Raw genomic sequence first — 72,089 nt, forward strand, 5'->3', positions numbered from 1 at the left:
TCATTAATTCGCATTAGACCAAGTGCAAGTCATACATATTCTCCCTTGCAACTTGCTTTTGGCCATCAGCCAAATATTTCCCACCTTAGAACATTTGGTTGTGCGGTTTATGTTCCTATCGCACCACCACAATGTACTAAAATGGGTCCTCAAAGAAGGATGGGAATATATATTGGATATGAAACATCTTCAATCATAAGATAGATTGAACCCATGACGGGTGATGTTTTTACAGCACGTTTTGCTGATTGTCACTTTAATGAAACATTGTTCCTTAGATTAGGGGGAGAAATAAAAAATAAAGAAAATGATGTTTCATGGTGTGAACCTCAATTAATGTATCTTGATCCTCTCACAAAAGAATGAGAGACCGAAGTTTAAAAAATAATGCATATGCAAGAACTTGCGAATAAATTGCCTGATGCATTTACAGATACAAAAAGAGTGACTAAATCATATATACCAGCAGCAAATGCTCCAGCTCAAATTGAAATTCCAAAAGCTGGAAATAATGTCACTCTTGAGTCTTTGCCACGCCAGAAACGTGGGAGACCAATTAGTTCCAAAGATAAAAATCCTCGAAAAAGAAAATCAGCTGATAATGAGGTAAAAGAAAGTGTTCAAGAAGAACCACAAATCAATACTCCTTCTGCAGAGGAGATTGATGATGTCAATACGGAATTTTCAATCAATTATGCACATTCAAAAATATTATGGAACCGAAATGAAATGAAAAATCTTGATGAGATATTTTCATATAATGTTGCATATGACATCATGAATAATGATGAAGATCCAGAACCAAAATCTGTCATGGAATGTCAAAATAGACATGATTGGGATCATTGGACAGGAGCAATACGAGCTGAATTTGAATCGCTCAATAAAAGAAAAGTTTTCGGATCTATCATTCTCACACCTAAAGATGTGAAACCTGTGGGATATAGATGGGTTTTTGTGCAAAAAAGAAATGAGAAAAATGAAGTTACAAGGTATAAAGCTAGACTTGTAGCTCAAGGTTTTTCTCAAAGACCAGGAATTGATTATGAGAAAACTTATTCTCCTGTTATGGATGCAATTACTTTTAGATACTTAATCATCCTGGCAGTTTCTAAAAATTTAGAAATGCATCTCATGGATGTTGTGACTGCTTATCTATATGGATCACTTGATAGTGATATATATATGAAGATACCTGAAGGATTTAAGGTATCAGAAGCAACCAATGCAAAACCCAAAGAAATGTACTCAATCAAGTTACAAAGGTCTTTATATGGGTTGAAACAATCGGGTTGCATGTGGTATAAATGATTAAGTGATTACTTGATAAGCAAAGGGTATACCAATAATCTTATTTGCCCATGTGTTTTCATTAAGAAAACAACATCCGGATATGTGATCATAGCTGTTTATGTTGATGATCTTAACATCATAGGTACAAATAAAGAGATCCATGAAGGCATTCAACTTCTAAAGAAAGAATTTGAAATGAAAGATCTCGGAAAAACCAAGTATTTGTAAGACCCAAATATTTCATTGTACTTAGGTGTATATAAGTTATTCAAGTTGTGGGGTTTTGTTGTACATATTTAAAACAAAGAAGATTCTGAGCTGGGGGTGTTGCGCGCCGGGCGGCTATTTGGCGCGCCGCGCCAGTAGTCTGTGACAGATTCCTTTTTAATTAGATATTTTGAGGGCAAATTGGTAAAATCACAAGGAATCCGACTTTAAGACTTTAGACCAGTTGGTGGATCCTCATTAACTCCATTTCCATCTACTTCAACCTCATCCATTCAATTTTAGAGAGAGAGGGTTTTTCTAGTGTGAGAAAGCTCAAAATAAGGAAGAAGAAGCTTGAATCGGGTCTAAGTGCAAGCATTAAAGTCGTTCATCTTTCCTCTAGCTACGCTTTGGTGGTAGTGGTATGCTCTAATCTTGATTTCTTGATTTTAATTTGATTAAGGGTTAGGGTTTGGGGTAAGTGATGAACTTAAAACCCATTTGTTAGTAAATTGGGTGTTTTGGGTGAAAATGGGTCATGAAGACCCAAAGATGACTAACTTAGGGTTTTCAAGTATTAACTGATGTTTGAGAGCTTAAATTTGTTAGCTAGTTACTAGCACATCTATATCTAAGTAAATGGGTGTTGTGTGGGTTAGTGGACGACCCAAAATGGGTATGTTAATTTTAAAATGGTCAAATGGGTCATAATGGACCTAAGTTGGTTAATGTTGGTGAAAGATGCATAAACTTTGTATTGAAATGTGTTTTAAACCTATCTTGGCTAATTTTATGGTTTTGGTGTAAGTTAACCTAAAATTAGGGTTAAGGGTGCAAATGGGTTGAAATTGCACCTTGGGTCAAAATGGCCTTAGAATGGTGAAAGAATTGGTTGACCAATTTGGGTTTGTGATTGATAATATGTATAATATGATAGGTACGATACATTGAGGTCTTACAAGCTCGGGTATCTTTTCACAAGAGATTTTGAGGTGAGTGGAATATCTATATATGTATGTATATGATTTATGTGTCGTGTTAATGGTGTCACATTGCCGTTTTGTGACCATAGTTGTGAGACATAGCCATTTTTGTCCACGTTTGATGTTTATGCACTTAGCCGTGTTTGTGCATATAGTGGCGAGTAATAGCCGTGTTTTACTCCCTCGTTGTTATCCGTATTAATTGTGCACATAGCCATGTTTGTGTACATGATTGTGAGTAATAGCCGTGTTTTACTCACACTTTGATCAAGTGATGTCATAGCCGTTTTTTGAACACTTGGGGGTGATGCCATAGCCTTTTTGGAACACCTCGGGGGGTTAGAATACCATAGCCGTTTTTGGGAGCTAGCGGTTGTTATGAACATCGATGACTTGTTTCGCGAAGTCATTCCCTTGCGAAGAATTGGTTAACCATGGTTTATAGTTGTTGACGTTAGCATTTAATTATTATTATGGATATTATGCTATTGATGTTGCTAGTTGTATGATTTGATGTTACTAGCTTGTTTATTGAGACGTTATGCGTTGGTATGCGTTATATGATATCGTGGATGCGAGTAGGTAAGTCTTATATGCATGTGTATATTTATCCTACTCACTAAGCGTTAGCTTACCCTCTCGTTGTTTACCATTTTATAGGTTTGGTTGTGGACAAAGGTAAGGGCATCATCTTGGATTAAAGATCCCGTTGTGATAGGGGACGCTTTTGGAGATATTAGCTTTCGTAGTTTGACCGAGACTTGGGTAGTTTAATCCCAAACACCATGTTCATAGTATAGTTTGGTACTTAAACTTTTTGGTGGTTGAAACTCTTATTTTGTATTGAACTTGTAATTTGGTTCGTGTGGGTCCCGCTTCGTAAAACTAATTTTATTAATGGAACGTGTTAGTTTTACATATATGAATGTGTGGTTGAAAGCGTTTTATCTAATTATGCCGGGAAACGGCCAAACATTTTTGTGTAATTGACTCCCGGGGACAGCAGCCTATCCAGGCTATTCTGCGTGCCGCGCAGAAAGGTGGCGCGCCGCGCCATGTGCTGTACCAGCAAAAAAAAAATTTGTGATATTTTTTACACGGGTTTGGTCGAGGTTTGGTTTGGAATGTTACAAGTGGTATCAGAGCATGGTCTAAGGGATTTAGGCGACTTGAGATAGGTGTCTAGACTTAGACTTTATTGTGTGTACGCTTTATGCGGGACTTGTAGGACTTTGGGTCGGATCGGGAATTGTTAGTGCTTTGGTTTATGTGAACTAATCTTGTGCTAATTGTTTTGTGTTATGTTTAGCAATCATCAAGCGAGATGGACGTTGTACTAGCTAGTTAATGCGACGTGCTCACGTAACAATGATTAGCTACCATTGTCACGGGTGCAAATCGTATCAAACAAGCAATGTACGACGATTATTGAGCAAGATGGGGTAGCGTGGTGTACATGTATATACTTACATGTTATGTCCTTTCGTTCTTTGTTTAACCTTTTCTGTTTTATAGAATGAATATGAGAAACAGACACGATAACGATATCGGAGGTACAAGCCAGGACTCCGAATTCACGGCCAAGGTTGAGGCCATCTTGAAGAACTACAAGGAGGATTTTCTTGTTAGCGTGAGAAAGGTTTTCAAGGAATCGGTTGACGAGCAAATAACCGATTTAATTAATGAACGAATGAAGGCCACTGTCAATGAGGCACTTGACGCTAGAAATGTTTAACCTCGTGGTGAAGGAGGTGAAGGGAGACGGGACTTCCACTACAAAAATTTCAAGGATGCTCAACCTCTGATGTTTAATGGGGTGCGAGATCCGTTGAAAAGCACGTGTTGGATTTCTGATATTGAGGGAGCTTTCCGTACCACGGAATGTCCTCCCGAAAAGAAGGCGAGGTATGGTTCTAGTATGTTGCGGGAAGAAGCTAAGTTATGGTGGGATGGTAAAATCAATTTATATGGTGAAGAGCAATGTATGAGCTTGACTTGGGAGGTGTTTAAGAAGGAATTTTTCAAAGAGTACCGAACTTCTTCCGATCTTGATAGAATCCGGGAAGAGTTGCACATTTTGCAACAAGGTTCAATGGACTTGGTTACTCTCAAGTCTACCTTCTTGGCAAAGACTCGTTTTTGCCCGGAATATGTTGGTGATGATCACAAGCTAATGAAGGATTTCTACCGTACTTTGAATGATGAGTTCAAAGGTAAGATTAGTCGGGGTATGGCTAAGTCTTTTGATGAATTATTTGAGTTGGCTCGGGGTTTTGAGCCGGAGGTTCCAAGAAAGAGTGATTTCGCTTTCCCCAAAAGGAAGTTTGAAGGTTATAGTCATTCAAACTTTTCAAACAAGAAGAACAAGAACAAGAAGGGGACCGAAAGCGTCGGAAGTGTGAAGAAGGGTGGTTCGAATACTTTTACGCCTACTTGTTATAGTTGTGGAAAGCCAGGTCATTACGCTCGTGATTGTTTGACCAAGTCGGTCACGTGTTTTAATTGTGGTAAAGCGGGGCACAAGAGGCCGGAATGTCCCGATTTGAAAAATGATCATGTCAAGAAGTTAGAAAAGGCGGCGGGCACGGCTAGGGGTCGCAACTACTTGATGACCAATGATGAAGCCAAACAATCGAACGAGGTTGTCTCAGGTACTTTTATGGTTAACTCTAATCCGGCAAGGATTCTTTTTGATAGCGGTGCAAATTTGTGGTTTGTGTCTCCAAAATTTGTGCCTAAACTTGATAGACCGTTAGCTAAGTTAAGTTGTCCGGTAGAAGTCGAAATAGCGGATGGCAAGACGGTGCTAGTGGTTGATGTGTGTAAGAATTGTGATGTTGTTTTTGGTTCCGAAAACTTTAAAATTGATCTAATCCCTATGACTTTGGGCGATTTTGATATTGTTGTGGGTATGGATTGGCTCGATCATAATAGAGCCGATATTGCATGCCATGAAAAATCTATTCGGGTGAAAACCCCAAGTGGGGGAGAGTTAATTATTCATGGTGATAGGCGGAGAAGACTCGTGCCGATATGTTCTTTTGCACGGGCACGTCGTTTTCTAGTTAGTGGTGGCATGGCTTTTCTTGCCCATGTTGTTGATACTCGTGATGAGCCACCGCCCATTCGTGAAATTCCAGTGGTTAGTGAATTCGAAGACGTTTTTCCGGATGAGTTACCGGGTGTTCCGGCGGAAAGACAAGTTGAATTTCGCATTTAGTTGATTCCGGGAGCTACTCCCATTGCTAAAACCCCTTATCATTTAGCACCGACGGAAATGAAAGAGTTGTTAAATCAAACCCAAGAGTTACTTGAGAAGGGTTTCATTCGACCGAGTGCTTCGCCATGGGGTGCTCCGGTTTTATTTGTGAAGAAGAAGGATGGTAGCATGCGGATGTGCATCGATTATCGGGAGTTGAATAAAGTGACGATCAAGAATCGTTACCCATTGCCTCGGATTGACGATTTGTTTGACCAACTCCAAGGTGCGACGTATTTCTCTAAAATCGACTTACGGTTCGGCTATCACCAAATGCTGGTCCGTGAGGAAGATATTGATAAAACGGCTTTTCAAACGCGTTATGGGTATTTTGAGTTTGTAGTTATGCCTTTTGGACTTACGAATGCATCGGAGACATTCAAGGACCTTATGAACCGAGTGTGCCAACCTATGTTGGACAAGTCAGTGATTGTGTTCATTGACGACATACTAGTCTACTCGAAAAGTATGAACGAACCTGAACGTCATTTGCGTGAAGTATTGAAGACGTTACGGAAGGAGAAGTTATATGCTAAGTTCTCCAAATGTGAATTTTGGCTAAGGGAGGTTCAATTCCTTGGCCACATTGTGAACAAGGACGGTATTCAAGTAGATTCGGGGAAGATAGAGACGGTGAAGAGTTGGAGGCAACTGACTACGCCTACGGAAATCCGAAGTTTTCTCGGATTGGCCGGTTATTATCGTCGGTTTTTCCAAGACTTTTCTAAGATCGCTTCTTCTTTGACGAACTTGACAAGGAAGAACGCGAGGTTTATTTGGGAGAACGAGCAAGAAATTGCTTTTCAATTGTTAAAAGAGAAGTTGTGTCAAGCTCCGGTGTTAGTTTTGCCAGAAGGGGTGGAAGACATGACGGTTTATTGTGATGCTTCTTTAAATGGGCTCGAGTGTGTTCTAATGCAAAGAGGTAAAGTCATTGCTTATGCCTCTCGACAATTAAAGGAACACGAGGCGAGATATCCGACTCATGATCTTGAGTTGGCAGCGGTTGTGCATGCGTTGAAAATTTGGCACCATTACTTGTATGGTGTCAAGTGTACGATTTATTCGGATCACAAAAGTTTGAAACATCTCTTTAATCAACGAGATTTGAATTATCATCAACGTAGGTGGATGGATGTGGTGAAAGATTATGATTGTGAAATACTTTATCATCCGGGCAAGGTAAATGTGGTCGCGGATGCGTTAAGTCGAAAGAGTCATCACCCGGCGTTACGATTGGGATTGTTACGTATGATTATTACTAACGATTTTCTTGAAAAACTTGGTGTGATTCAAATAGAGGCTTATGTTCACAACAAGCATGCGGAGCGAATTATGGGACAATCGGAGTTCATTACTATGGGCTCGCGTGGTTTGTTGTCTTTTCAAGGAAGAGTGTGGGTGCCTAAGATGGGTAATTATCGACAAGTGCTACTTGATGAAGCACATAAGTCAAAGTATTCCATTCATCCGGGCGCAACGAAGATGTATCTTGATTTGAGGAAGGATTATTGGTGGTCGGGCATGAAACGTGATGTTGTAAAATATGTTGAACAATGTGTTACATGTTTGCAAGTTAAGGCCGAGCATCAAAAGCCGTATGGTAAGTTACAACTGTTAGAAATACCGAAATGGAAATGGGAGCACATTACCATGGATTTCATCACAAAGTTACCTAAAACGGCGAGAACTCAATTTGATTCAATTTGGGTTATAGTTGATCGATTGACGAAAAGTGCTTTGTTTCTTCCCATTAAAGAAGCGATATCGTCGGAGACTTTGGCTAAGCTGTTTATCAAGGAAGTCATCTCTCGACACGGAGTTCCTATATCTATTATTTCGGATCGAGATACCCGTTTTACATCTCGGTTTTGGGAAAAGTTTCATGAAGATATGGGTACGCAATTGAAGTTGAGCACGGCGTATCATCCTCAAACGGACGGTCAAACCGAACGTACGAATCAAACATTGGAGGACATGTTGCGGGTGTGTATTATTGATTTTGGTGGTAGTTGGGACGAGCACATACCTTTGGTGGAATTCTCGTACAATAATAGTTATCATACTAGTATCGGGATGCCGCCATATGAGATGCTTTATGGGCGTAGGTGTCGAACCCCGATTTGTTGGGGTGAAGTGGGACAAAAGGAAATCGGGAGTACCAATTTGGTTTTAGAGACGAATAACAAGATTGATATTATTCGGGATCATTTGAAGAAGGCTCAAGATAGACAAAAGTCGTATGCCGATAAACGTAGACGAACGATCGAATTTCAAGAAGGTGACATGGTGATGCTCAAAGTTTCGCCATGGAAAGGTATTATTCGATTTCGAAAACAGGAAAAGTTAGCTCCTCGGTTTATTGGGCCATTTAAGGTTTTAGCTCATTTTGGTGAAGTCGCGTATCATTTGGAATTACCCGAAGAGCTTGCGGGGATTCATAATACATTTCATGTTTCCCATCTCCGTAAGTGTCTTGCGGATGATTCGTCTTGGGTACCATTAGACGAGATTGAGCTAAACAATAAGTTAGAGTATATTGAGGAGCCGATTGCTATACTCGATGAGAAGGTCAAAAGGTTGAGACATAAAGAGGTTAGGACTTTTAAAGTTCAATGGCGTCGTAGTAAGGGTTCCGAGTTTACTTAGGAGCCCGAAGAGTTTGTATTGGTGTATCTTCCTTCTTGTCATGCGGCTTGGATCGCGAGGACGCACTCCGATTTAAGTGGGGGAGAGTTGTAAGACCCAAATATTTCATTGTACTTAGGTGTATATAAGTTATTCAAGTTGTGGGGTTTTGTTGTACACATTTAAAACAAAGAAGATTCTGAGCTGGGGGTGTTGCGCACCGCGCGGCTATTTGGCGCGCCGCGCCAGTAGTCTGTGACAGATTCCTTTTTAATTAGATATTTTGAGGGCAAATTGGTAAAATCACAAGGAATCCGACTTTAAGGCTTTAGACCAGTTGGTGGAGCCTCATTAACTCCATTTCCATCTACTTCAACCTCATCCATTCAATTTTAGAGAGAGAGGGTTTTTCTAGTGTGAGAAAGCTCAAAATAAGGAAGAAGAAGCTTGAATCGGGTCTAAGTGCAAGCATTAAAGTCGTTCATCTTTCCTCTAGCTACGCTTTGGTGGTAGTGGTATGCTCTAATCTTGATTTCTTGATTTTAATTCGATTAACGGTTAGGGTTTGGGGTAAGTGATGAACTTAAAACCCATTTGTTAGTAAATTGGGTGTTTTGGGTGAAAATGGGTCATGAAGACCCAAAGATGACTAACTTAGGGTTTTCAAGTATTAATTGATGTTTGAGAGCTTAAATTTGTTAGCTAGTTACTAGCACACCTATATCTAAGTAAATGGGTGTTGTGTGGGTTAGTGGATGACCCAAAATGGGTATGTTAACTTTAAAATAGTCAAATGGGTCATAATGGACCTAAGTTGGTTAATGTTGGTGAAAGATGCATAAAATTTGTATTGAAATGTGTTTTAAACCTATCTTGGCTAATTTTAGGGTTTTGGTGTAAGTTAACCCAAAATTAGGGTTAAGGGTGCAAATGGGTTGAAATTGCACCTTGGGTCAAAATTGCCTTAGAATGGTGAAAGAATTGGTTGACCAATTTGGGTTTGTGATTGATAATATGTATAATATGATATGTACGATACATTGAGGTCTTGCAAGCTCGGGTATCTTTTCACAAGAGATTTTGAGGTGAGTGGAATATCTATATATGTATGTATATGATTTATGTGCCGTGTTAATGGTGTCACATAGCCGTTTTGTGACCATAGTTGTGAGACATAGCCATTTTTGTCCACGTTTGATGTTTATGCACTTAGCCGTGTTTGTGCATATAGTGTCGAGTAATAGCCGTGTTTTACTCCCTCGTTGTTATCCGTATTAATTGTGCACATAGCCGTGTTTGTGTACATGATTGTGAGTAATAGCCGTGTTTTACTCACACTTTGATCAAGTGATGCCATAGCCGTTTTTTGAACACTTGGGGGTGATGCCATAGCCATTTTTGGAACACCTCGGGGGGTAAGCATACCATAGCTGTTTTTGGGAGCTAGCGGTTGTTATGAACATCGATGACTTGTTTCGCGAAGTCATTCCCTTGCTAAGAATTGGTTAACCATGGTTTATAGTTGTTGACGTTAGCATTTAATTATTATTATGGATATTATGCTATTGATGTTGCTAGTTGTACGATTTGATGTTACTAGCTTGTTTATTGAGACGTTATGCGTTGGTATGCGTTATATGATATCGTGGATGCGAGTAGGTAAGTCTTATATGCATGTGTATATTTATCCTACTCACTAAGCGTTAGCTTACCCTCTCGTTGTTTACCATTTTATAGGTTCGGTTGTGGACAAGGGTAAGAGCATCATCTTGGATTAAAGATCCCGTTGTGATAGGGGACGCTTTTGGAGATATTAGCTTTCGGAGTTTGACCGAGACTTAGGTAGTTTAATCCCAAATACCATGCTCAAAGTGTAGTTTGGTATTTAAACTTTTTGGTGGTCGAAACTCTTATTTTGTATTGAACTTGTAATTTGGATCGTGTGGGCCCCGCTTCGTAAAACTAATTTTATTAATGGAACGTGTTAGTTTTACATATATGAATGTGTGGTTGAAAGCGTTTTGTCTAATTATGCCGGAAAACGGCCAAACATTTTTGTGTAATTGACTCCCGGGGACAGCAGCCTGTCCAGGCTATTCTGCGCGCCGCGCAGAAAGGTGGCGCGCAGCGCCATGTGCTGTACCAGCAAAAAAAAAAAATTTGATATTTTTTACACGGGTTTGGTCGAGGTTTGGTTTGGGATGTTACAGTATTGCCTTGGTTTACAAATTGAGCATATGCCTAATGGTTTACTTGTACATCAAACAACATATACTGAAAAGATTTTGAAACGTTTCAATATGGACAAGGCAAAACCATTAAGTACTCCTATGGTTGTTAGATCACTCAATGTTGAAGCTGATCCATTTCGTCCATATGAAGATCATGAAGATATTCTTGGACCAGAAGTACCATATCTTAGTGCAATTGGAGCTCTTATGTATCTTACAAATTGTACAAGACCTGACATTTCTTTTGCAGTTTATTTGTTGGCAAGGTTCAGCTCTGCTCCTACCAAAAGACACTGGAATGGGATCAAACACATATTTCAATACCTTCGAGGAACTACTGATTTAGGATTATTTTATTTTAACGAATCAAAACAAGATTTGGTTGGTTATGCAGATGCAGGTTATTTATCTGATCCACATAAAGCTAAATCTCAAACTGAATATGTATTCCTAAATGGAGGTACTGCAATATCATGGCGTTCTCAAAAACAAACACTTGTTGCAACATCATCAAATCATGCCGAAGTGATTGCATTACATGAAGCTACTCGGGAATGTTTTTGGTTGAGATCAATGACACAACTCATTACCGATTCTTGTGGACTAGAACGCGATAAAAATCCAACAACTATCTATGAAGATAATGCAGCTTGTATAGCACATATGAAAGAAGGGTACATCAAAAGTGACCGAACAAAACACATACCTCCTAGATTCTTCTCATACACTCAAAATCTCATTAAGGACAATCAGATTGAAATGAGATATGTGCAATCCAGCAAAAACTCTGCTTATCTTTTCACGAAAACACTTCCAACTGCTATTTTCAGAACGCATGTTCACAATATTGGCATGAGACATGTTCAAAAGATGTAACAGCTCAGCAATGTCTACTTGAGGGGGAGATAACTCTATACTGCACTCTTTTTTCCTTAGCTAAAGTTTTTTCCCACTGGGTTTTCTTTAGCAAGGTTTTTAACGAGGCAGTTGCTTGTAGTTAATCTTAATGAAACAAAAATTGTCATCCAAGGGGGAGTGTTATGAAAGTGGCTGCCAATTTCATGTTAAAAGTCAACAAATGGTGGCTACTAATTTCAATCATATACCACAAAAGTCCAATGTTTAAGTACTATATATATATGCATGAATTGAATGTAAATGACGCACACATTTCTCAATATATCACTCCTTTCTTTCTTTTGCATCTTTCTTTCTTTCATTCTTACAATATAATAAGCTTAGTATAAGTTTATAAACCACTAAAGGTAGTTATAAGCCTACTGAATTATAACACTAAGTTGATAAACCACTAAAGGTAGTTATAAGCCTACTGAATTATAATAGAGCAAGATATATATAATGAAAGTACAAGAAACGCTTTGACAATTTTAGAAAATTCATATTTACAATATAAAGGCTAGTCTGTTGAGCGACCCCGACCCAATATTAAACCGTTTTTAAGGCGGCCCACGTGAGGATAATTGATTATATACACACTCTTTCTAATTCTTTAATGATTTACTTTACAAATAGGGATTACAAATATCTATACTTTTTTTTGAACAATATTACGGAATCACCCATATCTATACTTGATTACATAAGCTTATAGATGTGATTAATTAAGATAAAATAGTTGTAAAGATAGTACATAACAATTGAATTATATATGACTCAGTGGCGAAGCTTACCATTTACACTGGAGGGGCGAAGCTGTTGTTTGAGGGACCAAGGTTTTCTTTACGGAAATCGTGAACGCAAAACCAAAAGGAGGGAGTCGCGGGACTAGATAAGGGACCATCGTTAATTTTATATTAAGTTTAAGAAATAGGTAGCTGAATGCCCAATACTATCTAATTGGAGGGCTAGAATTAAAACTTGATACATATGATTCCTTTATATAAACAGTTGCCACCAAGGACAAAAGTTATTAGGCCACATGATCGTTCACAACTTTAACAGACATTTTCTCTGCCACATCAGCGCCACATCAGCACAAACACTTTAACATTCCTTTAACTAAACACTCACTATCATACACTTCATTTCAAACTTTTATTAAATAAAATAAAACATTACATTATTAAAGTGTACAAACAATTAAACACAAGGTACAAATAAAAACAATAGTGGGTCCCATGAATTCCTTGAGAGCGATCGTTGCATGACTCACTAACATGGCCTTTAACAATTTGGTGGCTATCTTAGTTGAAGGGTAACATAGGTTAACGGAGTGTGGTGACGAAAGATAGCATATGGCCTTAGGGGGCTGGAGCCTCTACCCTTTGAATACTTCGCCATATATGAGTATTTTTAAAAACATATGTAGCTTTCATAATTATATAGATAGATGGATTTATCATTGAAAATTGTTCAAGAAATAAGAGAAATCGACTCCATAGGTAATATCCTTATTTTGAAAAATGCACTTTAATATAATATCTAAAAATCTACGAACTACAGTACGGAGTAATAATTAAGACATGAATTGAAATTTGATATTTTATACTACTATTTTAATTTTGAGAGATTATAATATAAATATACGTAAATTATACAAATTAAGGTGTTAATGTCATCTAAAATAGTGAAGTCCGCGAGTATTCATCTATAATCACTCCGTAACTAATAACGAACATTTTAGATTAGCTTTTTTAAAATTGCAAAATTATTAGTTAATTTTACAAATTATCAACTCCGTGTAATTGACATAATAAGTTTTACCTGCATAAGTTCCGCGGGTGAAGTTGATGTCATCACACCTTGCGGATGGCTTTTACGATCGGATCTTGTAATGAATAATTTAGTTCTCAGTATAACTCAAGCCTTTCCAGAAAAATACTACCATATCAATTATACCGGAGTTGATAATTTGCAAAATTCTACAAATTTTACAATTTTGGACACTTTCTAAAATAGTAAGGTTTTTTTTAATGCATAACCTCAAAGATATAACTTATGAGGTTTGAGGTTGGGTCTCTCTTCTAAGAATCTCCTAGTTTCCAACAAACAAGTTACCCTTAGAGTTAAAAATTTGAATTAAGACAACTAAGATTAATTAAACGATTAATCAAATTAAACAATTTGAAATTAAATATTGAACACCATTACTTACATTAATGATTTCATGTTTCGTAATTTACAGTTTGCAAATGAATAACAATTAACAATGTTCAAATTTATATTTCTATAATTTGTATCATATAATTATATTTCTACATGCGTTAACTAGGGTATTATGACCCAAAAAAAAAAAAAAAAAAAAAAAAAACTTTTTGTTGATTTTTGATTTAAATAAATTAAACCCCAGTTTCGGTTCGACTTCGAATAAACAGGATCGTAAAACGAATAAAGTGTAAACTGAGTCGATCAACACATCAAATCCTAGTGATTTCATGCAACAAAAAGCCCATTATTTTATTGTTAATCAATATACTAAAACTCAATAAACTCTAATTTTAATGTTTTAGTCATGTCTTATGTGAATTGTAGAAAACTCAAGATGAATAATATGATACCGGCAAGGTTTCCGTACACATATTAACAATGGATTTAATTAATGTAATTAATAATTATTAATCTTTAATTATTATTAATCTTATATACTAAACCTCCCCCCAAATTTGGTCGTTACCTCCCCCCAAATTTGGTCGTTTCAGCTTTACCGAGTTGTCGTTATGAATTTGCGTTTACACTACAAATGGTCCTCCAACTTTCGCACAATTTACACAACCACCCCTCAACTTTACACTTTTTCAGGGGTAAAAAACGTAAATTTATAATTTAATTAAAATAAAAAAACCTTACTCCACCCGAATTTATAACGGGTCCTATCTTCTCGCTCGGTGCGAGTTAAATTTTTCCGAAGCCACCGTTCCACTCAAAAAAATCTCACGAACCCAACGGTACTAACTATATGCAAAACGGACATCGTTAAAAAAACACTAAATAACGGGCCCTATATTCACGCTCGGTGCGAGTTAAATTTTTCCGAGACCACCGTTCAACTCGAAATAATTTTACGAACACAACGCGACTAACTATAAGCGAAACGGACATCGTTAAAAAAAATAAGTATTTCGGGTTATATTACATACATATATATACATATACAACACGACTAACTATACGCGAAACGGACATCGTATATCCAAATTGGACCGCGCGTCGAATACAACCGCAGCAACGCGCGGTCGGATTTTTTCTAGTAAAGTATCAAACCTGATGGTACATATATTGTTGTATGAAAAACTAAACTTAAATAGTCCAACTCCAAGTAAACAATTAAATTAAAATAAAAAACATAAAGTTCGCTCAAAGTTCGCTCAAGATACCACGGATTCCAACTAAGAAACTTGTCGTTGATTTTAAAAACATAAAGTTCGCTCAAAGTTGAATATTTATATTTATATTTTTAATAATAATACTCTATATTTCTTATTAAAATCCTATAATGGTGATTTCATTATTAGGCTAATTCATTTGTTAAGAAAAAAATTAAAAAGAAAAAGAAAAAAAATCTAAGCCCTTAAGGTGATATCATTAATCTAATTAATGACTAATTAAATTAAATCTACTTATTTAATAAGTGCCTTTTAGATTTTTAAAAAAAAATAAAATTACAATTTAGGAGAGATTAATATTTTCTTTTATAAATGATTTTGTATTATTTTTTTAATTAAATTAATATATAATTATGACATCATCATTATGAAAAGTAAAGGGCAATTTAACTTAATGATGATGTCATCATTTAAGAGGTTTATTAGATATATAGATTGGTTGTTTCACTTTACTCGCCGTGATTTTCGGCAAAATTACTTAGGATAATATTATTATTTTTAAATTGAAATAACGAAATATAACTATTTATAACTTAAAAAAAATATAATATTTAATGAGAAATTAACACTCAAACTAAAAAAAATCTAAATTAAGAATTTAAATTTACAAAATTCAGAATTTTTTTTATATTATATACCTATATCTAAGAGACAGAGCCCAAATGAATAGTAGTATTCCTTCTTCCACTTTCCGCAAACTTAACCCCCCACTTTTATTAAAATACAAATCGCACCCCTACTTTATACTCTTATTAAAATACAAATCGCACCCCCACTTTATACGTATATTTTTCCCCAAATTTAACCCCCCAACTTTTATTAAAATACAAATCGCACCCTCACTTTATACTCTTATTAAAATACAAATCGCACCCCCACTTTATACTTATATTTTTCCCAAAATTTCACAAACTTAACCCCCTAACTTTTATTAAAATACAAATCGAACCCCCACTTTACTAACTTTTTTTTTTTAACTAATATTCAATTTTCACAAACTTAACCCCCTAACTTTTATTAAAATAGAAATCGAACTCCCACTTTTTTTTTTTACTAATATTCAATTTTTACAAACTTAACCCCCTAACTTTTATTAAAATAGAAATCGAACTCCCACTTTATACGTATATTTTTCCAAATTTCACAAACTTGACCCCCTAACTTTTATTAAAATACAAATCGAACCCCCACTTTACTAACCTTTTAAAAATAAAAAAAAAACCCGAAAGCTAAAAGAAGCAACTTTCACAAAAGGAACAACCCTTCAATATTAGATGTCGAAAAAAATTCTTTTTTACAAAATAGATCAAGACTTTTTTTTTAACTCGCATTCAAAACGGAGCTCCCGGCGCGAAGCGAGGGCTCCACAACTAGTTTTTTCTAAAACGTTAAACATTAATAAATTTACATCAATAATTTACTTAATTATTGAATTGGAGAAACAAAACTATGAAGAATCAGGAAATGATTGTTAAAGGAGAATTTCTTTCGAAAACGAGAGTTTTGTCACATCTGCCAATTTACGCGGAGATTAAATATAAAGGGGTTAAAATTAGTTGATGATAGGATTGTCAATGTTGTAATTGTTATAAAATATCTAGATTGGATGTTAATTTTATTATTATTATATTTCTTGCATAGTAATATTTTATGCTATAAATAGACATGTATGGTAGCCATTTAAGGTGCATCATTTCTCTTGAAATATCAATATCAATATTTCTTCTCTCCTTCTTCTCTCTTTTTCTCTCTTTGTTCTTATAACCATTAAAGGTAGTTATAAGCCTACTGAATTATAACACGTTATCAGCACGAAGAGCTTAGTGTAATCAAAGGATATCTCAAACGATCACGAGTCACTAATCAATGTATGAAATTATTAATAATTTTCAGACTCGGACATATCAAATTTTGGACTACTAACATTTTGAACTACTAATTTTTATTAAGTTCTTAGTGCATTTGTATTGTTCTTATTATATGGTTGGCTCTGCCACCTAAATTATATATGGTCGACACTGTCGCCTAACTATCATTTATGTAATCTAACTTTTACTAACTTCACTAACATTTATATTTATGTTATTTAAGTTATATATGGTCGGTTATACCACCTGAATTATATTTCTGTAATCTAACTTTTACTAACTTCACTAACATTTATATTTATGTTATTTAAGTTATATATGGTCGGTTATACCACCTGAATTATATTTCTGTAATCTAACTTTTACTAACTTCACTAACATTTATATTTATGTTAATAAGACCTCATGATTGTACGCAACACGTCATTTGACAACACGGTACTTTATGTACGCAACACGTCATTTGACAACACGGTACCATGGGTCGAGATTAATTCCGATCAATACGAATACGACGGGGTCTTTATATGTTATCTAACATTTATGATTACTTATGCAATTAATCATTATTTATTTCATGCATACTAATGTTTATTCTTAAATTTATAATTTTAAAAGTTAAAATAAAAAAATAGTTTGTATTTTTATTAAAAGTAAATCTTAAAAGTTAAAATAAGAAAAAGTAGTTTGTACTTTTATTAAAAGTAAATCTTAAAAGTTAAAATACAAAAAGTAGTTTGTATTTTCAAAAGTAAATCTTAAAAGTTAAAATAAGAAAAAGTAGTTTGTATTTTTATTAAAAGTATATCTTAAAAGTTAAAGTAAGAAAAAAAAGGGGATGGTAAAATGAAATAGTTTTTTGTCAAAAATGAAGTATTGAAAATGAAGTGGTCTCCTTCTATAACTAAAAAAATATATATACTTTTATCAAATGAATTTTTTTGTGGCCGACAATTTCAAACACGAGTCCGTGTTTAGTTTATCAAGAATATCTCTTGCTTTGGTGAAAGGTCACGATCACGATATCAGGTGTTGTGAAAGAATTAAAAAATTGGTCAAGTGGCCTTTTAAAAACTAGAAAAAAAAATTTAAACAAAAAGTTTTTTTTTATATATTTATAATTTACGGGTAACGTAAAAAAAAGGAAGTTTTTTTAAAAAAAAAAAAAAAACAAAGAAAGTGTTTAAATGAGTTTTACAGAAAGGGGGAAAGCAAAGTAAAAAAAAAACTTTTTTCCAAACAAAGGTAAATGAAAGTAGGACTTAATACAAGAAAAAAGTAAACATCTCCTAGACGTGATAAAATCTATCAATGATAAGTATTAGACTTGATGAGCTAAATGTGACAAAAATGTTTCAACATGTCTTATGTTAATTTTCTAAAATAAGTTATTATTATTCCGAGTTTAACACATATACATATGTTAATTAAAAACAACCTTTTTGTTCTTATGTAGTGTTGGGTTGCAATTTTGGTTGTATGCCATAATTCCATCCAGTAGAGTGACAATAGAAAACTTTTGATGATAATCAATAAAAAACTTTTTTCCAAACTTGTCAAATGTTTTGTTAAAAACGTGACCGTTGAAAAAAGGAGGTTGAATAATAAAACTTAAAAAACAAATTATTTTTTTAAGAGTGTGCATCAAAATGGTCCGTTTAATAATGGGGAGTAAAAATATAGTCAAATTGTTTCAACGAACAAGGGTTCAATTGGATGTCTCTTAAAAAAAATCCGCGGATACGGGTGATGGATCCAATGGATCCGCATCCACGACCCGCGGGTGCTATCCCTAATTGTGACAAGTACAAATCAACTAAAAGTCTAAAAAATAAATGCTCTTATAGGGACCAAATGTTCACAATAATTGCCTAAGCTAGATATGAAACAAATAGTTCATAAAAAAAAAAAAAAAAAAAAAAGGTCGTTGTGCGTTTTCGGGATGATAGCCGAAATACACTTACAAAAGTAGGTCAGCCGTCAATTCTTTATGGCCATATCAACGTAGATCAATAAAATCATTTATGGTTTTGATAAAAGATTAATTAAAAATTAATTGTTTTTTGGTCTTGGATTCTCGGTAACAAAAGCAAAGGTTGTTTTTGGTTGCCACAACAAACAAGACAGAGGTTGTTGACTTTTGTTGTTAAACATGGCACAAGTGAACAATAACAATAGATTATTGTTTTTGAAAAGAATAATGATGCGTTAATTTTATTGTATAAAATAAAATTAAAGAAAATGGTTTTCATTGATGACTATGAACAAACGCAAACAAAGTGTTTGTGGTATTTGGTGATTAAAAAAAAAGTGCATCTAAAGCTTCTACTGAAAATAATATGCATCTAAAGCTTCTACTGAAAATTAATGTGCAAGGTACAACGTATAACTATATGGTCAAATTCATTTGAGCCTTCGGAGTCACAAGTATATGATGTATATATATATTACTCAATTAACAAAATAGTAAATCTAAATTAATTCATATGAATAGTAAAACGAAATTAATTAATTTACTATTCACATAAAAAAGCGCATATGATAAAAAGCGCATCGCATATGATAAGCGCATATGATAAAAAGCGAATATGATGAAAAGCACAACGCATATGATGAAAATCGCATATGATTAAAAGCGCATATGGTGAAAAACACAGCGCATATGATTAAAAGCGTATATGGTGAAAAGGATATATGATAAAAAAAAAACACATATGGTGATTTATAAAAAAAAAAAAAAACACATATGGTGATTAATGGAAAGCACATATGGTGATTAATGAAAAGTATATTGTGAAAAAGAATCACAAATGTTTCTTGAAAGAATTCAAGGTAAGATATATGAACCAATTCATCCATCATGTGAACCATTTTGATATTTCATGGTTCTAATAGACGCATCTAGCGGATGGTCTCATATTTGTATGTTATCAAGCCGTAATATGGCATTTGCAAAGTTTCTTGCACAAATTATTAAATTGAGAACACATTATTCTGATTACACCATTAAAAGGATGAGACTTGATAATGCTGGTGAGTTAACATCTCAAGCATTTAATGATCATTATATATCTACAGGGATTGTTGTTGAACATCTAGTTGCTCATGTGCATACACAAAATTGGTTTAGCTGAATCAATAGATAAACGCTTACAGCTAATAACTAGACAATTGATAATGAGTACAAATCTCTCAATATTTATATGTGGACATGTAAATTTACATGCTGCGACATTAATTCGCATTATACCATGTGGAAGTCGTAAATATTTTCACTTAATACTTGATTTTGGCCAAGAGCCAAATATTTTCTACCTTAAAACATTGATTGTGCAGTGTATGTTCCAATTGTATCACCACAACACAATAAAATGGTTCTTCAAAGAAAGATGATAATATATTTTGGATATAAAACATCTTCAATCATAAGATATATTGAACCCATGATGGGTGATGTTTTTACAGCACGTTTTGCTGATTGTCATTTTAATAAAACATTGTTCCCTAGATTAGGGGGAGAAATAAAAATAAAAAATAAAATGATGCTTCATGATGTGAACATCAATTAAGGTATATTGAACTCGCACAAAAGAATGTGAAACGAAAGTTCAAAAATAATGCATATGCAAGAACTTGCAAATTAATTACTTTATGCATTTACAGATATAAAAAAGTGACTAAATCATATATACCAGCGATAAATGCTCCAGCTCGAACTGAAATTCCAAAAGCTGGCAATAATGTCACTGTTGAGTCTTTGCCACGCATCAAACGTGGAAGATCAATTGGTTCCGAAGATAAAAATCCTCGAAAAAGAAAATCAGCTGATAATGAGGTAAGAGAAAGTGTTCAAGAAGAACCACAAATCAATATTCCTTCTGCAGAGGATATTGATAAATGTAAATACTAAAATTGCGATAAATTATGCAATATTATGGAACCGAAATGAAACTAAAATCTCTATGAGATATTTTCATATAATGTTACAATGACATCATGAATAAAGATGATGATCTGGAACTAAAATCTGTCATTGAATATACAAAATGGACATGATTGAGCTCAATGGAAAGGAGCAATAAGAGCTGAATTAGAATCGCTCGATAAAAGAAAAGTTTTCGGATCAATCGTTATCACTTTAAAGATGTGAAACGTATGGGATACAAATGAATTTTTATCCGAAAAGAAATGTGCAAATGAAGTTACAAGGCAAAACTAGACTTGTAACTCAATATTTCCCACAAAGACCAGAAATGAATTAGGAGGAAAAATTATCCTCCTGTAATGGATACAATTACTTATTAGATACTTAATCAACCTGGTAGTTATTTAAATGCATCTCATGAATGTTGTTACTACTTATCTGTATGGATCACTTAATAGTGATATATATGAATATACCTAAAGGGTTAAGGTATCATAAGCATCTAATGTAAAACCCAAGGGAATATATTCCATTAAATCACAAAGATTTCTAAGTGGGTTTATACAAACGGGACGTATGTGGTATAACCGATTAAATGACTACTTGATAAGAAAAAGGGTATACATATAAACTTATTTTGCACGTATGTTTTATAAAAACAATGTTCGGATATGTGATCGTAGTTGTTTATGTCAATGTTCTTAACATCATATGAACAAATAAAGAGATCTATGAAATCATTCAACTTCTAAAGAATTATTTTGAAATAAAAAATCTTGAAAAAATCAAGTATTGCCTTGGATTGCAAATTGAGCATATGCCTAATGGTCTACTTGTACATCAAACAACTTATACTGAAAAGATTTTAAAACATTTTTTTTAAAGATAAAGCCAATTGGTTGTTAGATCACTCAATATTGGCACTGATCCATTTCATCCCCGTAAAGATCATGAAGATATTAACGGATCAGAAGTTCCATATATTAGTGCAATTGGGACTGTTATGTATCTTACAAATTGTACAAGACGTGACATTTTTTTGCAGTTAATTTGTTGACAAGGTTCAACTCAGCCCTTACAAAAAGACATTGGAATGGGATAAACACATATTTTGATACCCTTGAGAAACTGCTAATTTAAAATTATTTTATTCTAACGTTTCAAAACAAGATTTGGTTGATTATGTATATGCAGGTCATTCATCAAATCCTCATAAAGATAAATCTCAAACTCGATATGTATTCCTAAATGGAGGTACCACAAAAATCATGGCGTTCTTAAAACAAACACTTGTTGCAACATAATCAGATCATGACGAAGTGATTGCATTATATGAAACTACTCGAAAATGTGTTTGGTTGAGATCAATGACACAAATCATTATTGATTCTTGTGGACTAGAACGCTATAAAAGACTAACAACTATCTTCACCAACAACTATATATGAAGATAATGCAACTTGCATAATACAAATGAAAGAAGAGTATCAAAAGTGACTGAATAAAATATAAATACTGACGAGGCGCCAAAGCCATAGACGGTCTTAACGGTCATAAGTTTGATGGAAAAGAATGGTATGTTGGTAAGGCTCAGAAAAAACTACAAGGGAATAGGAATTGAAACAAGGGTTTGAGCAAACCGTGAAGGAGACTGTAGACAAATCACAGGGGCTAAACTTGTACATAAAAGATTTAGATGATACAGTTTCAGATGAAAACCTCAGATTCTTCTCATATACTCAAGATCTCGTAAAAGACAACCAGATTAAAATGAGATACGTTCAATCAACAACTCTGCTGATCTTTATACCAAAGCACTGCCAACTGCTATTTTCAGAACACACGTTCATAATATTGACATGAGGCATGTTCAGAAGATGTAACAACTCAGACGTTGCCTACTTGAGGGGGAGTCAACTCTATGCTGCACTCTTTTTCCCTTAGCTAAAGTTTTATCCCAATGGGTTTTCTTTAGCAAGGTTTTTAACGAGACAGTACTAGTTATTCTCTAATAAAATTATCATCCAAGGGGGAGTGTTATAAAATATCTAGATTGGATGTTAATTTTATTATTATTATATTTCTTGCATAGTAATATTTTATGCTATAAATAGACATGTATGGTAGCCATTTAAGGTGCACCATTTCTCTTGAAATATCAATATCAATATTTCTTCTCTCCTTCTTCTCTCTTTTTCTCTCTTTGTTCTTATAACCATTAAAGGTAGTTATAAGCCTACTGAATTATAACAGTAATAGCTTTTACTTCGTTTTTTTTTTTTTTTTTTTTTGAAAATATTGGCCAAGCACAATGTTTCCTCTCCCAACCTCCCCTTTCACTCTCACATTTCCGGAACCTCAAACCAATATTCTAGATTCAAACCTTCAGTTGATGAAGACATTGAAGAAGAAAAATGGATTCGCGTCGAGCATAAAAACAAAAACAAATTCAATTTACAACAAAAGATTGAAAACAATCGTTTCCTCATTCAGAAATATGGTGCTCCAAATCGTCCTAATCATTCAACATACTAAAAAAACCACAATCATTATTTGCAACTTACCCACACAACACCCCCTTACACAAAAACCCCCCAAACCATCCCAAATAATATCAACTCAATCATGTTTCAACCATCCAAGCCATTGGAGTGATAACGATCTAAGGATCTTTTTCAAAAGATATGGCACGGTAAAAGGCATTTATATCCCTGCACAAAAACAACTTAGACACGGGAAAAGATATGGGTTTGTAAGGTTTGAAGGCATCAATGACATCAACAATCTATTGATTCGGCTAAATACCATATATGTAGATGGCAACTGGCTAAGGGCCTACAAAGCCCACCACCGAAAAGACACAAGACCTAATGTCGGTGACAGAAACACATATCCTCAACCAAAAGCCACTTTTAATTCCCAGAAACATCACCCCAAATCACCAAATAACCCAAACCTGAAATATGTTCTGAAACCTCAAACTGATACAAACAATCAACCCAGTCATGGGAATGCTTTTCGAGATAATCGTAATTTCAACAAAGTCTTAGACTCCTTTAACATCACTTCAAATAAACTAGACAAACTCAGAGTCATCTCTATCGATGAAGAGGAAACAATCAAAGAATCTCTAAATCATGCAATTATGGGCGAAATAACCGACATTGATTTAAATGAACAATTTCCCACCCTCTGTACAGCAGAGGGACTTTCAAATTTCAATATCAAGTACCTAGGTGGATTAGATCTTTGCTTGACTTTTGACAATGAAGATACGATGAAAAACATACTAGAATCACAAGACCACTTAATCCGAAATTGGCTAAAGAATATCCAAAAAATTGAAGACAAATGTTTCCAGAGCTCCAGACTTACATGCCTAAGCATCAAGGGAGTACCTATATCTTGTTGGTCTGTAAAAATTTCAAGAAAATCGCAAGATGGTACGGCCCTACATATGACTTCCAAAATTGCAACTTTGATGGCAACCAAAACCTAATCGTTGGCAGAGTCTTAGTTAAGCTTTGGGGTAATGAACTATTAAATGCAACCGTCGAAGTCAAAGCAGGTGGTAAACTTTTCTATGTAAAAGTAATTGAAGATGTTCAAGAAATTGTGGAAATTGAAATGGATGAAACTGATAATTTCGATAATCAAACTGACCCAAAAAGCAACTCCGATCACCTATCAGAATTTGAGGCATCAGATACTGAATCAGAAAATGATGAAGATGCCAAGATACCACCAGCGGCAAACGTGCCGGCATCCGGAGATAAAACTGACGAATCGAGGCATGTTGCCACGTCAGTAAACGACTTTAACAATAATGATGGCAGCGCGTCTCTCCATACGAGTAACGGTAAAAGAGTACCTATTTCCAAGGAGAATTCAAAGGAAAGCTCAAAATACAGGAATTATCGAAAACCTAATTTCATTAATGTGGAAGAGGATGAGGTAGTCATTGAAAATCACAAAGTGTTAAACGAGGTCCCACTTTTCAATACTGAGAACCAATATACCGTTCCCCGAACACCTAACAAATCCTCTTATTTAACATCTAGCCCAATACAGCCCACTAATTCCAGCCCAAATCCATTAAGTCTTTTACTTCCCCTAAGCCCACATTTCACCATGCAGCTAAGCCCACCAATCCCATTAGCCCATCCCACCCACAAAAGAATCCCACCCCTAGCCCATCTATACCAGCCTAATCAACACAAAGTCCAAACACACCTTCTACCCAGTCTAGCCTGCTTGAAGCACTTAAGCCCACTTCCCGAGTAAACATTATCGACGATTGCCTTGGTCTGTATAATGGTTGTTTTAATTTAACCGAACCTGATCAAACTATTCCTGAAACGATTGACGAATCAGATTGTAATCCCCAAATAACTCCTCACTTCGTATTCTGCTCGAAACCCTCTAAAAGAATACCCATTCCCACACAATCGAAATCACAGAAGCCCTCCCTCACCAAAAAATCAAAGCAAACAGCTGAAGTTTTTCCAATTAAGAAAAGAAAAAGGACTCGCGATAGCACTCCTTCCAAATCCTCATCAAGCAATAGTCTTTGGTCCAATGTCAGAAAGTGGAACTCATCCTCCAAATTCTTAAACATCAAAGCCCTAGCTAGAGTCCCAAAATGAAACGGAATAAAAAAGAGCCTCAAGCCTAAACAGAACTCTGCAAACATCAAGAAAAAGGCAGCTATTTCACTTTCAGATAGTTCGCTAAGTGTAAACAAAGTTGGTGCAACACTTGGAATATCGAGGAAGAACGGGTCGCATTAAAAGGTAATTTATTTGAGTCTCTTTCTTTTAAGTTTTTTCCAATGAAGATAATATCACTAAACATTAGAGGTTTGGGTAAAGATGATAAAAACAAACTAAATTGGTTCAAAAAAGTATATTTTCGCGAAAAACCTATTCTTATTGCCTTACAAGAAATCAAATGTAAAACGTTTCCAAAAAATTGGATTGAAAAAATTTGGGGCTGCAACGATTTTAAATTATCTGTTAAAATTTAAAAACTCCAGGGGCAAATCCGGTGGAATCCTTATGGTTTGGGACCATAATATTTTTGACGCTAACCAAGTTGTTGAAAAAAAACCCTTTATCGCGGTAAAAGGAAAATGGAAAGATGCAGGTACCGAATTGATCATAATCAACGTATATGGACCCCATTCGGATGATAGTAAAAAGAAAATGTGGCAAGATTTAAATTAGATCATGACCTGCGATGGGGTCATGTGGGTAGTCTTAGGTGACTTTAATGAGGTACGTTTCTCATCGGAAAGGAAAAACACCAAGTTCTCGGAAGTTCGAGCTGCTCGCTTCAGTAAAATCATCATAGAAAACAACCTTTATGATATTCCTCTTGGAAGAAGAATGTATACTCGAATCAGCGATCACAGGCGTAAATTTAGTAAACTAGATCGATTTCTAGTTTCTGAAAACTTCATTAATCAGTGGCCAAATATAAATGCCTTAGTGCTCGACAAGAAATATACGAATCATTGTCCTATTATGATAAAAGATGGAGAAGCTGATTTTAGTCCTAAACCAATAAAGGTGTTCGATGAATGGCTTAAACAAAAAGACTCCAAAGATATCATCAAAAGGGCGTGGAATATGGAAAAAGCAAAAAGCCGGATTGTGTGTTTCGTGATAAATTGAAAAATGTTAAAATGGAATTAAAGAAATGGTATTTGACTTCCCAAGGGAAACTCAACTCTGAAATTGATGAACTTACAAAAAAAAGTTAATGAATGGGAGATCACAGCTGAACAAGTCAATTTAAATGAATAACAAAGACTGAATTGGATGCAAGACCATGAATGTTTATTTCAAAAGGAAAAGACTCAAAACGAGATGCTCAAACAAAAATCAAGATACAAATGGTCATTGGAAGGTGATGAGAATAGTAATTTTTTCCATTCAGTCATTCGTAAAAGACAACGCAAAAATAGTATACATGGTGTAAATGTGGTGGGTTTTTGGTCAACAAACCCGTTGGTTATTAAAAGGAAGCACATGACTTTTTTTAAAACACTTCTTAAAAAAAAACAATAAATTCGAACTAAATGATTGGAGTCGACCTAAACTTGAACATAGTAGGGTTGAAGGGCTTGAAGCCCTATTTAGTGAAGAAGAGGTCCTCGAGGCAATTAAGGGATGTGAAAAAAACAAAACCCCGAGACCGAATGGGTTTAATTTCTTATTCTTTACGAAATTTTGGGATATCATTAAAGTAGACCTTTTAAATGCTATCAATTGGTTTTGGGAATCCGAGTCTAATTCAAATGGGTGCAACGCCTCGTTCATTACCCTTATCCCTAAAATTCACGACCCTTTAAATTTTTCAAACTATCGATCAATTAGCCTTATCGGGAGCTATTAAAAAATCCATTCCAAAATACTTGCAAATAGACTTAAAAAAATTGTCTCGTGGCTTATCGGTGAAGAACAAAGCGCTTTCATTAATGATAGATACATCCTTGATGGCGTCCTTGTCGCACTCTAAACAATAGACGATTTAAAAGCATTTGATTGTATTGATTGAGATTTTCTTACGAAAGCTATATCTTTAAAATGGATTTTGAAAAAGCTATATCTTTAAAGTGGATTTTGAAAAAACATTTGATTGTATTGATTGGGATTTTCTTACAAAAATTATGGGTTTTATGGGTTTTGTGGCTAAATGGATCAAATGGATTAGCGCTTTCCTTAATTAACCTCTATTTCTATACTTATCAATGGCTCTCCAACTGAGCAATTCTTGCCGAAAAGAGGGGTGAGACAAGGAGATCCGCTCTCCCGTTTTCTTTTTATTATAGCAAGCGAAGGTCTAAACTATCTTATAAATATGGAAATAGAGAAAAATCTAATAAGTGGGGTTGAGGTTGGTCAAGATAAAGTTTTCGTTTCCCATTTACAATATGCCGACGACACAATCATTTTCGGGAAGTGGAACAAAGTGGAAGTAAGAAACACCCTAAAAAATTTAAAATGTTTTGAAGATTTATCGGGTCTTAAAATAAATTTAAGTAAAAGTTGTGTGTACGGGATTGGTCTCGCAAAAAATGAATTAAGTTTACTTGCCTCATGGTTTGGGTGCAAGGAGGGTTCTTTCCCCTTTAACTATCTTGGACTACCAATTGGTGAAAACTTAAAAATCCAAATGAGTTGGCAACGCATTTATGAAAAATTCAAAAAACGCCTAACGGATTGGAAAGCGAAATCCATTTCTTTTGGAGGAAGGCTTATTTTAATCAAGTCGATTTTGAGTAGCCTTCCTTTATATTATTTTTCACTTTTCAAAGCCCCGATCAGTTATCAAAGATTTAGTTTGTCGTGATTTTTTTTTTTTTTTTATTTTTTTTTTGGGGTGGGGGGGGGGGGGGGGGGGGGGTGGTTCTTTTGACCAAAGAAAAATGGCTTGGGTAAATTAGAACCAAAATTTTTTTACCATATGAATATGGGGGTTTAAACGTTTGTTCACTTAAATAAAAAAAAACTTGCTTTGCTCACAAAATGGTGGTGGCGTTTACTTAAGTTTAACAACTCCTTTTAGGCTTGAATTATCAATTAAAAGCATCTATGGAAAAAATGGGGGTTTAAGTTGTATGTCTTCGTCTTCAAATAATAATCTCAAAAAAATTTTGGGTAGAATTTGGTACAATATTATTAATGTGGAACACACCCTAACCAAGTTAGGGTGCGATATCACTAACGCGTTTGTTAAGGTCATAGGTCAAGGCATGGAGACAAGCTTTTGGGATGACGTTTGGTGCGGTGAAGGCTCTCTTAGGACAGCCTACCCTAGGATGTACAGACTTGAAAATGACAAGAACTGTTCTGTTGCCGATCGAGTAAAATGGGTCGAAAGTTCTGTTATCCTAACCTGGAACTGGACGATTGAACCAAAATGGAGGGCAGGCACTGAATTTGCAAGCTTATTGGAAAGATTACACAATTATGTTCCTTCAGGCAAACAAAATAATTCATGGACTTGGAAATTTCAAAACAATGGCATATACACCTCCAAATCACTCACAATAATCCTGGATGAAATTGTTGTTGATGGCCGTACTACTATTGACCCATCATGTATTAATTCATTGTTGCCCCCAAAAAGTTGGCATCTTAATCTGGAGTGCTATCATAAACAAATTACCTGTCCGAACCAAACTTGATAAGCGAGGCATTGATTTACATTCAACTAGATGCCCGGTATGCGATGAGGATAATGAAACACTCCAACACACACTTTTCAAGTGCAAAGTAGCATCGGAAGTTTGGGAAAAAAAATCCGTAAATGGTGGAACCTAGACCATTTAAGGATTGGTAACCTACCGGATTTAGCAAAAGCAACCAATCCGGCTTTCACATCCTCCTTTGACGCCTCCATTTGAAAAGCGTTGATTTGGGTCTCGAGCTACCTACTTTGGTAAAATCGAAACGACCATGTATACGGTAATGACCCCATTAGTCCTCCAAAAATTCTATCGGATATCCAGTCAAAACGTTTTGAATGGATCAATTGTCGTGGAAAGAATGTGTGCCTCGAATGGTTATCTTGGCTAACCGACCCGATATCTTCAATCCGTAACGCATCAATCAAAGAAGGAAATGGCTAGTTTTTGTAGGTTTTGTTTTGTTGCTCTCTTTCTTCCTACGACCAATGATCTAAGTGGGTGGAATCGATTCGCTTTGTAGCCGTCTCAGTTGGCACTGCTGTCTCGCATCTTACGCGACTTGAATTTTCAAGTTGCTTCCTAATAGTGGTGATCCTTGAGAGTACAAGTGTTTTCCTACTCCATAATTTTCCATCGAGTCTCCTGGTTAGCTTATAGTATATAGCATTATAGTTTTGACAAAGTTTCTCGGGTCTTTTTTAGTTTAGTTTCTTCCGTGAGCCTTAAACGCATCGATGTATAAATCTCTTGTTTCTTTGTAATAAAAGTTGCCTTCAAAAAAAAAAAAAAAAAAAAAAAAAAAAAAAAAAAAAAAAAAAAAAAAACTTTTACTTCCTGTAATGTTATTATTCTCATAGGTCAACTTGAGTATGTCACTGTATCGCTCTTGACGCGGCGGCATTGTAAATATATCTTTCTGGATCATTAATAATGTCTATAGCTTTTCAAAGAAAATTTACTTAATCATAGAAGTTCATGTCATCATACCCCATTATATATATATATATATATATATATATATATATATATATATATATATATATATATATATATATATATATATTGAAAAGCAGAATATATTGTAACTTGAGAATCTCAACAATACAATGATGTACGCACGCTATACAAAATGAAGAGATGCTGAGCTAGAATCCTACGCTAATATACCAACTTACACGAATATTATTTACAAATTATATAAGAAAGGTTTGTGGATTAAGTAACCAATCATGTCATTCAATCTTTCTTCCTTTGCATCGCTTCTCAATCCAATCATAACTCTTGACTTGTATCTCACTAAGCGCAACCGGAGGTGACCAATTTGACTTCTTGAAGACTTTTTGGTTTCTATTTTTCCAAATAAGGTAGCAACTCGTCCATTCAACCGCTTGCCATATTTTACTACCCAATTCGGAACATTGAAAAGGACAATAACCAGGTAGAAGGTTCCCGAAAGATAGATTGACCGAACCGAAACCCCACCATGCTAGAATTTTCTCCCAAATGACCTTAACATGCTTGCAATCAAGTAAAGAGTGTTTGACCGATTCGATTTCATTATCGCAAAGAGGACAACTAACGGAATGAAGATCCATACCTCGTTTGTCAAGTTCGACCAAAACGGGTAATCTTTCCCGCTTTGCTCTCCATACGAAAACACCCACTTTTTTTAGTACAAGACAATTTTTCATAGTTGCGAACGGATTCGCACTCGAAGGAATGTTTTTTGCCATAAGATTTTTTGTTAACTTTTGAGTAGAGAATTTACCGCATCCACTTAACTTCCAAAACCACGAGTCTTCTTTTTCCGGATCCATTGACATTGATCCATTGACATTGATCCCCATTATAAAAAAAGTCATACATGCAACTTAAGGGTTATTTACTTTATTTATTTATTTATTTTTATGATATGAAATGCCCCGTTCATATCGATTATAAACGTTACATAATAATTGATTTCATTGCGAGGTATTTGATCTCTATATGATACACTTTACAAACATTGCATTCGTTTTTAAAAGACAAACTTTCATTACATCGAAAGTTGACAGGCATGCATACCATTTCATAATATCCAAACTATAACTGACCTAATATGTCATTTACTTAATAATAATCTTTATTGAACTCAACGACTTGAATGCAACGTCTTTTGAAATATGCCATGAATGACTCCAAGTAATATCTTTAAAATGAGCAAATGCACAACGAAAGATTTTTTTAATACCTGAGAATAAACATGCTTACAAGTGTCAACCAAAAGGTTAGTGAGTTCATTAGTTTATCGTAAACAATCATTTCCATTATTTTAATAGACCACCAGATTTTCATTTCCATTTTTCATAAATATCCATCTCATATCAGGCATTTCGCAAACTGCATAGAGATAAAAATCATTCATATGGTGAACGCTTGATAACCGAACTAACAGGATGCATATAGAATATCCCCATTGAAATGTTCCGTTCTTATTGATTAAAAACGTTCCATATTAATTGATTTCGTTGCGAGGTTTTGACCTCTATATGAGACGTTTTTCAAAGACTGCATTCATTTTAAAACAAACCATAACCTTTATTTCATCAATAAAGGTTTAAAAAGCTTTACGTAGATTATCAAATAATGATAATCTAAAATATCCTGTTTACACACGACCATTACATAATGGTTTACAATACAAATATGTTACAACAAAATAAGTTTCTTGAATGCAGTTTTTACACAATATCATACAAGCATGGACTCCAAATCTCGTCCTTATTTAAGTATGCGACAACGGAAGCTTTTAATAATCACCTGAGAATAAACATGCTTAAAACGTCAACAAAAATGTTGGTGAGTTATAGGTTTAACCTATATATATCAAATCATAATAATAGACGACAAGATTTCATATTTCAATACACATCCCATACATAGAGATAAAAATCATTCATATGGTGAACACCTGGTAACCGACATTAACAAGATGCATATATAAGAATATCCCCATCATTCCGGGACACCCTTCGGATATGATATAAATTTCGAAGTACTAAAGCATCCGGTACTTTGGATGGGGCTTGTTGGGCCCGATAGATCTATCTTTAGGATTCGCGTCAATTAGGGTGTCTGTTCCCTAATTCTTAGATTACCAGACTTAATAAAAAGGGGCATATTCGATTTCGATAATTCAACCATAGAATGTAGTTTCACGTACTTGTGTCTATTTTGTAAATCATTTATAAAACCTGCATGTATTCTCATCCCAAAAATATTAGATTTTAAAAGTGGGACTATAACTCACTTTCACAGATTTTTACTTCGTCGGGAAGTAAGACTTGGCCACTGGTTGATTCACGAACCTATAACAATATATACATATATATCAAAGTATGTTCAAAATATATTTACAACACTTTTAATATATTTTGATGTTTTAAGTTTATTAAGTCAGCTGTCCTCGTTAGTAACCTACAACTAGTTGTCCACAGTTAGATGTACAGAAATAAATCGATAAATATTATCTTGAATCATTCCACGACCCAGTGTATACGTATCTCAGTATTGATCACAACTCAAACTATATATATTTTGGAATCAACCTCAACCCTGTATAGCTAACTCCAACATTCACATATAGAGTGTCTATGGTTGTTCCGAAATATATATAGATGTGTCGACATGATAGGTCGAAACATTGTATACGTGTCTATGGTATCTCAAGATTACATAATATACAATACAAGTTAATTAAGTTATGGTTGGAATAGATTTGTTACCAATTTTCACGTAGCTAAAATGAGAAAAATTATCCAATCTTGTTTTACCCATAACTTCTTCATTTTAAATCCGTTTTGAGTGAATCAAATTGCTATGGTTTCATATTGAACTCTATTTTATGAATCCAAACAGAAAAAGTATAGGTTTATAGTCAGAAAAATAAGTTACAAGTCGTTTTTGTAAAGGTAGTCATTTCAGTCGAAAGAACGACGTCTAGATGACCATTTTAGAAAACATATTTCCACTTTGAGTTTAACCATAATTTTTGGATATAGTTTCATGTTCATAATAAAAATCATTTTCTCAGAATAACAACTTTTAAATCAAAGTTTATAATAGTTTTTAATTAACTAACCCAAAACTGCCCGTGGTGTTACTACGACGGCGTAAATCCGGTTTTACGGTGTTTTTCGTGTTTCCAGGTTTTAAATCATTAAGTTAGCATATCATATAGATATAGAACATGTGTTTAGTTGATTTTAAAAGTCAAGTTAGAAGGATTAACTTTTGTTTGCGAACAAGTTTAGAATTAACTAAACTATGTTCTAGTGATTACAAGTTTAAACCTTCGAATAAGATAGCTTTATATGTATGAATCGAATGATGTTATGAACATCACTACTACCTTAAGTTCCTTGGATAAACCTACTGGAAAAGAGAAAAATGGATCTAGCTTCAATGGATCCTTGGATGGCTCGAAGTTCTTGAAGCAGAATCATGACACGAAAACAAGTTCAAGTAAGATCATCACTTGAAATAAGATTGTTATAGTTATAGAAATTGAACCAAAGTTTGAATATGATTATTACCTTGTATTAGAATGATAACCTACTATAAGAAACAAATATTTCTTGAGGTTGGATGATCACCTTACAAGATTGGAAGTGAGCTAGCAAACTTGAAAGTATTCTTGATTTTATGTAACTAGAACTTTTGGAATTTATGAAGAACACTTAGAACTTGAAGATAGAACTTGAGAGAGATCAATTAGATGAAGAAAATTGAAAAATGAAAGTGTTTGTAGGTGTTTTTGGTCGTTGGTGTATGGATTAGATATAAAGGATATGTAATTTTGTTTTCATGTAAATAAGTCATGAAAGATTACTCATATTTCTGTAATTTTATGAGATATTTCATGCTAGTTGCCAAATGATGGTTCCCACATGTATTAGGTGACTCACATGGGCTGCTAAGAGCTGATCATTGGAGTGTATATACCAATAGTACATACATCTAAAAGCTGTGTATTGTACGAGTACGAATACGGATGCATACGAGTAGAATTGTTGATGAAACTGAACGAGGATGTAATTGTAAGCATTTTTGTTAAGTAGAAGTATTTCGATAAGTGTATTGAAGTCTTTCAAAAGTGTATAAATACATATTAAAACACTATATGTATATACATTTTAACTGAGTCGTTAAGTCATCGTTAGTCGTTACATGTAAGTGTTGTTTTGAAACCTTTAGGTTAACGATCTTGTTAAATGTTGTTAACCCAATGTTTATAATATCAAATGAGATTTTAAATTATTATATTATCATGATATTATCATGTATGAATATCTCTTAATATGATATATATACATTAAATGTCTTTACAACGATAATCGTTACATATATGTCTCGTTTAAAAATCATTAAGTTAGTAGTCTTGTTTTTACATATGTAGTTCATTGTTAATATACTTAATGATATGTTTACTTATCATAGTATCATGTTAACTATATATATATATCCATATATATGTCATCATATAGTTTTTACAAGTTTTAACGTTCGTGAATCACCGGTCAACTTGGGTGGTCAATTGTCTATCTGAAACATATTTCAATTAATCAAGTCTTAACAAGTTTGATTGCTTAACATGTTGGAAAAATTTAATCATGTAAATATCAATCTCAATTAATATATATAAACATGGAAAAGTTCGGGTCACTACAGTACCTACCCGTTAAATAAATTTCGCCCGAAATTTTAAGCTGTTGAAGGTGTTGACGAATCTTCTGGAAATAGATGCGGGTATTTCTTCTTCATCTGATCTTCACGCTCCCAGGTGAACTCGGGTCCTCTACGAGCATTCCATCGAACCTTAACAATTGGTATCTTGTTTTGCTTAAGTCTTTTAACCTCACGATCCATAATTTTGACGGGTTCTTCGATGAATTGAAGTTTTTCGTTGATTTGGATTTCATCTAACGGAATAGTGAGATCTTCTTTAGCAAAACATTTCTTCAAATTCGAGACGTGGAAAGTGTTATGTACAGCCACGAGTTGTTGAGGTAACTCAAGTCGGTAAGCTACTGGTCCGACACGATCAATAATCTTGAATGGTCCAATATACCTTGGATTTAATTTCCCTCGTTTACCAAATCGAACAACGCCTTTCCAAGGTGCAACTTTAAGCATGACCATCTCTCCAATTTCAAATTCTATATCTTTTCTTTTAATGTCAGCGTAGCTCTTTTGTCGACTTTGGGCGATTTTCAACCGTTGTTGAATTTGGATGATCTTCTCGGTAGTTTCTTGTATAATCTCCGGACCCATAATCTGTCTATCCCCCACTTCACTCCAACAAATCGAAGACCTGCACTTTCTACCGTAAAGTGCTTCAAACGGCGCCATCTCAATGCTTGAATGGTAGCTCTTGTTGTAGGAAAATTCTGCTAACGGTAGATGTCGATCCCAACTGTTTCTAAAATCAATAACACATGCTCGTAGCATGTCTTCAAGCGTTTGTATCGTTCTTTCGCTCTGCCCATCAGTTTGTGGATGATAGGCAGTACTCATGTTTAGACGAGTTCCTAATGCTTGCTGTAATGTCTACCAGAATCTTGAAATAAATCTGCCATCCCTATCAGAGATAATAGAGATTGGTATTCCATGTCTGGAGATGACTTCCTTCAAATACAGTCGTGCTAACTTCTCCATCTTGTCATCTTCTCTTATTGGCAGGAAATGTGCTGATTTGGTGAGACGATCAATTATTACCCAAATAGTATCAAAACCACTTGCAGTCCTTGGCAATTTAGTGATGAAATCCATGGTAATGTTTTCCCATTTCCATTCCGGGATTTCGGGTTGTTGAAGTAGACCTGATGGTTTCTGATGCTCAGCTTTAACCTTAGAACACGTCAAACATTCTCCTACATATTTAGCAACATCGGCTTTCATACCCGGCCACCAAAAATGTTTCTTGAGATCCTTGTACATCTTCCCCGTTCCAGGATGTATTGAGTATCTGGTTTTATGAGCTTCTCTAAGTACCATTTCTCTCATATCTCCAAATTTTGGTACCCAAATCCTTTCAGCCCTATACCGGGTTCCGTCTTCCCGAATATTAAGATGCTTCTCCGATCCTTTGGGTATTTCATCCTTTAAATTTCCCTCTTTTAAAACTCCTTGTTGCGCCTCCTTTATTTGAGTAGTAAGGTTATTATGAATCATTATATTCATAGATTTTACTCGAATGGGTTCTCTGTCCTTCCTGCTCAAGGCATCGGCTACCACATTTGCCTTCCCCGGGTGGTAACGAATCTCAAAGTCGTAATCATTCAATAATTCAATCCACCTACGCTGCCTCATATTCAGTTGTTTCTGATTAAATATGTGTTGAAGACTTTTGTGGTCGGTATATATAATACTTTTGACCCCATATAAGTAGTGCCTCCAAGTCTTTAATGCAAAAACAACCGCGCCTAATTCCAAATCATGCGTCGTATAATTTTGTTCGTGAATCTTCAATTGTCTAGATGCATAAGCAATCACCTTCGTTCGTTGCATTAATACACAACCGAGACCTTGCTTTGATGCATCACAATAAATCACAAAATCATCATTCCCTTCAGGCAATGACAATATAGGTGCCGTAGTTAGCTTTTTCTTCAATAACTGAAACGCTTTCTCTTGTTCATCATTCCATTCAAATTTCTTCCCTTTATGCGTTAATGCAGTCAAGGGTTTTGCTATTCTGGAAAAGTCTTGGATGAACCTTCTGTAGTAACCAGCTAGTCCTAAAAACTGGCGTATGTGTTTCGGAGTTTTCGGGGTTTCCCACTTTTCAACAGTTTCTATCTTTGCCGGATCCACCTTAATACCTTCTTTGTTCACTATGTGACCGAGGAATTGAACTTCTTCCAACCAAAATGCACACTTTGAAAACTTAGCGTACAATTCTTCCTTCCTCAATACTTCTAACACCTTTCTCAAATGTTCACCGTGTTCTTGGTCATTCTTTGAGTAAATAAGTATGTCATCAATGAAAACAATGACAAACTTGTCAAGGTATGGTCCACACACTCGGTTTATAAGGTCCATGAACACAGCTGGTGCATTAGTTAAACCAAACGGCATGACCATAAACTCGTAATGACCATAACGTGTTCTGAAAGCATTCTTTGGAATATCATCTTCTTTCACCCGCATTTGATGATACCCGGAACGTAAGTCAATCTTTGAATAAACAGATGAGCCTTGTAGTTGATCAAATAAGTCGTCGATTCTCGGTAGTGGGTAGCGGTTCTTGATGGTAAGTTTGTTCAACTCTCGGTAGTCGATACACAACCTGAATGTACCATCTTTCTTCTTGACAAAAAAAACAGGAGCTCCCCACGGTGATGTGCTTGGTCGAATGAAACCACGCTCTAAAAGTTCTTGTAATTGGCTTTGCAGTTCTTTCATCTCGCTGGGTGCGAGTCTATAAGGAGCACGAGCTATTGGTGCAGCTCCTGGTACAAGATCTATTTGAAATTCAACGGATCGATGTGGGGGTAATCCCGGTAATTCTTTCGGAAATACATCGGAAAATTCTTTTGCAATGGGAACATCATTGATGCTCTTTTCTTCAGTTTGTACTTTCTCGACGTGTGCTAGAACAGCATAGCAACCTTTTCTTATTAGTTTTTGTGCCTTCAAATTACTAATAAGATGTAGCTTCGTGTTGCCCTTTTCTCCGTACACCATTAAGGGTTTTCCTTTTTCTCGTATAATACGAATTTCATTTTTGTAACAAACGATCTCTGCTTTCACTTCTTTCAACCAGTCCATACCGATTATCACATCAAAACTCCCTAACTCTACTGGTATCAAATCAATCTTAAATGTTTCGCTAACCAGTTTAATTTCTCGATTCCGACATATATTATCTGCTAAAATTAATTTACCATTTGCTAATTCGAGTAAAAATTTACTATCCAAAGGCGTCAATGGACAACTTAATTTAGCACAAAAATCTCTACTTATATAGCTTCTAACCGCACCCGAATCAAATAAAACGTAAGCAGATTTATTGTCAATAAGAAATGTACCCGTAACAAGCTCCAGGTCTTCCTGTGCCTCTGCCGCATTAATATTGAAAACTCTTCCGCGGCCTTGTCCATTCGTGTTCTCCTGGTTCGGGCAATTTCTAATAATATGGCCCGGTTTTCCACATTTATAACAAACTACATTGGCATAACTTGCTCCGACACTACTTGCTCCGCCATTACTCGTTCCGACACCATTTGTTCCTTTCGTTCTATTAACCCCTGGTCCGTAGACCTCACACTTCGCCGCGCTATGACCATTTCTTTTACACTTGTTGCAAAATTTGGTGCAGAACCCCGAGTGATACTTTTCACACCTTTGGCATAGCTGCTTCTGATTGTTGTTGTTGTTGCGGTTATTATTGTTGTTGGGGTGATTGTTGTAGTTGGTGTTGTTGTTGTTGTTGGGCCGTTTGTTGTAGTTGCGATTGATGTTGCGATTGTTGGGATAATTGTTCGATTATTGTTGTAATTGCTGTTGTTGTTATATTGGTGATTCTTATCACCGTTTTCCTCCCACTTTCTTTTGACTTGCTTCACATTGGCCTCTTCAGCAGTCTGTTCTTTAATTCTTTCTTCAATCTGGTTCACTAGTTTGTGAGCCATTCTACATGCCTGTTGTATGGAGGCGGGCTCGTGTGAACTTATATCTTCTTGGATTCTTTCCGGTAATCCTTTCACAAACGCGTCGATCTTCTCTTCGTCATCTTCGAATGCTCCCGGACACAATAGGCACAATTCTGTGAATCGTCTTTCGTACGTGGTAATATCAAATCCTTGGGTTCGTAACCCTCTAAGTTCTGTCTTGAGCTTATTGACCTCGGTTCTGGGACGGTACTTCTCGTTCATCAAGTGCTTGAATGCTGACCACGTTAGTGCGTACGCATCGTCTTGTCCCACTTGCTCTAGATAGGTATTCCACCATGTTAACGCAGAACCTGTGAAGGTATGCGTAGCGTACTTCACTTTGTCCTCTTCAGTACACTTACTTATGGCAAACACCGATTCGACCTTCTCGGTCCACCGTTTCAATCCGATCGGTCCTTCGGTTTCATCAAATTCCAAAGGTTTGCAGGCAGTGAATTCTTTGTAGGTGCATCCTACACGATTTCCTGTACTGCTAGATCAAAGGTTATTTTTGGTATGTAGCGCAGCCTGTACTGCGGCTATGTTTGAAGCTAGAAATGTACGGAATTCCTCTTCATTCATATTTACGGTGTGTCGAGTAGTCGGTGCCATTTCCTTCAAAATAGTCAAATGGAACAAGTTAATCATACAGAATATTAAGAGTAGTTAATAGTATTTCGTAGCATAATATGAACTCATTTATAAAAGCTTTTTCTTCATATTAGCGTTTTATAAGTTTAAATTCGGGTAGTACCTACCCGTTAAGTTCATACTTAGTAGCTAATATACAATTCAACTACTACAATTCTATATGAAAAACTGATTATAATAATATTTCGCGTTCAAACTTTTACACAATATTTTACAAACTTACAATACCGCTTATTTTACATATAGCATGAAATATAGCACACAATAAATTTGATACAAGATGGTTGTGAAGATAATTCTAGCTAGTACACAAGTCGTTCAGCAAAGGCAATAAAGACACGTAATTCATACGTCCAGAAACAAGTCATGCATTCTGGTTTTACTAGGATTACTTCCCATCCTTGGTCTTGTGGAACATAACCGTTATGGCCGTTGATAAGACATCGTGTTGTAACGTCGTCAAAGGGACGAGGGTTACGTAATGTCCAACAGTCCCGTAACAATCTAAAAACCTCATTTCTTACCCCAATTACCGACTCTGTCACTTGTGGGAACGTTTTGTTTAATAGTTGTAGCCCAATGTTCTTGTTCTCACTTTGGTGAGAAGCGAACATTACTAATCTGTAAGCATAACATGCTTCTTTATGTTGCATGTTAGCCGCTTTTTCTAAATCACGAAGTCCAATATTCGGATATATTGAGTCAAAATAATTTCTTAACCCATTGCGTAAAATAGCATTTGGGTTCCCCGCAATATATGCGTCAAAGTAAATACATCGTAACTTATGGATTTTCCAATGTGATATCCCCCATCTTTCGAACGAAAGCCTTTTATAAACCAAGGCATTCTTGGAACGTTCTTCGAATGTCTTACAAACTGATCTCGCCTTAAATAGTTGTGCCGAAGAATTCTGACCAACTCTAGACAAGATTTCATCAATCATGTCTCCGGGTAGGTCTCTTAAAATATTGGGTTGTCTATCCATTTTGTGTTTTTATACTGTAAAATAGACAAGAGTTAGATTCATAAAAAAAAATACTTATTAATACAAGCAATTTTTACATATATCATAAAGCATAAGCACGCTATATTACACCACACGAATACAACTATCTTATTCCGACTCGCTTGTTTCTTCTTCTTCGGTTTTGGTTCGTTTTGCCAAGTTTCTAGGGATATATGATGTTCCCCTAATACGAGCCGTCGTTTTCCATATTGGTTTAGAAAAACCTGGTGGTTTAGAGGTTCCCGGGTCATTGTTAGAACTTAAGGACTTCGGGGGTTGACGATACATATAAAGTTCATCGGGGTTGGAATTAGATTTCTCTATTTTTATGCCCTTTCCCTTATTATTTTCTTTTGCCTTTTTAAATTCAGTTGGGGTAATTTCTATAACATCATCGGAATTCTCGTCGGAATTCGATTCATCGGAGAATTGGTAATCCTCCCAATATTTTGCTTCCTTGGCGGAAACACCATTGACCATAATTAACCTTGGTCGGTTGGTTGAGGATTTTCTTTTAGTTAACCATTTTATTATTTCCCCCACCGGTTCTATTTCTTCATCTAGTTCCGATTCTTCTTCTGGTTCCGATTCTTCTTCCGGTTCCGACTCTTCTTCCGGTTCCTCTTCGGGAACTTGTGAATCAGTCCACGAATCATTCCAATTTACATTTGACTCTTCATTATTATTAGGTGAGTCAATGGGACTTGTTCTAGAGGTAGACATCTATCACATAATATCAAACGCGTTAAGAGATTAATATATCACATAATATTCACATGTTAAAAATATATAGTTTCCAACAAAATTTGTTAAGCAATCATTTTTCAAGTAAACACGGTCGAAGTCCAGACTCACTAATGTATCCTAACAAACTCGATAAGACACACTAATGCAAAATTCTGGTTCTCTAAGACCAACGCTCGGATACCAACTGAAATGTCCCGTTCTTATTGATTAAAAACGTTCCATATTAATTGATTTTGTTGCGAGGTTTTGACCTCTATATGAGACGTTTTTTAAAGACTGCATTCATTTTAAAACAAACCATAACCTTTATTTCATCAATAAAGGTTTAAAAAGCTTTACGTAGATTATCAAATAATGATAATCTAAAATATCCTGTTTACACACGACCATTACATAATGGTTTACAATACAAATATGTTACAACAAAATAAGTTTCTTGAATGCAGTTTTTACACAATATCATACAAGCATGGACTCCAAATCTCGTCCTTATTTAAGTATGCGACAACGGAAGCTTTTAATAATCACCTGAGAATAAACATGATTAAAACGTCAACAAAAATGTTGGTGAGTTATAGGTTTAACCTATATATATCAAATCATAATAATAGACGACAAGATTTCATATTTCAATACACATCCCATACATAGAGATAAAAATCATTCATATGGTGAACACCTGGTAACCGACATTTACAAGATGCATATATAAGAATATCCCCATCATTCCGGGACACCCTTCGGATATGATATAAATTTCGAAGTACTAAAGCATCCGGTACTTTGGATGGGGCTTGTTGGGCCCGATAGATCTATCTTTAGGATTCGCGTCAATTAGGGTGTCTGTTCCCTAATTCTTAGATTACCAGACTTAATAAAAAGAGGCATATTCGATTTCGATAATTCAACCATAGAATGTAGTTTCACGTACTTGTGTCTATTTTGTAAATCATTTATAAAACCTGCATGTATTCTCATCCCAAAAATATTAGATTTTAAAAGTGGGACTATAACTCACTTTCACAGATTTTTACTTCGTCGGGAAGTAAGACTTGGCCACTGGTTGATTCACGAACCTATAACATTATATACATATATATCAAAGTATGTTCAAAATATATTTACAACACTTTTAATATATTTTGATGTTTTAAGTTTATTAAGTCAGCTGTCCTCGTTAGTAACCTACAACTAGTTGTCCACAGTTAGATGTACAGAAATAAATCGATAAATATTATCTTGAATCAATCCACGACCCAGTGTATACGTATCTCAGTATTGATCACAACTCAAACTATATATATTTTGGAATCAACCTCAACCCTGTATAGCTAACTCCAACATTCACATATAGAGTGTCTATGGTTGTTCCGAAATATATATAGATGTGTCGACATGATAGGTCGAAATATTGTATACGTGTCTATGGTATCTCAAGATTACATAATATACAATACAAGTTGATTAAGTTATGGTTGGAATAGATTTGTTACCAATTTTCACGTAGCTAAAATGAGAAAAATTATCCAATCTTGTTTTACCCATAACTTCTTCATTTTAAATCCGTTTTGAGTGAATCAAATTGCTATGGTTTCATATTGACCTCTATTTTATGAATCTAAACAGAAAAAGTATAGGTTTATAGTCAGAAAAATAAGTTACAAGTTGTTTTTGTAAAGGTAGTCATTTCAGTCGAAAGAACGACGTCTAGATGACCATTTTAGAAAACATACTTCCACTTTGAGTTTAACCATAATTTTTGAATATAGTTTCATGTTCATAATAAAAATCATTTTCTCATAATAACAACTTTTAAATCAAAGTTTATAATAGTTTTTAATTAACTAACCCAAAACTGCCCGCGGTGTTACTACGACGGCGTAAATCCGGTTTTACGGTGTTTTTCGTGTTTCCAGGTTTTAAATCATTAAGTTAGCATATCATATAGATATAGAACATGTGTTTAGTTGATTTTAAAAGTCAAGTTAGAAGGATTAACTTTTGTTTGCGAACAAGTTTAGAATTAACTAAACTATGTTCTAGTGATTACAAGTTTAAACCTTCGAATAAGATAGCTTTATATGTATGAATCGAATGATGTTATGAACATCATTACTACCTTAAGTTCCTTGGATAAACCTACTGGAAAATAGAAAAATGGATCTAGCTTCACTGGATCCTTGGATGGCTCGAAGTTCTTGAAGCAGAATCATGACACGAAAACAAGTTCAAGTAAGATCATCACTTGAAATAAGATTGTTATAGTTATAGAAATTGAACCAAAGTTTGAATATGATTATTACCTTGTATTAGAATGATAACCTACTATAAGAAACAAATATTTCTTGAGGTTGGATGATCACCTTACAAGATTGGAAGTGAGCTAGCAAACTTGAAAGTATTCTTGATTTTATGTAACTAGAACTTTTAGAATTTATGAAGAACACTTAGAACTTGAAGATAGAACTTGAGAGAGATCAATTAGATGAAGAAAATTGAAGAATGAAAGTGTTTGTAGGTGTTTTTGGTCATTGGTGTATGGATTAGATATAAAGGATATGTAATTTTGTTTTCATGTAAATAAGTCATGAATGATTACTCATATTTTTGTAATTTTATGAGATATTTCATGCTAGTTGCCAAATGATGGTTCCCACATGTGTTAGGTGACTCACATGGGCTGCTAAGAGCTGATCATTGGAGTGTATATACCAATAGTACATACATCTAAAAGCTGTGTATTGTACGAGTACGAATACGGATGCATACGAGTAGAATTGTTGATGAAACTGAACGAGGATGTAATTGTAAGCATTTTTGTTAAGTAGAAGTATTTCGATAAGTGTATTGAAGTCTTTAAAAAGTGTATAAATACATATTAAAACACTATATGTATATACATTTTAACTGAGTCTTTAAGTCATCGTTAGTCGTTACATGTAAGTGTTGTTTTGAAACCTTTAGGTTAACGATCTTGTTAAATGTTGTTAACCCAATGTTTATAATATCAAATGAGATTTTAAATTATTATATTATCATGATATTATCATGTATGAATATCTCTTAATATGATATATATACATTAAATGTCTTTACAACGATAATCGTTACATATATGTCTCGTTTAAAAATCATTAAGTTAGTAGTCTTGTTTTTACATATGTAGTTCATTGTTAATATACTTAATGATATGTTTACTTATCATAGTATCATGTTAACTATATATATATCCATATATATGTCATCATATAGTTTTTACAAGTTTTAACGTTCGTGAATCACCGGTCAACTTGGGTGGTCAATTGTCTATCTGAAACATATTTCAATTAATCAAGTCTTAACAAGTTTGATTGCTTAACATGTTGGAAAAATTTAATCATGTAAATATCAATCTCAATTAATATATATAAACATGGAAAAGTTCGGGTCACTACACCCATCATTCCGGGACTCTCATCGGATATGATAAATCGAAGTACTAAAAACATTCGTAACCCGAATGGTACTTGTCAAGGTCCATAGATCTATTTTTAGGATTCACGTCAATTAGGGGCCATTTCCCTAATTCTTAGGCTACCAAGCTAAAAAGGGGCATATTCGATTCGATAATCCAACCATAGAATGTAGTTTTGATTACTTGTGTCTATTTCGTAAAACATTTATAAAAGCAGCGCATGTATTCTCAGTCCCAAAAATATATATATTGCAAAAGCATTTAAAAAGGGAGCAAATGAAACTCATGATACTGTATTTTGTAGTAAAAATACATATGACGACATTGAACAAGTGTAGGGTTGGCCTCGGATTCACGAACCTATATTAAGTATATATATTTATATGTTGATCAATAACTGTCTAACAATATAGGTCAAGTCGTAGCGTATCACAATCCTAATGCTCGAGATCAATATGCAAAAGTCAATAAAAGTCAACTTGACCTAAAAAGACTTCCAAAATCTATACCTATTTATTATATAACTTAAATATAATCATTTTATATATTTAAATATATTTATCAGATTTTAAATACAAGTCCTTTATTAATAAATAAAAATTTATATTAAAATTTATATATGATAAAAATATAATTTTATATATCTTAAGTAATAAAATTTATAAAGTTCACTTAATATCATAAAAATATAGTGGTATGTATTATTAATGTAATTATATTATGTGTGGTAAAAATATCCTTGTATCACATATTTATTTGATAAAATAATATTGATAATAATAATAGGAATAATAATGAGTAAAAGTTTTTGTAATAATAATAATAATTATTATTATTCTACTAATAATAATAATAACAATATTTATTTACTAATGATGATAATTATAATAAAATGATAATTCTAATCATGATAATTTTAATAATAAAGATACTTTTTAATATTAACTGTAATAATAACAATATTTTATATAAAAATAATAATTCTATTCAAAATGATAATTTTTAATAATAATAATACTAAAATGATAATAATGATGATATTTTATAATAACAATGATATTTCTATTAAAATGATAATTCTAATAAAAATGATAGTTTTAATATTAATGATACTTTTAATAATAATAATAATAATGATAAAAATAATAAAAATGATATTTTTATCTAAATCATAATCTTAACAATATTTTAACTGAACCATGATACTTATACCCATTATTTCCTAATTGACTTGTTTAATAGCTTTTAGTTCTCTTTTATATTGTATTCATAATAATAATGATAATAATAGTAATCATAATAGTTAGTTGATACTAATATTAGTTTTAATGATAACGATACTAATAATAATAAATATTATAATAATAATAATGATAATAATAATAATAATGATAATAATAATAATAATAATAATAATAATAATAATAATAATAATATTATTATTATTAATAATAACTTTAATAATAATAACGATAGTAATAATAATAACAATAACAATTTTTAATTATAATACTTATATAAATAACGATAATAATAATAATAATAATAATTATTAGATAATACTAATAACGACAATAATAACGACGATAGTGTAAGTAACTAGAGAGGGGGTGAATAGTTACTTAGTTGATTTTTAAAAATTTTCTTTAGCGTTTTGTTGAACTTGAACTTGATATAGTGTGATTTGAAATGTTTGTTCTCTAATAATGCTAGCAATACAAATATATGTTAAATTGTAAATAAAAGATAAGAGAAGAGAGAAAAAACACTACAATTTATAGTGGTTCGGGAAGATGTTAACTAATCTTCCTTAATCCACTCCTCAATTCTACGAATTGAGATTTTTCTTCACTATGATACTCCAAACTCGGTGGAGTGTCCGGATACAACACTAGTACTTCGATAAGCCGCACCTTGTGAACTCTTACGTTCCTTTGAAGACTTTACAAACACCTATAGCTCTTACCACAAGATAACGTATCCTAGTGAAAACACAACTATCCTCTAAATCTCTTTAAGAAGATAGTTTACAAGTAAACTTACAACTTTAAGCTTACAAGTACTCTTGCTAGAATCACTCTAAAAGATTACAAATTAAGTATAAGAATGATATCAGTAAGTATGAGAAAATATGAGTGCAAGAGGTGAGTCTTCAAATGCTTCAAGGCTTGGCTTTTATAGGAAAGAGAAATCTGCCTGGAAGTCATACGGCTCACTGCACTGTCGACCGTGGTTCGACCGTGTACCTCTGACATCTGATTCTTATAGCCGTTTTTGTCCTTTGAAATTTGTCATTTTCCCTTGTTGAAAAGCTGCAACTAGAGGCCAATTACTTCTGAAATTATCCTCATTACCCTTTATGTTTTGGACATAAGCTTGGAAGTTAACATGTCTTCTAAAGAAGAAAGTCTTCAATCTTTGACCATTTGTCATTGATTACCAAAAGAGGTAATTGCAGATTTTTGTCTCTTGACAAACCATTATCTTCCAAAATCTTCATCAACCTTTCTTAATTACTTGTCATTTAGCTTATGGGACTATCTTGCCCTTTAGAACATTGTTACAACTTAAATGAACTAGTTTGAATCTAGTTTGAACACAATGATTCTTATTACATCTTGACTAGACTTGAACTAATTACATTCTTATACAAATAATGATACATAGAGCAAATGGGAGAGCAACTCTTTAATTGGGACTTCAATGACCATTATTAGTATGTTTAAATGACACTATGTATTAGGACAAAAGGATATGTCACTTGAGTGTTTTAGCCTAAATCAAGCTTAAAGTGTCATTAAGATGTCATTAGGTGTGATTAGTAAAAATTAACATCTTTTGGTTCAAAACTCTTTTTAGATCAAACAGGGCAACTATTATAAGTATGTTTAAAAAGGTTTTGTAAATTATAGATGCCGGGAGCTAGTCAAACTTTATTTGGTCAAGATTAATAACAGAGAAAACTGCGGTCGGGCTGTGGTCGTCCGTGAAGTCAGCCGTAGGTTTGCAGTTTTAGAAAAGCTTGAACTCATTGGTGCAGGACACACACGGTTGGTGTCATGGTCGATCGTGGTGCAGCCGTGTAGCATTTTTTTAAGATAATTACTTAAGTATTGGTCTTTTGCTAGAGATAGTTTAGGCTCAAGAACTCATGTCGTCCTACATATGATTTAACTACTCAGTTCTTATGTGTCATCATCAAAACAAAGTGATTAACTTTTGAATATTATGATTTGAATCTTAACCAACATATAGTAATAATAATCATTTTAATACTAAAATTAATGATAATTCAGTTGACTATATCTTTTAATCCGTTCATCGAAACCATACGCTTTCTAAATGAAAAGTTATTAATTTTTCGCCAGCTTTCCAACGACATGCATATCATATACCTTATCTCAGTAGCATATGTATTAAATTCATGATTTATCATAAACTATTTAACAACGAAACTAAGCATATAAACATGCATAATCAGAGCACTAGTCAGTGATACACTATTAATATATAAAAGATAAGATATGAATGCTCACGTATCAATATTGTGACTCAATATTGTAGGAAAGTATGTAGACGCAACGGAAATGATAAACACTAGGTTGACCTCCCGAGCTATACCCCGAACCATACCCATAACCTCCATAGCTATAACCCATAATTTCCTTAGCTCTATCCTGCTCGAATAACCCGTTTTGAAATAACTCGCTTATGACCTCGTCGTAGTATTTTATGTATAATACTAATAATAATAATACTACTATTATTAATATCATAAGTTTAATTATAATAATCTTTAATAATAATAATAATAATAATAATAATAATAATAATAATAATAATAATAATAATAATAATAATAATAATAATAAATTAAATAAATAATAAAGAGTGTAATATAGATTAGAGAGATATAGATGAATGAATTCAGGTAGCAAAACGATCGATTTATAGAGCCCCGTCTGGACCCATCACCTACGCGATCGCTGTATGTTCATGTGTAACGACCCTGGTTATTCCAACTTTTAATTAATAATGTTTATTATTAATACTTGTGATTTAATGAATTTATGTTATTATATTTACTTGTAACCATGATTGACTTTAAATGCCCGACACGTCTTTGTGACACACGAACTTTTCACGAATAATATTTAGAATATTATTTACATTCATGATTAAGTTTTATTAATCATTTTTGATTAACTAAGGTTACTAGTTAATTACTTGAGCTTTATTAGATTACTTTGTTAATTACTTGAACTTGGGCTTTTATTAATGTTGGTGGACTTAGAAGCCCACCCTACTTATCATAATGGACTAATTAGCCCAACTTATTATGCAAGTATTACATTTGGACTTAACTAGATTAATTAGTGCATATGGAATCTAGTTACTCATATACTTACACCTTGTTCCAGCACAACTTAACCTTATTACCATTTTGAGCTTGATACATGAAAGGAACTAGTCGGTTTTTCCCTCCCTTGACTCCCTTGGAAGCCGTCGATTTTGATGGGTAATGGGGAGGTTCCCTTTTTTTTTTTGTGTTACATATTCATTAGTATACTTCACTTCTCACTCACATGCTTACTTGCATCTCATTTTCTCTCATTTGCTCTCTACCTTGTAAGTAACATGAGCTCTAATTCTCTTCTTTCTTTCCTTCAAAGACCGAAACCTACACACATGAACATCATCATCATCATCATTCACTTGTTTAAGTTACTTGTTCTTTGTTGTGATTTACTTACTTGTTGTTGTAGTTGTTACTTACTTGTTATTAAGAACCATACTCTCTAGTTTGTTCTTCATTTTATCTTGTTCATACAAGAACATACAAGAACATAAACTTTCTAGTTTATGTTCTACACTTAATGCTTTGAAAGATTGAAGGTTCATGAGTTAAAATCATACTTGAGTTCTTGTTGTAAACTTAAAGTTTACTTTCTTAAAGATCAAAGCCTTGGCTTGAATCTTTAAAGTATGAACAACCATGAACTTGTCACTTGTAAACTTAGTTTAATTCTTCTTTTCCTTGCACTTTGAATTCGTGGTTTGTTGGTTAAATGGTCAAGTATTACAGGTTAATCTTGATCTCATACTTTCTTGAACTAAAGTTAACTTTATAAGTTCAAAAACATGGAAGTATAACTTTCTAGTTATAACTTCATATACTTATGAAATATCTAAGTTTCTATAGCTTATGGTCTTCTTATTTTGTTGTAAATAATAGCTTGTAAGCTTACATACACTTTACAAGATGAGAATCTAAGTTTCATAACTTACGGTTTCATTAAAGTAAAGATTCAAGTGTTATGACTTAGGATTTAACTTAGTAACTTTAGATCTAGACTTTTGGGTCTTGGATCTTCAAGATCTAACTAAGAACTATGTTCTACAACTTAAGATCTTGATTATTTAGTTTACTTTCAAGTTTGTAGCTTAATATTACTTTTAGAGTTCATGTATGTGTCGGATCTAAGATCTTGATGTAACTTTGGTTCATCAAACTACTTGCAACACTTAATTGAGTTGTGATACTTATCTTAGACTTGCACTTGTGTTATGTTGGTCAAAACTTGGTAAATATGATGCAAACACATCAACGAGTTGTACACTTGAAGCTATATTGATCAAGGATGAGAACCGTGATGAGCATCGAGCACCAAGAACCCACTGGAACACTAAACCTACTGTTTTTAGGGTCTGATCATAATACATGGGCTACTGTAAAGTTGATTTTCAGTTAGTACTGTTCGAGTAGATAATTTTTCATTTAAGACTCGTCTTAATCCGAGTTACGGTTTAGGATCTATGGCCCTCCAAACGTCACTATGTCCTTTTAACGTTGTGCTGAAAATTCTGACCTACTCGCACTTAAACCGTCGCCACGGTCAAACGAAGACGAGTTTTGTTTTGAAATTTTTACAGCAACTAAAGAACTTATATATGGAGCCATGACCACTGGTCTCACCTCAATTCAGTTTGTATAGAGGCCGTGGTGACTGATCGAAGTCAGCCTTTATTTCAAACCCTAGTCTTGACTTAAAACTTACTTTACACTTTTTGTTTAATGATGAATGATGATGATACTTAAGACCTAATTTACATACTTTTAAACCTATTGGGACGATTTACTGACTTAGTAACTTTTGACTTAGGTTGAGGACCTTCCGGACCTACATACGTGCTTACTTTCCGAACTAACTTTACTACTACTTTACCACTGTGAGTTATAGCATCCCTTTTTACTTTAACTATTTTGGGAACTGAGAATACATGCGTATTTTACGTTTTACATACTAGGCACGAGTACTTAAACTTTATATATGTGTGGGTTATACAATGGCATAAACTTTCCCCTTAGCTCGGTAACGTTTAGTCATTGGTCTTTGAACCGGTGAACGTGAATCTTAGATATGGATCCATAGGGTTTGACATCCCCACTCGGGCTAGTAGCGCTAGCATTTAACGGGTGTTTAATACTTCGTAAACATACGCACTCGCCAAGTGTACTTTCAGGGGGTTATAAACGTTAAGTTAGTTACCAAGTGCCCACGGTTAAACATATACTTTACATACTGTTTTGAAACGCTCTTTGAAGCACTGAAATCTCGTGGCCTACCTTACATACTGTTATACTTAAACTATAGCTCACCAACCTTTGTGTTGACGTTTTTAAGCATGTTTTTCTTAGGTGCTTAAGGTTGCTTGCTTCCGCTGTTGTACTAGTCTTGCTGATTAGCCACCCGCTGGCTTGTTAGAGTTGTTACCGCATGAAACATTTTATCTTGCATTCAAACTTTATTACTGTTGAACAATGATTTGTAACGACTTAAGGGTCACGTACTACTATTACTTGCTTCCGTTCATAGAAGCATACTTTTGGTTGTTAAACATTGATGTTGGTTAAGACATCATCTTTTATCATGAATGCAAACGTATTTTGAAATAGCATATAGTGTTTGACCTTGTAATGATCCTGTTGTTGATGGTCCGTACATGATGATTTAGTATGGGGCGTCACATTTGGTATCAGAGCATTGGTTGTAGGGAATTAGGTTGCATTAGTGAGTCTAAGACCGACCCGAGTAGGATTCACTAATAGGACTAATCTACAACTTGCTAGTTTACTTGTTTCCGCTGAACTTACTGCATGCTGCTGCTGCTTACTTTTACTGCGATATGCCGTATGCTACTTGTTTTCACTACTGCATGCTATTTGATAACGCCCCATTTATATATATTTTTAGACGCGTTATCGGTTCTCATTGTTATTATTTTGGGATTATTATTGAAGACTTTGAGTTTGTTTGAGATAAAATGGAGATTTATGTTCGAGAAATGATTAATGGCAATTATTGTGAACTTCGGCAAGACTTTAGCGACAACCGATATCAAAAGGGAGTCAAACGACAAGTGAATTTGAGATGGAAATTGAGCTGCTGACTTTTGCATCCTCGCAACCCCGATGGTAAAGATCACGGTTGCAAACAATGATTTTGGGGGCGAAGTTTATGGTTATGAGTGTGAATTACAAACTGAAGGGAAGGTCTTTAATTTCTTATTTTTCCCGGTCGCGAAATAATTTGTCCCGGATGCGAAGTTGATATGTGGTGTCAGGTGTGGTTAACAAATGTTGGGCCGTACTAATAATGGGCTAGTACCAATTTTTGATGATACAAATTTTAGCCGACATAAAGCATGGACTAGGGGTCAATTTATTATATTTAAGGGAATTCACATGCCATCTATTATATATACTCGGTACGTTTTCAATTTGAGGGGAGTTTTTATTTTTCCTAGCCGTTCATTAATCACGTTAGTCTAGAGTAGATTAGGTTTTGATTTTTATTGGGAGGCAGAGCAAAAAGAAAAAAAAGGAATTGGACTCCTTTTTGGAGTGTTGGCGTGAAACAGAAAGCAAGAGAAGGAGGTATTAAAATTTACGGAGTATTATTTTATTGGGGGTACGGCTGGAGCTGAGCAAGAGAGGCGCCCCACTTTTGGGGTTCTTTTGGTCGATGCATATAAAGATCAAAGGAGATCACTTTATTTGAATTTTAGTGGATTGCTCCATATATATTTTTGGTTCTCTGGTGATCGACAACAAAGGAGGCTAAAATTGAATTTCTACTTTTTAATTTGGAGTTCTTGTTCAATCTATATACTTGGTACATTTATTTACTATTATTATTATGATTAATATTATGTACTCAATTTATTTATTTGATTGTTCAAGTCTAAATATGAGTAGCTAAATCTCTTAGTGTTTACTTGAATGTAGTAACTTTTGAATGTTGGATTGTTCTTATTTCATGAATTTAATTGTTTGAAAGATTTGGTTTTATTAAGTTTGGTCAAAGACCCATTGTTATGCATGCTTTCTACTTTAATTTGATTATACATGTTATCAATTTGTTGTTGTGAGATAATAGGTGTTAGATAATGTGTACTTCAACACTTCTTGTGATCTAGACGGTTAAGAATTTGATTTCAAGTGATTGTATTAAACATCTAATTGGTAATTGAATGGTTTTTGGCATCATAATCGTGTAATTACATTGAGTGATCTTTGTAGTTAGGATTTTAAGTGATTTTAATCCGGATCAAATCTTAATAGCTAAATCTCATTGATTAATAATTATTGTGTTCAATTAAAAGATCCATTATTGTGTGAATCGATTACTTGACTTTAATCACATAATTTGTTACCTAGTTTACGTGAGTTTATTAATGATAAACGGATTATGCTTCAACTCTTAGGAGATCTAGACATTTACATGTGAGTGTGAATGGTGATTAATTGGTAATTTGATAGCACAGTCGTGTAGTTATTCCGAGTGATCGGTGTAATTAAGGTTTTATGTGAGTTTAACCTAGATTGAATCACAATAGTTTAATCCTTTATGATTTGATTATTTGAATGAGATTAATGTGAGTTAGTCAATTTTAGATGATTGAGTTATAATTTATCAGACATTTAATCGGTTGTAATTGAAAGAACAATCCACGTCACTAGTGAATCATCTGAGTGAACACTGCTTCGTCTATCTGGTTATTGGTTTTATTTATTTTTGCATTATTAGTTTATTCAAACCATCATTTTACAACATAAATCTACAGAATAATTATCACTCTTAAAATCTTAAACGCTGCTCCCTGTGAACGAATTCGTAACTTTATTACAATAAGATTAGGTGTATTTCAAGCATATCACTATTATTTGCTTTCGATTGCATGCTACTTCTGTACGATTCGTTATTATTGCCATGCTATTTACTGCTATACATGATCTAGACTGTCTTAGTTACTTTGCCTAATACGTGCTTGCTTTATGACTTACTGACGTGGAAAAAGTTATTTTTCCTTGTTCAGATGTCGGATATTCCACCTGTCATCATTTTAGACAGTGACTCAGACTCGTCCGCCACTTCACCGACCGTTGTTGCCGATTCCCAGATGCCGTCGTCGACACCCACCAGTGACCCTGGCGCTTCATCCTCTGGTGCCAGTAGTCATGCACCTGCCCCAGTGGTTACCTCTAACGGAGTCGAGGACCTCCAGGAGATTTCAGCTCCACTTGCCCCCGGACCCTCGGAGCCACAGCACCATCCCGGTGGTGCTGTGATTCCCACGGATCTTGGGGAAGGTCCAGTCCGTAATGAGCATAACCATTGGTGCCGACGCGCTCCTGATGGACGTCTCGTGCCGATCGGACCCGCCAGATACTGACAGATGATGGCCGCCCTAGGAGAGCCAGTACAGCCACCCGTGCAGCCACCTCCACATGATTCGGACGACCCATCCTCCGCTGACTCTTTATCCGACAACACCTCCTCAGACGACTCCACTGACGATGATTCTGATGAGGACCCTAATGATGCACCTGTACAGCCACCCTCCACCCCGCCGAAGAAGTGGCACCGTTTCGATGGTACCGTCATTCCAGGGATTAATGGAGGTCGAGCATTCACTGACGCATATGGTCGGCGTAGTAGGGTTACCGCCCGTAAGCGGCTTGTGCCGTACCCTGCTGATCCTTTTGTGCGTAAGCCTTACCGCTTTGCAGCCTCTACTTCTGGAGCCGGACCGTCTGTACCACCGGCACCACCTGCACCACCAGCACCGCCTGCCCCACCATCTCCCACTGTCGAGGAACTAATGAGGGAGGTGGAGATCCTCCGTGCTCGGGTAACTGAGCTTGAGGACCAGATGTCTCATGTATTGGACATCCTACACCCACCTTCACCATAGGACCTTTGTAGTAGATTTCATTATGTAATCTAGTTGTAGTTTTATGTATTGTACGAACCTATGCGAATGTATGCAACTTATTATTATTATTGAATGGAACCTTGCGTTATTTAATTCTTGCACAGTGTACTATTTACGTTACTGTATGATGACTTTGTGGTATCTGAATCTATTTGCGTCACTTAATAAACATGTGATGTGTTGATTCCATGTTGGTTACCATATACTGTATTATTACTATTTGAATACCTGATTTTGACTTGAGTCAAATCTTTTTGTTTAGAACATCATGGCCAACGGAAGATCAACACCGACCACAGCCCAAATCGAGGAAATGATTGCCGAAAGGGTAGCCGCAGCCATTGCGGAAATGCAACCCCAAGCCCCACCGCCACTGGTTATTCAGCCCATTCGTAATGAGTGCACGTACAAAGAGTTTCAAAGCTGCAAACCCCACAACTTCAGTGGAACTGAGGGGCCAGTTGGTATCACTAGATGGTTTGAGAAATTAGAATCTGTGTTTCGAGTTAGTAACTGCTCAGAGGCGAACAAAACCAAGCTTGCTTCATGTACGCAGTCTGACGGCGCACTAACATGGTGGAACACGTTGGCTCAAGCAAAGGGCATTGATGAGGCGTTTGCTACCCCATGGGAGGAATTCAAAGGGGCCCTGATTGAGGAATATTGCCCTAGGACCGAGATCCAGAAGATGGAGATTGAGTTTATGCAGTTGAAGGTTGTGGGAAACGATCTCGATGGTTACAATCGTAGGTATTTGGAACTAGCCCTGATGTGTCCTACCATGGTTACCCCGAGTTCAAGCGTATGGAAAGGTACTTGTAGGGACTTCCTAAGTCCATTAAGGGAAATGTCACCTCGTCTAAGCCACCAAACGTCCCGGAAGCAATGCGCATGGCGCACACTTTAATGAACCAAATCATCATTGATGAACCAGAAAAGGCTAAGTTCGAAGCGGGTAGTAGTGAAAAGCATAAGTGGGATAACAACAAGGGTAGAGCCTATGATCAAAACCCAGCGAAGCGACATGAGGGTTTCAAAGGAAACAAAAACGGTGGAAATCCCAATCCGAATACCAACTCGAACCCCAACTACAAAGGTACTCTACCACAGTGCAAGAGGTGCTACAAGCACCATACCGGGTACTGTAACGTTGTGTGTGAAAAATGTAAAAAGACCGGGCATATTGGCAGGGACTGCAAGATCACCACCATGACTGTGAAGCCGAACCCCAATGGAACGAGAAAGTGTTATGAATGCGGACAAACGGGCCACTTCAGAAATGAGTGTCCCAACAAGCGAAAGGACGGCGGACCACCGCGTAGACGAGCTTTCAATGTTAATGCAAGGGATGCTCGTGAGAACCCCGACTTGGTGACAGGTATATTCACTATCAACAATCTATTAGCTTCTGTCCTATTTGATACTGGTGCCGATAGAAGTTATGTATGTAGACACTTTTGTGATAAGATAAATTGATTGTTAGTTCCTTTATAGGAGAGTATGCTTGTAGAGGTAGCCAATGGAAAACTTGAGAAAGTTGACAAAATTAGCCGAGGAGCTATTATCAACATAGCTGGTGTGGATTTCAAGATTGACTTGATACCCATTAAGTTAGGAAGCTTTGATGTTATTGTCGGTATGGACTGGTTGACCAGGATAAGGGCTGACATTATCTGTGGAGATAAAGCTCTTCGTATACCACACGAAGACGGTGAGCCACTGATCATTTACGGAGCGAGATGTACCTCGAAGCTGAACCTCATTAGTTGCGTGAAAGTGCAAAATATCATGAAGAAAGGACGTCTTGCTGTGCTAGCACATGTGAAAACATTAGAAACCTAGGTGAAGAGTGTGAACGATGTTCGAATTGTGAACGAGTTTTCCGATGTCTTTCCGGAGGAATTGCCTGGATTACCGCCACCAAGAGCAGTAGAGTTTCAGATCGACTTAGTGCCAGGAGCTGCACCTGTAGCTCGCGCACCTTATCGACTCGCACCTTCCGAAATGCAGGAGTTGCAGAGCCAATTACAAGAACTGCTAGACCGTGGATTTATCCAACCAAGTTTCTCGCCTTGGGGCGCACCTGTTTTGTTTGTGAAGAAGAAGGACGGATCCTTCCGCATGTGTATCAACTACCGTGAACTCAACAAATTGACGATCAAGAATCGGTATCCTCTTCCCCAAATTGACGATCTTTTTGATCAACTACAAGGATCGAGCGTCTACTCTAAGATCGATTTGCGATCCGGTTATCACCGATTGAGGGTGAAAGAGAGCGATGTAATGAAGACTGCATTCAGAACTCGTTATGGTCATTACGAGTTTCTCGTGATGCCATTCGGGTTAACCAACGCACCCGCCATGTTCATGGATCTCATGAATCGTGTCTGCAAGCCATACCTGGATAAGTTCGTTATCGTCTTCATAGATGATATCCTCATCTACTCCAAGAGAGAAGAAGAGCATGAGCAACATCTTCGATTAGTGCTTGAACTCTTGAGACAAGAGCAACTTTATGCGAAATTCTCCAAGTGTGAATTTTGGTTGAAGGAAGTCCAATTTATGGGTCATGTTGTGAGTGACCAGGGTATCAAAGTTGATCCCGTCAAGATTGAAGCTATCAGCAAGTGGGAAACCCCCACTACTCCAACTCACATTCGCCAATTTCTAGGTCTCGCCGGTTACTACCGAAGATTTATTGAAGATTTCTCTCTAATTGCGCGTCCTTTGACTGCGTTGACTCACAAAGGGAAAAAGTTCATTTGGGAACCCGCACACGAATCAGCATTTCAAACCTTGAAGAAGAAGTTGACCACCGCACCTATCTTATCTCTTCCTGAAGGCAGTTACAATTTCGCCGTTTATTGCGATGCTTCGAAAAGTGGTTTTGGTTGTACTGATGCAAAGATCAAAGGTTATTGCCTATGCCTCTCGTCAGCTGAAGATCCACGAACGGAATTACACTACTCACGATCTCGAGCTTGGAGCCATTGTCTTTGCATTAAAACTGTGGAGACACTATCTTTATGGAACAAAGAGCACTATTTTCACCGATCATAAAAGCCTCCAGCACATCTTTGATCAGAAGCAACTGAATATGAGACAGCGTCGATGGATCGAGACGCTGAATGACTATGATTGTGAACTTCGTTATCATCCTGGCAAGGCCAATGTTGTAGCTGACGCATTGAGCCGAAAGGAGAGAATGGCACCTCTTCGTGTTCGGGCACTCAACATCACCATTCATTCAAATCTCAACAGTCAGATCCGAGCAGCCCAAGATGAGGCTCTCAAGGAAAAGAATATATCTCATGAACATTTGAACATACTCGTCTCTCGATTCGAGGTTAAGGAAACTAGACTCCGATGCTATGCCAGAAGAATTTGGGTACCTCGTTATGGATATCTACGGAGTCTTATTTTAGATGAAGCCCACAAGTCGAGATATTCGATTCATCCCGGAGCGGGAAAAATGTACCACGATCTTAAGGAACAGTACTGGTGGCCTAATCTTAAGAAGGATGTTGCAACTTATGTTGGTAAGTATTTGACTTGCTCGAAAGTTAAGGCCGAACATCAGAGGCCCTCTGGGTTACTTCAGCAACCGGAAATCCCGCAATGGAAGTGGGAAAGGATAACAATGGATTTCATTACTAAGTTACCAAAGACGGTGGGCGGATACGATACCATCTGGATTATTGTTGACCGTCTTACCAAATCTGCACACTTTTTAGCCATGAAGGAAACAGATACGATGGAGAGACTCGCTCAACTATACATCAAAGAGGTTGTATCTCGTCATGGTGTACCTTTATCGATCATCTCAGATCGCGATCCCCGTTTTGCTTCCAGATTTTGGCGTTCTTTACAAGAAGCCTTGGGAACTCGTCTCGACATGAGTACTGCGTATCACCCACAGACCGACGGTCAGAGCGAACGAACGATTCAGACTTTGGAGGACATGTTGCGTGCATGTGTTATTGATTTCGGAAAGGCCTAGGAAAGGCACTTGCCGCTAGCTGAATTCTCTTACAACACTTATCATTTGAGTATTAGTGCCACAACTTTTGAAGTGTTGTATGGCCGCAAGTGCCGATCTCCTATTTGTTGGGCCGAGGTAGGCGAAGCGCAAATCACCGGACCCGAGATAGTCCATGAAACCACTGAGAAGATTGTCCAAATTTAAGCAAGACTCAAGACTGCCCGTGATCGCCAAAAGATGTATGCCGACCTTAAACGTAAAGACTTTGAATTCAATGTAGGTGACCGTTTAATGTTGAAGGTCGCACCTTGAAAAGGTGTAATCCGTTTTGGAAAACGTGGGAAGCTCAACCCGCGATACATTGGTCCTTTTGAAATCTTGGAGCGTGTTGGACCTGTTGCTTACCGTTTGGATCTTCCAACTCAATTGAGCTCCGTTCATCCTACTTTTCATGGATCGAATTTGAAGAAGTGTCTTGCTGAACCGGAACATGTCATACCATTGGAGGAACTTACGATTGACGACAAACTCCACTTCGTGGAAGAGCCTGTTGAAATTATAGACCGTGAGGTCAAACCTTTGAAACATAACAAGATTCCGATCGTCCAAGTACGATGGAATGCCAAACAAGGACCTGAGTTTACCTGGGAACGAGAGGATCAAATGATGCAGAAGTATCCTCACCTTTTCCCGACTCCTCCATCTACCTCAGCTTAAAATTTCGAGACGAAATTTTCTTTAACAGGTGGGTAATGTAACGACCCTGGTTATTCCAACTTTTAAATAATAATGTTTATTATTAATACTTGTGATTTAATGAATGGATGTTATTACATTTACTTGTTACCATGATTGACTTTAAATGCCCGACACGTCTTTGTGACACACGAACTTTTCACGAATAATATTTAGAATATTATTTACATTCATGATTAAGTTTGATTAATCATTTTTAATTAACTAAGGTTACTAGTTAATTACTTGGGCTTTATTTGATTAATTTGTTAATTACTTGAACTTGGGCTTTTATTAATATTGGTGGACTTAGAAGCCCACCCTACTTATCTTAATGGACTAATTAGCCCAACTTATTATGCAAGTATTACATTTGGACTTAACTAGATTAATTAGTGCATATGGAATATGGTTACTCATATACTTACACCTTGTTCCAACACAACTTAACCTTATTACCATTTTGAGCTTGATACATGAAAGGAACTAGTGGGTTTTTCCCTCCCTTGACTCCCTTGGAAGCCGTCGGTTTTGATGGGTAATGGGGAGGTTCCCTTTTTTTTTTTTGTGATACATATTCATTAGTATACTTCACTTCTCACTCACACGCTTACTTGCATCTCATTTTCTCTCATTTGCTCTCTACCTTGTAAGTAACATGAGCTCTAATTCTCTTCTTTCTTTCCTTCAAAAACTGAAACCTACACACATGAACATCATCATCATCATCATTCACTTGTTTAAGTTACTTGTTTATTGTTGTGATTTACTTACTTGTTGTTGTAGTTGTTACTTACTTGTTATTAAGAACCAAACTCTCTAGTTTGTTCTTCATTTTATCTTGTTCATACAAGAACATACAAGAACATAAACTTTCTAGTTTATGTTCTACACTTAATGCTTTGAAAGATTGAAGGTTCATGAGTTAAAATCATACTTGAGTTCTTGTTGTAAACTTAAAGTTTACTTTCTTAAAGATCAAAGCCTTGGCTTGAATCTTTAAAGTATGAACAACCATGAACTTCTCACTTGTAAACTTAGTTTAATTCTTCTTTTCCTTGCACTTTGAATTCGTGGTTTGTTGGTTAAATGGTCAAGTATTAAAAGTTAATCTTGATCTCTTACTTTCTTGAACTAAAGTTAACTTTATAAGTTTAAGAACATGGAAGTATAACTTTCTAGTTATAACTTCATATACTTATAAAAGATCTAAGTTTCTATAGCTTATGTTCTTCTTATTTTGTTGTAAACAAGAGCTTGTAAGCTTACATACACTTTACAAGATGAGAATCTAAGTTTCATAACTTATGGTTTCATTAAAGTAAAGATTCAAGTGTTATGACTTAGGATTTAACTTAGTAACTTTAGATCTAGACTTTTGGGTCTTGGATCTTCAAGATCTAACTAAGAACTATGTTCTACAACTTAAGATCTTGATTATTTAGTTTACATTCAAGTTTGTAGCTTAATATTACTTTTAGAGTTCATGTATGTGTCGGATCTAAGATCTTGATGTAACTTTGGTTCATCAAACTACTTGCAACACTTAATTGAGTTGTGCTACTTATCTTAAACTTTCACTTGTGTTATGATGGTCAAAACTTGGTAAAGATGATGCAAACACATCAACGAGTTGTACACTTGAAGCTATATGCATCAAGGATGAGAACCGTGATGAGCATCGAGCACCAAGAACCTACCGGAACACTAAACCTACTGTTTTTCGGGTCTGATCAGAATACCTGAGCTACTGTAAAGTTGATTTTCAGTTAGCTCTGTTTGAGTAGCTAATTTTTCGTTTAAGACTCGTCTTAATCCGAGTTACGGTTTAGGATCTATGGCCCTCCAAACGTCACTATGTCCTTTTAACGTTGTGCTGAAAATTCTGACCTACTCGCACTTAAACCGTCGCCACGGTCAAACGAAGACGTGTTTGGTTCTGGAATTTTTACAGCAACTAAAGGACTTATATACAGATCCATGGCCACTGGTCTCACCTCAATTCAGTATGTATAGAGGCCATGGCGACTGATCGAAGTCAGCCTTTATTTCAAACCCTAGTCTTGACTTAAAACTTACTTTACACTTTTTGTTTAATGATGAATGATGATGATACTTAAGACCTAATTTACATACTTTTAAACCTATTGGGACGATTTACTGACTTAGTAACTTTTGACTTAGGTTGAGGACCTTCCGGACCTGCATACTTGCTTACTTTCCGAACCAACTTTACTACTACTTTACCACTGTGAGTTATAGCATCCCTTTTTACTTTAACTATTTTGGGAACTGAAAATACATGCGCATTTTACATTTTACATACTAGGCACGAGTACTTAAACTTTATGTATGTGTGGGTTATACAACGGCATAAACTTTTCCCTTAGCTCGGTAACGTTTAGTCATTGGTCTTTGAACCGGTGAATGCGAATCTTAGATATGGATGCATAGGGTTTGACATCCCCACTCGGGCTAGTAGCGCTAGCATTTAACGGGTGTTTAATACTTTGTAAACATACGCACTCGCCAAGTGTACTTTCTGGGGGTTATAAACGTTAAGTTAGTTACCAAGTGCCCACGGTTAAACATATACTTTACGTACTGTTTTGAAACGCTCTTTGAAGCACTGAAATCTCGTGGCCTACCTTACATACTGTTATACTTAAACTATAGCTCACCAACCTTTGTGTTGACATTTTTAAGCATGTTTTTCTCATGTGCTTAAGGTTGCTTGCTTCCGTTGTTGACTAGTCTTGCTGATTAGCCACCCGCTGCCTTGTTAGAGTTGTTACCGCATGAAACATTTTATCTTGCATTCAAACTTTATTACTATTGAACAATGATTTGTAACGACCTAAGGGTTGAAATGTCCCTTTCATATTGATTATAAACGTTCCATATTAATTGATTTAGTCGCGAGGTTTTGACCTCTATATGAGACGTTTTTCAAAGACTGCATTCATTTTTAAAACAACCATAACCTTTATTTTATCTATAAAGGTTTAAAAAGCATTACGTAGATTATCAACTAATGATAATCTAAAATATACCGTTTACACACGACCATTACATAATGTTTTACAATAAAAATATATTACATCAAAAATAAGTTTCTTGAATGCAGTTTTTACATAATATCATACAAGCATGGACTCCAAATCTTGTCCTTATTTTAGTATGCAACAGCGGAAGCTCTTAATAATCACCTGAGAATAAACATGCTTAAAACGTCAACAAAAATGTTGGTGAGTTATAGGTTTAACCTATATATTATCAAATCATAATAATAGACCACAAGATTTCATATTTCAATATACGTCCCATACATAGAGATAAAAATCATTCATATGGTGAACACCTGGTAACCGACATTAACAAGATGCATATAAGAATATCCCCTATCATTCCGAGAAATCCTTCGGACATGATAAAAATGAATTCGAAGTACTAAAGCATCCGGTACTTTGGATGGGGTTCGTTAGGCTCAATAGATCTATCTTTAGGATTCGCGTCAATTAGTAGATCGGTTTACTAATTCTTAGGCTACCAAGCAAAAGGGTCATATTCGGCTTCGATCATTCACCCATATAATGTAGTTTCATTTACTTGTGTCTATTTCGTAAAACATTTATAAAACTGCATGTATTCTCATCCCAAAATATTAGATTTTAAAAGTGGGACTATAACTCACTTTCGCAGATTTTTACTTCGTCGGGAAGTAAGACTTGGCCACTGGTCGATTCACGAACCTATAACAAATATGTACATATATATCAAAGTATGTTCAAAATATATTTACAACATTTTTAATACGTTTTACTGTTTTAAGTTTATTAAGTCAGCTGTCCTTGTTAGTAACCTACAACTAGTTGTCCATAATTAGATGTCCAGAAATAAATCGATATATATATTATCTTGAATCAATCCACGACCCAGTGTATATACGTCTCAGGCTAGATCACAACTCAAACTATATATATTTTTGGAATCAACCTCAACCCTGTATAGCTAACTCCAACATTACTGCATATAGAGTGTCTATGGTTGTTCCAAATAATATATATAGATGGGTCGATATGATATGTCAAAACATTTGCATACGTGTCTATGGTATCCCAAGATTACATAATATATTAGAATACATGTATAATACAATATAAGTTAGCTAGGATATGATTTGTATAGAATTGTTACAATATTTCCCGTAGCTACAACAATCAAAAAATATCCAATCTTGTTTTACCCATAACTTCTTCGTTTTAAATCCGTTTTGAGTGAATCAAATTGCTATGGTTTCATATTGAACTATATTTTATGAATCTAAACAGAAAAAGTATAGGTTTATAGTTGGAATTACAGGTTACAAGTCATTTTTGTAAAGGTAGTCATTTCAGTCGAAAGAACGACGTCTAGATGACCATTTTGGAAAACATACTTCCACTTTGAGTTTAACCATGATTTTTGGATATAGTTTCATGTTCATAAGAAAAATCATTTTTCCAGAAGAACAACTTTTAAATCAAAGTTTATCATAGTTTTTAATTAACTAACCCAAAACAGCCCGCGGTGTTACTACAACGGCGTATTTCCAGTTTTACGGTGTTTTTCGTGTTTTACGGTTTTAAATCATTAAGTTAGCTTATCATATAGATATAGAACATGTGTTTAATTGATTTTAAAAGTCAAGTTAGAAGGATTAACTTTTGTTTGCGAACAAGTTTAGAATTAACTAAACTATGTTCTAGTGATTTCAAGTTTAAACCTTCGAATAAGATAGCTTTATATGTATGAATCGAATGTTGTTAAGAACATCATTACTACCTCAAGTTTTGTGGATAAACCTACTGGAAAAGAGACAAATGGATCTAGCTTCAAAGGATCCTTGGATGGTGTAGCGACCCGACAAAATCGTCATTGACGGCGCCGCTAACTTAGGTCCCGTTACGTGGTCATAGTCCCTATATGAGACTCGTTTGACCAAAATTATGTCGCATTCATTTGAAACGTGCATGACTTGCAAAGTTTAGTTCACCAAACGATTGACAACAAGTTTAAGTTTACAAAAGTAGTAAAGTACAAATGAAATATCTTGCGACATAATTAGTTTAAAATCACAGTTGCTATAAATAGCGTAAGTATGTAAACAATATGTTTGAATCCAAAGGTGCTATCACTAGCGTATGCATGTATGTATGCTTGACTCCAAGCAAGAAATCAGAGTGTATGCATGTATGCTTGACCCCAAGCAAGTATGAGTGTACGCGGAAGTATGTATCAAATAGCCATGTATGAACCTGAGAAACATATAGAAAACTGTCAACGAAAAACGTTGGTGAAATCATAGGTGTTTGTAAACGTTGTTTTTGAACCACAAGATTTTGTATTTCCATAACGTTGATTATCAAAATCGTTTGCATTCCAAAAGTATTGTTCGCGAGCACCCAATTATCAAGACTTAACGTTTCCTTCCATAGAACCCCATCACAATAGTGTTAGAACATACACTGTTTCTCGAAAATATATTTCATCCGTAGACGGTAGCGAACCGTCCGTAATGAGGGTTTGTCAAACCCGTATGGCCACACAATATAAGTTCTCGCTTACACCCTGCAAGTGTAACTAATGATAATCGAATTGAGGATTTTTGTTCTAACTCGCTGTGGAATGTTTGTTTCATCGTACTTGTGTTCAAAGTATAAAAGTATGTAGTATAAAACTGTAACAAAGTATATGTTTCTCAGCCCACAATTTAAAAGCATAAAAAGTTGTTGAAAAGGTGGGACTATGATCTCACCTCGAGTGCACGAGTATAAATGTACTTCACAAAGTAAACGTGTGCATGAAAGTTGCTTAGCCTTGACCTAAACAAGTAAGTTATATCAATTGACCGGTTACGACACAAGGTCGGGCGAAATGTGTTCAATTAGTCCTATGGCTCGTTACGACTCGATTAAATATAGCATGTGAATCACGTTGTCAAGTTTCATGCAAGAATCAAGTATAAAATAAGATTTGAACGATTGCATAAGTGTTTGGTTAAGTTTGACTAAAAGTCAAACTCGATCAAGTTAAAGTCAACGAAAAAGTCAACACGTTCGGGTCGGGTCCCGAACTATTTTTCTAAGGTTTTTAATCATATATAAGCATGTTAGAACAAGTTACATGTGAATCGGAGGTGCGTAGCGTAGCAAACATTTTCTAAATTTTGACCATGTAGGTCAGAACCCAAACACGGCTATTGCCGCGCCGCGGCCAGAGGTGTCGCGCCGCGACATTAGGCGTGGCCTGGTACCTGGTCAGTTTCAAAAGTTCAAGTCTTGATCCAAAATTTAATTTAGCACAAAACGCAAACCGTAAACACTTAGAATACGCATCTTATATCATTGGAAAGCTCTTTTGACAAGGAATACAATTAACTACCTTTCACAAGCAAAAACATCAATTACAATAACCGAAAACTCGTCAATTGATCAAGAAAGGTTTATTTTCAAAGTTTCAAGTTCGTAAAACGTATTTTATGATTCGGGAATCCAATTTACACATACGATATGCCGTTTCGAAGGTAATTAAGCATACATTGCATCTAAACACTTACTAACAACATTAACAAGCATTCAACGCATCAAAAGTTCATTTCAAAGTCTATCAAACCCTAACCAAAATTCACAAAAATCAATAATCATGTGTTTGAAGTTTTCTTAATCAACCTACGCATCAAAACGAAGCTAGTGATACTAGTAACACAATTAAAACATGAACTTTAACAATCAAACAACATTTAATCTTCCAAAATGCAAGATTAAGCAAACCCATTTCAAATGTTCAAACTAGTTACTCAAAACAACAAATCGAGCAAACAAAATATATATTCATGTTACACACGAGCCATAGACACTAACTAACACCATTTCAAGTATATAAAACGAATTTAGAGAAATCTAGTATTTTAGAAACGTTACCCAAACGAGATGAAGTTGGTATCAAATTGTAGAGGATGAAGAGAGGATTCCAAATATGTAATTTATTTTGTTGTAAGCCTCCTAGATCGAATTTAGATGATGAATGATTGAATTGGGTGTTTTTGTGTGTGTTCTTGCTAGAGAGAAAGAGAGAGAGAGATGGAGATGATTGAATGGTGGTGATTGGGGTGGACTAGTTGACCTAGTCAACTAGTTTGCCCCGTGTCAATTTTAGTCCCTCGAGTTTAGAAGCGGGTGCGGGATTTTACCGAACGAATATTTTGAAAACGCTCGAGTAAATGAGTGATGTTATAATTAAATAACGGAAATATTATGAACGTTAGTCAACGGAAACTACGAATTTAGGTAACGGAAGATATTATCTATAAAAAAAAAAAGACGGTCGTTAAAATAATTTAACGGAAAAATGCGGGATGTTACATTACCTACACCTTAAAAGAAATTTCGTCCCGAAATTTAGTTGAAAGTAGTAGTCGTTGTTCCTTCATCGAGATCGTGCGTTGCCCATTCTACGGATAAGTGAAAGTACTTCATCGGGCATTTCAACGAACTTTGACAGTCGGGGTTTTACGTTGTTTCAGAGTTTGGTTTCATGATTCAAAATTTCAACCGGTCCTCCTAGGAAGCGGAGTTTGTCATCGATAGTAAGCTCATCGAAAAGGATAACAAGTTCTTGTTCCACAAGACACTTCTTTAAGTTTAATACATCGAATGTAGGATGAACGGAGACTCAATTGAGTCTGAAATCTAAACGGCTAACAGCGGGTCCAAAACGCCCCAAGATTTCCAAAGGATCAAAATATCGCGAATTTAGCTTTCTACGTTTCCCGAAACGGATTACACCTTTTCAAGGTGTGACTTTTAATATTACGCGGTTTCCCACATGGAATTCGAAAGGTATACATCTAACATTGGCATAGCTCCTTTGGCGACTACGGGCCGTCTCGAGCCTTTCTCGGATTGGAAGGATTTTAACGGTTACACCACGAATGAGTCAAGGTTCGGTGACTTGATTATCATTTACTTGGTTCTACAAAAGGAGAATGACGTTTCCGGTCATATAAGATTTCAAAAGGTGTGACGTTAAGACTTGAATGATAACCATCGTTGTAAGAGAATTTGGTTAAAGGCAAAAACTTTTCTCAAGTAAATTTGAAGTTGATAACACAAATTCGTATTACGGTTTCCAAGGTTTGAATCGTATGTTTACTCGGTCCGTCGGGTTGTGGTTGATGTGCGGTACTCATGTCTAAACGTGGTCCCGAGACTTTTTGTGAGGCACTCCAAAATCTAGAAGTGAAACGAGGATCTCGATCCGAAACGAGGTATATTTCTGTAAGGTATATTTGAACAAGTTTGTTAGGACTTGAAAACGTTTGTTGGAACAAGTTTCTGTTTCTCAAGAATTTCGCGCCGCGGAAGATTTATCGGTTTCCGAAAATGTTCGTTAGGACTATTCACCCTTGTGGCGAATACTAGTATAACGTGAAGAGTCTCTCTCTCCATTGAGAATTTAGAATAAAGATTTCCTTAAACGGAAGTACGAGTGTGATGCGAGAGAAGCTTCCGTCTCGATGTGAGCATAATAAGCATATTGTAGTTCGTCGATAAAACTGTGCGAAAACGAGATAGTATACACGTGTAACATATGTTTGAAGTTGAAAGAATTTGTCATTCCTTCGGAAGCATGGGTATGGTTCGACAATAATCGAAGATGTGTCCCTGGTATGGTTGTTATCAACATTCTCGGAGTTTTCAGATATTCAAACAAGAAAAATGAAGTCATGTACATGGCACATGGTGGTGATTAGGTTGATCGAGTCCAATCACCATCACGAGTCATTAGAACTTTGGTATGACTTACCATAATATAACCACGTTGATCGAGTGTCGTTATATTACGCTAACTCATACCTCCATCCCCACATCACTCCATAGATTCAGGTTCGTATAATCGTGAAGTTTTAAAATGAACAAAGGATAGCGACATCACCAACGTGACTCGTATTTAATCGCAAGGATTAGTGCAACTCTAAAGAAGTGTTCCCCGAGGGAAGTGTATATATGATTGTTCACGTCAATGCGGTTCAAGTCAAACGATAATGTATTTCGGTGCGAGAAGTGTAACGAATCATGATAACGAATAGTACACAACCGTAGTGTTAAGTATTGATGACGATACTCACCTGGAGTAGTGATAGTAGTAACAAGAAGTGGTAGATAGTAAGGAACACCGGTGTGACACCGATAGTAAGTTGAAACGGTGGCGAATAACAATCTGGAATACAGAGTTCCCGAACAAGTGTGACTAATGAAGTCATCGTCATCCTTACGCGTATGAATCTTGAATTTACGTGTGTTACCAGAAAGTGGCGAATACGGATTCGTAAGATGAAAGCTTGGTACCATCAAGAAGTTTGCCTAAGAATGATTCAAGTATAATGCACAAGTAGTCAAGTAAGTGCTATCTATAGCAAATGTATGTCAGAATGCAATGGCTAGCTATCCGGTTGTAGTCTAGATTCACTAATACGTCCCAACGACTCTGTCAGACACACTAATGCACATCCTAGTTCCCTACAACCAACGCTCTGATACCATCTGTAGCGACCCGACAAAATCGTCATTGACGGCGCCGCTAACTTAGGTCCCGTTACGTGGTCATAGTCCCTATATGAGACTCGTTTGACCAAAATTATGTCGCATTCATTTGAAACGTGCATGACTTGCAAAGTTTAGTTCACCAAACGGATTGACAACAAGTTTAAGTTTACAAAAGTAGTAAAGTACAAATGAAATATCTTGCGACATAATTAGTTTAAAATCACAGTTGCTATAAATAGCGTAAGTATGTAAACAATATGTTTGAATCCAAAGGTGCTATCACTAGCGTATGCATGTATGTATGCTTGACTCCAAGCAAGAAATCAGAGTGTATGCATGTATGCTTGACCCCAAGCAAGTATGAGTGTACGCGGAAGCATGTATCAAATAGCCATGTATGAACCTGAGAAACATATAGAAAACTGTCAACGAAAAACGTTGGTGAAATCATAGGTGTTTGTAAACGTTATTTTTGAACCACAAGATTTTGTATTTCCATAACATTGATTATCAAAATCATTTGCATTCCAAAAGTATTGTTCGCGAGCACCCAATTATCAAGACTTAACGTTTCCTTCCATAGAACCCCATCACAATAGTGTTAGAACATACACTGTTTCTCGAAAATATATTTCATCCGTAGACGGTAGCGAACCGTCCGTAATGAGGGTTTGTCAAACCCGTATGGCCACACAATATAAGTTCTCGCTTACACCCTGCAAGTGTAACTAATGATAATCGAATTGAGGATTTTTGTTCTAACTCGCTGTGGAATGTTTGTTTCATCGTACTTGTGTTCAAAGTATAAAAGTATGTAGTATAAAACTGTAACAAAGTATATGTTTCTCAGCCCACAATTTAAAAGCATAAAAAGTTGTTGAAAAGGTGGGACTATGATCTCACCTCGAGTGCACGAGTATAAATGTACTTCACAAAGTAAACGTGTGCATGAAAGTTGCTTAGCCTTGACCTAAACAAGTAAGTTATATCAATTGACCGGTTACGACACAAGGTCGGGCGAAATGTGTTCAATTAGTCCTATGGCTCGTTACGACTCGATTAAATATAGCATGTGAATCACGTTGTCAAGTTTCATGCAAGAATCAAGTATAAAATAAGATTTGAACGATTGCATAAGTGTTTGGTTAAGTTTGACTAAAAGTCAAACTCGATCAAGTTAAAGTCAACGAAAAAGTCAACACGTTCGGGTCGGGTCCCGAACTATTTTTCTAAGGTTTTTAATCATATATAAGCATGTTAGAACAAGTTACATGTGAATCGGAGGTGCGTAGCGTAGCAAACATTTTCTAAATTTTGACCATGTAGGTCAGAACCCAAACACGGCTATTGCCGCGCCGCGGCCAAAGGTGTCGCGCCGCGACATTAGGCGTGGCCTGGTACCTGGTCAGTTTCAAAAGTTCAAGTCTTGATCCAAAATTTAATTTAGCACAAAACGCAAACCGTAAACACTTAGAATACGCATCTTATATCATTGGAAAGCTCTTTTGACAAGGAATACAATTAACTACCTTTCACAAGCAAAAACATCAATTACAATAACCGAAAACTCGTCAATTGATCAAGAAAGGTTTATTTTCAAAGTTTCAAGTTCGTAAAACGTATTTTATGATTCGGGAATCCAATTTACACATACGATATGCCGTTTCGAAGGTAATTAAGCATACATTGCATCTAAACACTTACTAACAACATTAACAAGCATTCAACGCATCAAAAGTTCATTTCAAAGTCTATCAAACCCTAACCAAAATTCACAAAAATCAATAATCATGTGTTTGAAGTTTTCTTAATCAACCTACGCATCAAAACGAAGCTAGTGATACTAGTAACACAATTAAAACATGAACTTTAACAATCAAACAACATTTAATCTTCCAAAATGTAAGATTAAGCAAACCCATTTCAAATGTTCAAACTAGTTACTCAAAACAACAAATCGAGCAAACAAAATATATATTCATGTTACACACGAGCCATAGACACTAACTAACACCATTTCAAGTATATAAAACGAATTTAGAGAAATCTAGTATTTTAGAAACGTTACCCAAACGAGATGAAGTTGGTATCAAATTGTAGAGGATGAAGAGAGGATTCCAAATATGTAATTTATTTTGTTGTAAGCCTCCTAGATCGAATTTAGATGATGAATGATTGAATTGGGTGTTTGTGTGTGTGTTCTTGCTAGAGAGAAAGAGAGAGAGATGGAGATGATTGAATGGTGGTGATTGGGGTGGACTAGTTGACCTAGTCAACTAGTTTGCCCCGTGTCAATTTTAGTCCCTTGAGTTTAGAAGCGGGTGCGGGATTTTACCGAACGAATATTTTGAAAACGCTCGAGTAAATGAGTGATGTTATAATTAAATAACGGAAATATTATGAACGTTAGTCAACGGAAACTACGAATTTAGGTAACGGAAGATATTATCTAAAAAAAAAAAGACGGTCGTTAAAATAATTTAACGGAAAAATGCGGGATGTTACAGATGGCTTGAAAGTTCTTGAAGTAGAATCATGACACGAAAACAAATTCAAGTAAGATCATCACTCGAAATAAGATTGTTATAGTTATAGAAATTGAACCAAAGTTTGAATATGAGTATTACCTTGTATTAGAAAGATATCTTACTGTAAATAAGAAAGATTTCTTGAGGTTGGATGATCACTTTACAAGATTGGAAGTAAGCTAGCAAACTTGGAAGTATTCTTGATTTTATGAAACTAGAACTTATAGAATTTATGAAGAACACTTAGAACTTGAAGATAGAACTTGAGAGAGATCACTTAGATGAAGAAAATTGAAGAATGAAAGTGTTTGTAGGTATTTTTGGTCGTTGGTATATGGATTAGATATAAAGGATGTGTAATTTTGTTTTCATGTAAATAAGTCATGAATGATTAATCATATTTTTGTAATTTTATGAGATATTTCATGCTAGTTGCCAAATGATGGTTCTCACATGTGTTAGGTGACTCACATGGGCTGCTAAGATCT

At 35.3% G+C, this 72,089-nt stretch overlaps 2 protein-coding genes across 2 annotated transcripts; one reads left to right on the forward strand and one right to left on the reverse strand.

The window, feature by feature from the left end:
* Positions 1-25,965: 25,965 nt before the first annotated feature.
* LOC139849012 (uncharacterized) lies at positions 25,966-26,412 on the forward strand. The gene has a single exon (XM_071838689.1). The coding sequence runs from the start codon at positions 25,966-25,968 to the stop codon at positions 26,410-26,412; it is 447 nt and encodes a 148-aa protein (XP_071694790.1).
* Positions 26,413-30,166: 3,754 nt separating this feature from the next.
* LOC139849013 (uncharacterized) lies at positions 30,167-30,781 on the reverse strand. Its single transcript, XM_071838690.1, has one exon. The coding sequence runs from the start codon at positions 30,779-30,781 to the stop codon at positions 30,167-30,169; it is 615 nt and encodes a 204-aa protein (XP_071694791.1).
* Between the last annotated feature and the right edge of the window lie 41,308 nt (positions 30,782-72,089).

Source organism: Rutidosis leptorrhynchoides, chromosome 5, assembly GCF_046630445.1.
Source record: "Rutidosis leptorrhynchoides isolate AG116_Rl617_1_P2 chromosome 5, CSIRO_AGI_Rlap_v1, whole genome shotgun sequence".
NCBI lineage: Eukaryota > Viridiplantae > Streptophyta > Magnoliopsida > Asterales > Asteraceae > Rutidosis > Rutidosis leptorrhynchoides.

Bases quoted from the DNA above. Each gene is read 5' to 3' on its own strand.
- LOC139849013 (XM_071838690.1), bottom strand. From the start codon at position 30,781: ATGGGGATCAATGTCAATGGATCAATGTCAATGGATCCGGAAAAAGAA.
- LOC139849012 (XM_071838689.1), top strand. From the start codon at position 25,966: ATGACCTGCGATGGGGTCATGTGGGTAGTCTTAGGTGACTTTAATGAG.